We start from the raw sequence: 72,089 nt of genomic DNA, 5'->3' as shown, positions 1-72,089 counted from the left end.
CACCTGGGAAAAAGAGTCTCTGGTTGTTCACTCGATCTAAGCCTCTCATCGCTCTATCTAAGCCTGTCTGTCAAGTTGCCTCTCATCCTTCTTTGCTCCAATGAGAAAAGCCCTACCTCCTTCAACCTTTCATCAGAAGACGTGCCCTCTACTTCAGGCAGGATCCTGGTAAACCTCCTCTATGAGGGATCTATGGACATGGACTCCAAGATACCTCTGTTCCTCCACACTGCCAAAAATCCTAAATTTCACTCAATAGTCTGCATTCAAATTCAAAATTCTAAAATGAATCTCTTCACACTTTTCCAGGTTGAACTCGATCTCCTCCTTCTCAGCTCAGATCAATGTCAATGTCCCGTTGAAATCTTGAAACACAGTTTAAAAGACAAATCAAATGAGTCCTAGATGAGTGTTCGCTACAAATAAACCAATGGAAGGTACGTAGAATTCAGGAAGAGCTGACCTGTTTGAATGATTAAACAATTCCTTCTAGAAAACACAGAAACTAAATCTTTCTTACAATTCAGTAATCCTGCAACTAGATAATACTTCTCAGTTTACATATCTTAATGAATATCTAATTAATGTCTGTGTAAACTGCTGGAAAATGTTTAATCATTTCATTTGTTAAAACGCCACCGTTAATTATCACATCGCTGTCACAATAATTGAACTCGATTTTAATTATTGACTGAGGTCAAGTGACCTGTGGCCCGAAATTGAATGTTTGAAATTCACCGACAGCCACAGAAATCTGATCGAAAAGAAACCTGCTCAAATGAAATCAAACAGAGCCAGCATCATTCAGCTCCAGAAAAGAGGTCACAAAAGTTCCGGGGATCCAGTGACAACCAGCCTGAGAGTTGTGTATTGGAGAGGTTGAACCAGATTTTCTGGCATCTTGGCTTCCAGCCAGTTCCTGAGCATAGCACGCCTCTCATGGGAAGGAAAACAGTGAAGGATGTTTGTACCAACCCACTGGATGGATCGAATACAGCTCATGATCATCCTCAAAATTTTGTCACAAGATTATTAATCATTTGCCAAATCATGCAAAATAGACCAATGCTACTGAAATCAAATTACTCTTAATCACTGCACCTAAAACCAAACGATGGTCTTCAAGGTCACCTAATCACTGTTCACTGAATATCTCTTTATAATAATCTTATTTTTCCCAGGATGAATAACCACAACAAACATCACCATAACACCCCATCCAAAGATATGCAATAGGCACCTTCTTATAATTTACACACATCTTTCTCTGACCAATAATCACCCTTCATCATTAATAGATGAGCAAGCTAATACTGACATTTATTGAGATGAAGAAATTCCTGAATATTACTCAGGTTTGTGATAGGTTTCTCGACTATTCATCACAGCAAAAGTGTAATTATGGCTCACTGTATTTGTAGCTGCAAGCATTTGCGCATAACCGATTATACATTTTTTCAGAGAAATTTTGAAAATAATTGTGCGACAAATACTGTTGCCTATTTTTTGCTGTGATACCCACATTCCTTATCTATTTATTCTCTTCCCAACTCTGACTCAAATTTGTAAATATTGATGATATGAAAAATTCCATGAAATTATTTTTCTTTTTGGGAAGAAATGTAAAGCAAGAAATTATTGAATAACTGAGAATTATGAATGACAAAACAATGATAATTAATAATCACTGAATGTCTAATATGATTTTTGTCAATCTACCAAAAAAGCAATTTAATCTTCAAGTCTCTGATCTCAATAAAAAGTCTAATCAACATTAGAGCAAAATAATTTTAAAATATCGAATCATTTAATTTGCCAGAGTACTAAAATTAATTGTAAATTCATTGTCACTCCATTAACCAGACGGTAATTCAGTTAAATCTTTGTGACAAGCATCGTGAGATTCCCATTTTAGTTTAATATGTTATTTCTTACAATGAAAAATGTAGTCATTCTATCCAGGTTAAAACATCCACAAACCAACCAATGAAACAACCAAGCATTCATAGTAAATATGTTATCTCTTCTTGATGTGAAAACACAAAGTAATCATGGAATTAATATGAAACCTTATCAGTTAAGTCATGTCAGATTGCTATTCTACCCTAATAATTACTGTTCATGTCTACACTTTACACAGTTGCACAGTAAAATCAGATTTCTCACCAATTTAATGTTTGACATTAACTGTTTTTCAGACTAATTGTTGCTTATATCCAATATTTAATAATAGTTCAATCCAGTACATTCATCCCAAAGTGTAGTATCATGTTTCCATACATTAACTTGTGTAAACACATTGCACTGTACAGTTTTGCAATCATAGCAAATGCTGATTTTTATTGTAATAGTGCAATGCTAGTTGATTTTTAGTTCAATAATGTAATTCGTGTTGATGTTTATTTTAATACTGTTTCATTTGCTTTGATTATATTTCAATTCCATACGAACATGCATTTTAATTTAAATGATTACACTAAAAGCTACATTGTGTTTCTTGCTAAAAAAAAAATTAAAGTTCCCATTCCACTTTGTTTTGTGAGAAATGAAGTTACCTACATCTCTTGTTCAGGTCAACAAACACAATAACTTTTGAATTCTTGAAAGTTGTACCCCTTTTTTTAAAAAAAAAGAAAGTATCTTTTAGCTGATATATCACGTCAAGAGATTTTTTGCTTTTTCAGATCATGTGCCCTGCAGAAGTGTTTTTATGTTCAATTTGTTACAACAAACAGCTGCTTTGGAACTGTTGATTTTGTTTTCATTTTTATTACAACATTACTTATTAATGTTCAATAATCACAAAATCATGCAAATTCCTTTTTCTATCAAAGGTCATTGACTGTATCTTGTGGTCACTCAGATATTCACTTCCTTTACCTATAATTTTCTTCCTAATTCAGATACTAATGTTTGAACATTGATCAGGATAAAATTGCATAAATTAAAAATACATGTTTCTACAATTAATTGAATTGAATGAAATGCATTACTGTATTTTTTTTGCGAGAAATGAAGTTACCTACATCTCTTGTTTCGTTCAACAAACACAATAACTTGTGAATTGTATTGTCTGCATTTTTCATCAAAAATAAATTATTTTCAATAATAACTGAATGGCTCATGTATTGTTCCCAGTCCATCAATCTCGCGACTATATTTCAGTCTTCAGTTTACTGAGCATAATGGACGACTAATCAACATCAGAGCAAAGTGTTTTTAAAATATTGAATTGATTTATTTGTTCAGATTACAGCATTTATTTTGAATTCATTAGCCTTATAATAATTGCAGAATAATTTGTTTGTGTTTCTAACGTGATCCACATTTTAATTTAATGTATTGTTTAATTGAATCCACTGTAACAATATTGTTGTTTTCGTGTCAACTATCCCACAATGGAACCAGTGATTTTGCATCCAACATATTTTGAAAGTATCTGACTTTTACTGATTTGAATGATCGCATTAATCTCAGCCGTAGAAATTCAGGGAACTGCAATTGCATTTCAAAGCAATAATTCCTGTTCATGTCTACACATTGCACAGTCACATAGCAAAATTAAATTGCTCCTTCTTCTAAATGCGTAGATAGATTTTCAAAATTCTAATATCTAATAATTGTTCAGTTCAGTAAGGGGTATAAATGTGCAATAATGGCTCAGTGCAAGAACTGTTGTGAAGATATTGCAGTGTACAATCTCACAATCATTGTAAAGATCAATTTTTACTTTAACCATGGAAACATAGTTGAATTGATTTAATTATATTTCACTTCAATGTTCACATTCATTCTGTTTTTAATCACAATAAGAGTGAACGATTTTACATGACAAAATTTAAATTCATTCCTTTTTTTTCTGTACCCAGAACAGAATTAACACCCGCTCGTTCTCTCCTTTACCAATCACAGTCAACATTGAATTGTAGAATGGTAGATTGACACAGCACAGAAAAAGCCCATTCAGCCCAAATTGCATGCTGGCCAGGTTTCCTAAACTAAACTCGTCACATTTTCCTGTGTTTGTTCCATACCCCTCTGGGTTTCTATCCATGTAACTGTCCAAAAATCTTTTAGATGTTGTAATTGTACCAGCCGCTGCCCCTTCCTCTCACAGCTCACCCCATATGTGCCAAACATATTGTACGAATAAAATTGCCCGTCAGATCCTTCTTAGATCTTTCCCCTCTCAATATAAATATTATTTACACTGTAGAATCTTTAATACTGCAAAGTTGAGAGGTATTTAGAAGCAGCATAATCCCATTTATATTTTAATTAGTGACCTAAAGCCAATAAATTGCAGATATTGTGATCATAGCAATGAACAACAGATACAAGTTGAGGAAATGTTGGATTGAAAAGCAATTCAATAAACACCTAGATATGTTCTAACCAACTCACAGAGGTGCTTTGACACATCTATGTTGAAGGTGGGAATTGAACCCATGCCTCCTGGTGTATTAGTACAGACATTACCAGAGCGCTCAATAATGTTCCCATGCAGGATGTGCAGGACTATAATCATATACTTATTATATGATTATGGGAAACTGCTCAGATATTTATTGTGATAATTGGACTAGGATTGTATTAGACAGTTCAGTGTGTAATGGACCAATTAAAATAATTAGTAATTTCTAATAATGATGGAACGAAGCGACATTGTTCTCAATGAAATAAAAATGTCACGATAGTCAAATAATTCAATATGTTTGAAACAATTATTCATATACAGAAATGAAAATTAAACTGTTTTATAATGCATATGAATTGGAAATAAAGAATTACTCATTCAATATGTCTACTCAGCGAAAGACAACTTCCCTCATTTTCGCAAAATTGTGATTTCTAAGAATTCAAGTTTTACTGTAATAGAACAAACATCTTGGGTGTAGGTTTGCTCGCTGATTTGTAGGTTTGATATCCAGACGTTTCATTACCTGCCTAGGTAACATCATCAGTGTAATAAAAAACATTTCGACTGGGACAACACATCTATCCTGGGATAGGCTAAGCAAAGACATGCCAGAGAATTTCTCGAGGCCTGACACTCCAACCACAACGCCATAAACAAGCACATAGATCTAGATGCCATCGATCAACCCCGCAGAAAACGAACAGGAAATGACATTACCACAAAACCCAGGAACCCCATCCAGGAGAAAGATATAAATAGAAAGCAGGAGACAACAGCTTCGCTTCGTTTTGGAGGTCGCCACTGATGATGTTACCTAGGCAGGTAATGAAACACTTGTATATCAAACCTACAGCTCAGCGAGCAAACTTACACCCTAAACCTCAACCTGAGCTACAAACCTTCACAAACCTTGCGAGAACAAACATTTGTTAATTCTGTTTTGCGTACAGAAGAAATACATGAAATTGAAATGATATTTAACATGAAAACAGTTAGCTCTTATTATAATAATCAGAAAACAGAAATGTTGGCATTGAAATGAAAAACAATCAAGACAAGAATGCAAAAAACGGTGGATACTGGAAATCAGAAACAAAATCAGAAATTGCTGGAAGATAGCTCAGCAGATCTGGCAGCATTTGTGAAGAGAAATCAGAGTTAATGCTTTGGGTCCAGTGACCCGTCTTCAGAATGCATTTTTGCTCACAGCCAATTCAATCCAACTAAGCTTCCACACTTCAAATTATTTTTGGTAAGATTAAGAGATTGTAGAGTGCAATAAGTTTTGCATCAGTTGATGTACTGAGCCATAATTCCTCATCTAAAGCTGGAGATATTAGATTTCAACAATGATTACCGGTTTGATAATTGCAATAATTAGTTTTAAAATGGCTGGTAACAAATTTAAGAATGATGAGAAAACCCTTATTGCAAAGTAACTGTGCAATATGTTGGAAAGAACTGGAATATTTATGTGAAAAATAGTTAGCCACTTCTTAATTGATAAGGGTGATTAATCTTCCTTCCATTAATATGAGAATTCAAATGAAAGAAAACGAGATAGTTATTATGATTTTTGGATGAGAAACCATTGGTGGATTGCAGGTCTGTTGACCTGAAAAGAAAGTTAATATTTCATTATGATACTGGCAATAAGAAATAATGGATTAAACTGAAATGTGAATCGTATGGTGCTCATTACTAAGATTAAAATGCATTATGGTGTGCTAATTGAAATGGCAATAAACTAACAATTAATGTTAGAACTCAACACTTAAAAATGATTCAATATTTTCAAAGCTTTTTTTTTACTAGGTTTTCATTCAGATCAGTAAACTGAGAATTAAAATATTGGGTTAATTTAAAAACAGAAATTACACCTTTAGAGATTATTCATCAACATTGCTCTGTCATTGAAAAACTGCATTTATTCAATAATTCTGCATTTCCTTCATTTTCCGTCTTTTTTTCCACAGGGATCTGTACTGAAACTTTTCTGTTTGTGATACAAATGTATATAAGTGACATGGATTAAAATCGAATTGAGTGAGTTAATAGGTTTGCAGGCATTACAAAGTTCAGTGGAGGGTTACGTTAGAGCCCGGGTGTCCTTGGAGAAGGAGCACGCGGTGTCCACCAACACCCTGGAGTCGTTCAGGGAGAGGTGGGCGCCGCAGGGAGTGGAGTGCATCATTTCTCCCTCCAACTCTATTTTGATTTAGTCCCTACCCTCCCCTTCACTGTTTTGCTCACACAGCATTGCCCTGTGGTTTGAAGGGCAGTGCTTGTCACTGGCCACTCGGGTGTTTTTCCTATCTTCCTGGTGGTGGAAATTGAATAAAGATTCGTGCACTTTGTGTCTTTTCACTGTGTCTCACACCTGCACACACACACCATGGGTGCTGGGGAAAAAAAATAAGCACTAAAAAAAAAGAAAAAAAAAAAAACAAAGTTCAGTGGAGTTGTGGATTATGTAGAAGGTTGTCAAGGAATGCTGCAGGATAAAAGATAAATTGCAGATATGGGCAGAGAAATTCAAGGTGAAGTTTAATCCATATAAGTGTGAGGTGTTTCACTTTGGGAGATCGAATACTAAGGAAAAGTGTATAATGGCAGGACCCTGAACAGCTTTGTTGTTCAAAGTGATCTTGGCGTTCAAGACCATGGCTCCCTGAAAATGACCATGCAAATAGATAGGGTGGTAAGGAAGGCAAATGGCATGCTTGTCTTCATTGGTCAGGGAACTGGTTACAAGAGTCAGGAAGTCATGTTGTAACCAAAGTCATTTTATAAGACTTTGGTTAAGGCATACTTAAACGATTGTATTCATTTCTGTTCGCCACATTACAAGACGGGTATGGAGGCTTTGGAGAAGGTACAGAGAGCAGTTACCAGGATGCTGTCTGGATTTGGAGAGGCGAGAAAAACTCATTCTGCTTTTTTGTGGAGTGGCAGAGGCTGGGGGAAGACTTTATGTATTTCTATACAATCATGAGATACATAGATAGGTTTGACACTCAATGTTTTTGCCAGAGTTGAAACGTCAAAACTATGTGACTTGCGTTTAAGGTTAGGGGAGACAGTTCAAGGAGCAATTTTTTTTTACACGGGAGGAGGGGGTTAGGTGTCTGGAATGAACTTCCAGAGATGGTGGGGGAGGCAGATGCATTAAGGCTCTTTAATGTTCATTTAGATAATTTGGGAGAATATGGACCAAGGGTCGGCAGATGCGGTGAGTTTCTTTTGCATTATGTTCAGCACAACGTTATGGGCCAAATGACCTATTCCTGTGCTACACAGATCATTGAGAGAAAACTAATGTCTCACTCATATGACATTTAATCTAATCAATATTAATCCCTGGTGTCAGAAATAGGAATAAAGTAAGTAGAGAATGAACTTGACTATAATCAAAAGATATAGTCAATGACATTTACAGAGGTAATTTTTTTAATATTTGTTCTGAATTGTCAGATTAATAACTTTGGTGGAGATGTATTGAAATGTTTACCGTTACAGATGTGCTGAGCCAAAATTACCCTTTTGTATACTGAAGATTGAACTAGAAACATGTTAGGAAACTTGGAAATATTCAGTAAGGTGAGATTCGCATCACAGTTTAATCCATTATTTCTTAGTGCCAATACTGCAATAAACAAAACCGTTCAGGTCTACACCAAAAAGCATTGCTTTTCCATCCAATGCTCATTGGAAATATTTGAATGCTAATCATTTCTACAATCAAAGTAATCACAAACTGATCAATTATGAGATATCTGATGGCATTTCACCAATAATTACTGTTTATTTCGACACATTGCTCATTCAAATAGCAATGTGAGATTTCTCAATAATATTCAGTTCACTGAGAGTATAATAATAACTTTGTTATTGCTAATATCTAACCATTGCCTAATCCAAATGTTGTATGAAATTGGAATTATGGCTCAGTACATCAACTGATGGAAATAAATTGCAGTGTTCACTCTCCCAATTATTGTGAATATCAATGTGTATTTTAATTTGGTTTGATTATATTGTTCTTCAACGCCACGATTTATTGTATTTCTGTTCACAGTAAGATTTAAATACTTTAAAGCTAAAAAAAATTTCAAATTTGTGACATTTTGTGTAAACAAGAAAAAAGGATTTTACAGGTGTTTGCTCTTTCCTTTATCAATCAGCGTGAATATGGAATTGTTGGAAATTGTACGTTTGTGGAAGGAGGGGAAGTTCTCTGCAGCTGAATAGTCACAGTGAATAACATTTTCTTCAGATTCCGTCCTACTGCTAAATGTTCTAATTACCTTTCTATTATAAGAAAAAAACACTTTAAACATTTACAGCAGTTGTATTTTTATGAATTTACAATAAGTGCATGATGTGTCTATTTATCTTTCTCTCAATTATCATAATATTAATTTTTAAGTAAGAGCATATGTGATTAGTTCCATCATTATTGTGAATTGCCATTTTATTCTCAGTCCATTACACAGAAACAGTCTAATTAATTCCCAGCACAATTATCAGAATGAACACTGGTTCATTTGCATTTGAGTAAAAACAATCGATTATAATCCCACCCTTCCTTGGTGGGAAGATAATGAAAGGCAGTTGTGGAGCTCTAGTCGTGTCTCTCTCCTACGAGACTCAGAGGTGTGAGTTCATCTTTAACAGAGATGCATCAGAGCACCTTAGAATGGACATTAGAATATAACTAAGCGGAGTTTGCATTGCTTTTAAATCCAGTTTTGGATCTGCTTCTGTCTGTTGTTCTTTCTAGTAATCTCACAATCTGCAATCTTTTATCTGCAGGTTATTAATAAAAGTATGTGTCACATTGCATTGTCTCTAAATTTTAAGATTGAGGACTTTGTAGTTTTCAAAATTTAATATATCTAAAAATGAAATTCATTTGTTTTTAAAATCAAAATACCTTGCTCATTCCAAATATTATGCATATGGTGGACAACAGAATTTTAATTCCAATCAGATCATGAATGCCCAAATATTGTTTATTCTGTGAACTTAATTCTGCAGAAAAGATTCAATAAACATTTAGCATATCAGTATTGTATATTTGAACACCTCACATATACTTATCCTTATTCTCTAGTCCAAGCAAGATGAAAAAAACTTAGATTTTCTTTCTTCAGTAAAATGAAGCAAATGCCACTTGCTATTACCCTTCAGTTCTTCAGGTTACCTTTATTGTACAATAAAATATTGTAAGTAATCTCATTATTGCTATGTCTTTTATTAAGATAAATTTCTACTTAATGTTCAATTGATGAACTGCCTGAGAGTTCGGTTTATTTTTCCAATGGCTGAGTCATATGGAATGTAAAGATGAAGTGCTTTGAAAATCGATTTTCCATATATCTCACTTATCGCATGTGGTTTTTCAGTTTGTTTCACGAAGTTAAAAATCACACAACACCTGGTTATAGTCCATCAGGTTTATTTGGAAGCATTGGTTTACTCGGCCCTGTCTGTGAATCAGATCACCCGATACAGAGGCAGCACCTTGAAAACTAGTGCTTCCAAACAAACCTGTTGGACTATAACCTGGTGTCGTGTGATTTTGAACTTTGTCCAGCCCGGTCCAACTCCGGCATCTCCAAATCATTGTTGCACAACGGAATCCTCGTAATTTTTAAAAGAAAATATGACATTAGTTAAGACCTTTAAGACACGATTATTAATTCCTTCCGTTATTAGTAAAATATCTCAATGTAATTGAAAAATAATGCTCACCGACACGTCGCACAACGTCTTCCTGGTCATCTAATTACTGCTCAGGAGAAAAACCTGAGGAAGTATCTTATTGTTCCTGAGAACAAGAACCACAGTAAATATTTGGTGAACAATTCCACTCAATAAATGCACTTGATTTCTTACATCTGAGTTCAGTAATTGCGCACAAAATATTTCACTAACACCAATAACCATGCTTTATTACAAATGACCGAGGATGCGAACATCAACATACGGAGCAGATTTCCAATCAGGCTGAAGTATCGCAAAATAAAATCACTTAATTTTGGCTTAGTACAACTGTAGGTGAAAACATTTTGAGCTCGCACATTAAAAATCTTTATCTGCTTATTCAGAGAAAATACTGAAAAGTGACACTGTAAGTTTAATTTATTTTGACTTTCACTCCTCATTTTCTTCTCATTTTCTTCCTAGTTCTGATACAAATGTCGAAATAAATTACGATAATAAGAGTTTAGGAATAATAAGAATGTTCTTTGCAAGAACGATATGAAGATGTTCACGGTCGTCGAATTACTGTTGAGTAGAATATTTTACATAAGGGCCTTATTGCGACGAGCCAATGCTTTTTGTGACTTTTTGTTTGTGTCTGGTATTTTTGTGACTCGTGTTTTTGTGTTCAAGTTAGTAAATATCTAAAAGTCAAACCTTCAAAACCATTGAGGGACAAAGAAATGATGAGAGCAGAATCGCTGACACTCCGAGAACATGTTTTACAAAATATTTTGAAAGGCACACTTGGTGACATACAAGGAATAAATTTCACAAGTATAGAAATAGCCTGTGGTTAGATAAAGTTGTAGGGGTGGGGTGTAGTCGGTTGGAAGCCGCGGGGAAACAATGTCTCAGTTGGTCGACTTTTAAAGTATAGAAATTTCGTGAACATGCACAGCTAAATAAGATTTTGTTTCAAATACCCTGGATTTGGAAAGATTTGGCATATTATGCCACCTGAAACATTGCAAATGGAACTCAGTGGATTTTTTTATTGTAAAGGAAAGATATTACATAATGAACAGTAAGTGATCTGTTACTTGGAGATCGACTTCCTGCTTTAATCACGTGGCTAAAAGATGTGATCACCATGATGTTTGGTCCATTTAATGATCATTGAACTGCTAAAGCACGAGCAACAAAACTGTTGGTTTTTCTTTTGGACTTTAATCGTCTTTTTTTCTAAGCAGTATTTTCTTTCAGCTGAAATAAATTCGGAACAAATTTGCATCTATCATTAATCGTTCCACTGAGATAAATCCAATTCACTTGCGATTATTACAATGAACAGTGTGACTTTCAGTTTAATTAATAAAATGAAACGAACAAAACAGCGCTTCTTGCAATTTAACCCAATTCAGTTAAGCCATATGAGAACGGCTATTGAACCACAACATTGCCTTTATATCCCTCTCCATGGCTACTTCTTCACGTGAGAGAGAACGTGACTGAAGAAATTATGAGTCAAGGCAAGATGTGGGTGTGAATATGACGGGAAATGCTTGTTCGCTGTTTCATTTTGACACAGTTCTGTTTCTGAATGAATCAATGACAGATGTTCATTCCGACGAGCATGGCTACTTCTTGGATTTTGCTATGATTGTAATTCTGGTGAAAGCAGAAACACAATGGTGTGGATTCGATTTAGCTCTAGACATTTCTTATCCACGACTTTCACCACAAGTAACCTTGATGAGGTCACATGTCACCCCTTTCCAAAACATACTGAGGAAACTGAGAGATGACGGTTGTGGGTTATTACACTACCGTGCTCTGCATTCACGGGTTTGAGTCACGCTTTGGTTGCAAATTCCACAAACCACTCCTGCATTTTTACTTTGCATCTCACACCTCTTGTATACACTGGATCGAGAATTTTGTCCGTTCCCTTCACTGCACAGGAAATTCACGAATAATAAACACCACATTAAAGTTGAAATAAAGAATGAGAGCAGATGTTCTATTCAGTTGTAAATTAAATTGGTGTAATGAGAAGGAACACATTTTTTCTTTATGCCCCTCATTCCATCTTGTCTTTCTATGAATTTACATCGACAGACAGAGAAATAGCGTGCAAGTGATCGGGAGCAGAAGTTTATCCAGTGGGATTGTTCATGATTAATTTAATCTAACAGTCCACACAATGATTTGGTCAGTATTTCAAACAGTCACTCGGAATTGGAACCGCAGAAAACTGCTCCAATGAAACGAACATTTCATTCTTTCACATGCAGCGTGATGACTGACTTGCTAACTGTACAATGTCGATCAATTTTCTTCAGCAATCACAGCTTCTGTATACAGCCACCTGTGCTGTGTAGAGTGTCATTTGTTGCCCCCAGGTCACTGCACATTTCTTCTTCATGAGCTTACGAGCTTCGTTCCTGATCTGTTTGATATCCTTTTCTATCACTTCATCCCATCCACTCACAATTCTCGACTTATGAATAAATTTGGCGTCAGACCAAATGTTAAACAAAGTGGACATATGCCATTCAGCTCATAACGTCTGCCCCACCATACAATGAACTCATGGTTAATCTGATAATCTTCAATTCCATTCTGCTCACTTACCTCGACAAACTTCATCATCTTTCTGATTAGTTACCTGACACGGTTTGAAAATACCCAACAACTTAGCCTCTACTTCGGTTGCCAAACAAAAACCACAGATTCTCCTCATTTCTGAATTAAATGGGCGATATCTCATTCTGAGATTATGTCCTTTGGTGCTTTCCTCAGAGCAAAGGGCAAGGCACCTGCCTGTATCTACCCTGTCTAGATCCCACGGTTTTGTTTCAAGGAGAATAATCCCAGCCTGACCAATCTTTCCACGAAGCTCCATTTTATCCAAAGTTGACAACATCCTCGTAAATATCTGCTGTCCCTTACAGCACGGGAACTGGAACTTGAAATCAGATAGCGATTGAAATCGGATTGGTCACACATGGACCAAATACAGTCATGATAACTTTGACAAATGAGAATCTAATCATATTTCTATTGACATTCAATGGCTTCATTGTAACTGAAGTGCTCCGTCTAATCGCCCTCATAGCTAATATTTAGGAGAAATGGAACCTGACCGCCCATATAAAGAAGTTGACTACAAAAAAAATGTCCGTCAGTCGACTTCGTTTGATTATTAACACAACTCATGTCTCCGTGAAGCCTGCATCATCTTTAAGGCACACATTAGATGTGTAACAGAACTCATTCCATTTGCCTGGATGTGTGCAGCTTCAATACCACTGAAGGAACTGGACATCCTCCACGACAACGCAGTCACTTAACTGTACCACGTTCAATACCTCAATGTTTATTACCCTCACCGCTAAGGCACAGTTGCAATAGAGTGCACCACCTACAAGATGCGGTGGAGAAAGTCATCTAGGCTGTGTTGACAGAACATTCAAAGCTCAAAAACTGAACCGACTATAAGGACAAGGCTGAAGATGCACTGAAGTGCTACCATTTGCAAGTTAACCTCCAAGGCACATACCGGCATGATTTGGAGATGTATCAGTGGTAAATTCACTGAGTGATGAAGCGGTCTTGATGGTCAAAGTGGTATACTTCAGCCCTCCATTCTTTATCTTACAATTTTTAAAAATGCTGATTATTGCATTGACCAGACTTGTGCTCATTCTTATAGTTGTTCTCTAAACTGGCAGTTGCTAAAGATCAAATATCATCCACAGTCTGAGGTCAACAACAGAAAATGTCCAAAGATACTCTCGACCAACTGAGCTCCCTGTCCAAAAATCTTCAGTGAAAAGTGAATATCCAGTCCAAGATCTCTTTGTTGCTGTTTGTTCTGTTCACCACTCAGACTCCTCACTGTTATTGTTCCAACTTCCCAAATTCATTACACTTACTGGTCTGGATTCAATTCAATTCGCCGTTTATATTTTCCACCTGATTGATACATCTCTGCAGGCCCTGACATTATTCATCATAGTCAAATACATGACCAATTGTTACATCCTCCGCAAACTTCTAAATCATGACTCCTACAACTAAGTCTGAATCGTTGATCTACATCAGGAAACAGTGGAACTCCACTGGAAACAGGCATCCAAACATGGTTCATTGCTGGATGGGATGAACACCTGCAATAACAGCACAATCGGACCCCTGATGTCATTTGTAAACATGCTGGTGACGCCGCCAGTTGGCCTCCTGAGTGATCCCTTCTCACATATGGGTGTGGTGAATGACCTGTCCACATTGTGCCTGGGAACGTAGGTTTACACTTCAGCGGGTAATTGAATCCTTTCCTGAAGTCCACCTATGGGCCTGACTTCTTGGCGGTGTGCGCATCCATGTGTCCATTTAGCTTGGACAATCAGTTGAATTTGAGTCCACGCAGAGATGACTTCCAATTTTCTCCGTCATCCGTGTATTTTTTTTATTCTTCTTTATTCTCCCACGGAGTGTGGCCATCATGGTCTGAACATTATTTATTGTTTGTTCTTAATTCACCTTGAACTGAGTCAGAGTGATTCTATGGGTGAACCGCACTGTTGTGAGTCTGAAGTCATGTGTTGGCAGGTCTCGTTAAGGACGGCAAATTCCCCTTTAAAGGGACAAGAATGAATGGGTTTTCAGCAAATTAAAACTTTTTGCCTCTGTTTCTCTGATCGGGGTTAATATTCCAGATTTTATTCATCGATGCAAATGCCAGCATCTGTCATGTTCCAGTCTCCAAGGGTTGCTAGCCCACTGTATCGCCACCAAATTTGCATTTGACACGAAGATTGGTGAGTAGCAGAAAGCATAGGGGTCAGTCAAAGAGTGAAGAAGAATATAGATAGACAGGAGAGTTGAGCGGAGATGTGGCAGACGGAGTACAATCGAGGCAAATGTGAAGTGTTGCATTTTGGGAAGCCTAATTCTAGAACCAGCTACACTATAAACGGAACAGCCTTGGAGCAATTTCATGAGCAGAGAGATCTGGGAGTTCAGGTCCTTTGTACAATGACGATGGCGGCACAGTTGGATAGAGCGGTCAAGAAAGCATATGGCATGCTTGTCGTCATAGGACCGGGCTTTGAGTGTAAGAGCTGGCAGGTCATGGTCAAATTGTTCAAGATTTTGGTTCGGCCACGTTTAGAATACTGTGCACAGTTCTGGTCGTCAAGTGACCAAAAGGAAGTGGACGTTTAGGAGAGGGTGCAGAGAAGGTTTACGAGGATGTTGCTCGTGTGGAAGATGCTTGTTGTAAGGAGAGGTGAAGACTTTTATGATTGTTTTCAGTAGATAAAGCGAGATTGAGGGGTCCTGATTGAGGTCTACAAAATCCTGAAGGATACAGAAATGGTGCAGAGTGATATGCTTTTTTCCCAGGGATTCAATAATAAGAGGTCACGCTTTCAAGTTGAGAGGTGAAACGTTTAAGGAGGATAGGTGTAGGAAGTATTTTGCACAGAGGATGGTCGGTGCCTGGAACGCGTTGCTAGCAGAAGTAGTAGAGGCAGGCACGATCGTTTCATTCAAGGTGCGCCTTGATACATGCGGGAGTAAGTGTGGAGCAGGTGGAAACAGATGCTGAGGAATTGGGTGATAGGTTTAGATAGTTGATTTGATTCAGCCCAGGCTTGGAGGCCCAAAGGGCCTGTTCCTGGGCAATAAATGTGTGTTCTTTGTTCTTGTTTGTTCACTACACTGCCATCTCAATGCTACATTGCTCCATCTCAGAGAATGACATTGACAATTCCAATCATCTCAGATGGAGTGAGAATATGATATTTGGCTGTGTCGGAATGAAACTGATGTACGCTGAACTGGAGTGTTTGCCGGGAGCAAGAGGATGATGTGATCAAAAAACAGTTCTTACATTCAAAATAACAAATCAGTGCATTGTTAAGGAAAATTGCACTGAATGCTTGCAATACATGGACCTCTCGCTTAAGGCAGCAGCACGCTTCCACTGAGCCAATCTGCAGTGCGGGTTAATGCCACTGTTGTACACTAATTATCTAATAACTGGAGACAAATATGCCCTTCCTCCCCGCTTTTGACCAGGAGAACTCCCATCCTCCGAATTTCCTGCGCCTCTGTACCATCATAGAAGGACAATGTGCTCACCGATCGCATTACTGGTGTGATAGAGTAGCTTCACGTGCTCATTTCCATCCCAATTTCCAGTTTGATCTTGGCAACTGCACCACTGATTCTGGGTGAAGGAACTGGGATTATGTGGTCCACTGCAGAAATGGGTACTTCCTTGAGTGGGGAAGCTCGTGAGGGAACAAATGTGAAACCTCATTGCTGTTGAAACATACATTTTAACAATACCCTGCAGTATCCCTTGAGAATTTGATGTTTTGTAAAAATCTATCACCTTCAGTCTTCAATATGCAGTACTCGATGGAACTTCCTCAGCCTCTTGAAACATGCAATTTGAATATACAGCCAATTCTGAGTTACCACATGTCTATTATTGCTCGCCAAATAGTCCTGTTGTGTCTCTGCATTCTTCCTAACATGTCCTATGTCACTTTAGTTGCTGATCTTTTCAAACACGCATCTCTGCATGGCCCAGGGATCGTATAATGTTCAGTGTTGTGCGTTGTGGCCGCAGTAACCTCGTTAGAATCCGAGTTACGGCATGTAACGTTCTCCCCTTTTTATTTCCTTGTGGAACATGCCAATGATACACAGAAATGAATTAATTGATTTTAAATGAAAACTTTCTCATATATTATGATTTTTCATCAAACCCCTCTCTCACACATCTCTGTGAGGTAAATATCAGAATTCAGACTCACCCATTCTTGAAGACTTCTCTCCCTCCCACAATCACTGACCTCCTTTAAGTTCCCCCTCCCATTTCCCTTACAATCATTTTCACATTGTTCAGTCTGTGCTGTTGCGCTCACTGTTGCTGGGTGAACGTGCCACAATCATACCATTGCGACCTTCTGACCAGTCAATCCATTTCGATACTGTGGTTTTGAGATCAATGGTCAAGTAACAGTTTTTAATGACATAGATCAGATATTATTGGAACTTCACGCTCAGGAAAAGAACACAGGGCAGCACTGAGGAAGAGAAACTTTTTTTCAAAAGACCTTTTTCTGTGGACTTCCACATCATTTATTTCACTTGCTCATTCGGGTCTATCTAGATTATTTTGTGCAGTTCTGCAATCACATTAGCATTGGAAATGATGCAGGGGTGAATTACCAGGATATTGGCTGGGTAGAAGAGTTTCTGTTATGAAGAGAGATTGGATAGACTGGATAGACTTAGAGCAGAAGAGATCGAGAGGAGACATGACTGAGATATACAAAATAATCAGTGATACGGATGGCGTAGACTGAAATAAAGGTTTCCCTATAATGGAGAGATTACTCACGGGGTAATAGATTTAAGAACAGAGGAGGAAAGATTTGAGTGAATGCGCAGACAAACGTTTTGAAACGGCGAGTGGTTGAAATCTGGAATTCAGTGCATGCAAAGTTTGGAGAGGCAGAAATCCTCATAACTTTCAGAAGTATTCAGATATGAATATTTGATGACAAGACATACAAGGCTGTCGGTCAAGTGATTTTAAAAAAAAGAGTTCAGATAGTTAATCGATTATTGATTTCCAGTACTAATACATAGGCTTCTTATTTGCATTGAGCTCGAGGGTAATACCACTGCCTGTCACCGCGTGAGATTGGGTTTAATTCACATCCGGGACGGGCGCTTACAGATTGGAAGGGCTAAGAGGCCAAAAACCCGCATCCTATTCCAAACTGATGTGACTGACTGTGTGGAATTTGCACGCTCCTTTTCTCTCTCTTCCGTGTGGGTTTCCTCTGGCTACTCCGATTCTTTGTTGGGTGTTTATTATAGGCCCCCCAATAGCAGCAGAGATGTGGAGAAACAGATTGGGAAACAGATTTTGGAAAGGTGCAGAAGCCACAGGGTCGTAGTCATGGGCGACTTCAACTTCCCAAATATTGATTGGAAGCTCTTTAGATCAAGTAGATTGGATGGGGCGGTGTTTGTGCAGTGTGTCCAGGAAGCTTTTCTAACGCAGTATGTAGATTGTCCAACCAGAGGGGAGGCCATATTGGATTTGGTACTCGGTAACGAACCGGGACAAGTGGTGGGCTTGTTAGTGGGTGAACATTTTGGTGATGGCGACCACAATTCTGTGACCTTCACCTTGGTTATGGAGAGAGATAGGTGCACACAACAAGGAAGTTTCTACAATTGGGGGAAGGGAAATTACGATGCTGTAAGACAGGATTTGAGGAGCATACGTTGGGAGCATAGGCTGTCAGGGAAGGATGTGGTGGAAATGTGGGACTTTTTCAAGGAGCAGATACGACGTGTCCTTGATATGTAAATACCTATCAGGCAGGAAAGAAATGGTCGTGTGAGGGAGCCTTGGTTGACGAGGGAGGTTGAATGTCTAGTAAAGAGGAAGAAGGAGGCTTACATAAGGTTGAGGAAACAAGGTTCAGACAGAGCAGTGGAGGGATACAGGATAGCCAGAAGGGACCTGAAGAAAGGGATTAGGAGAGCTAAGAGAGGGCATGAAAAATCCCTGGCGGATAGGATCAAGGATAACCCCAAGGCATTCTATGCGTATGTGAGAAACCTGAGAATGACGAGAACGAGGGTAGGTCCGATCAAGGACAGTGGTGGGAGACTGTGTATTGAGTCGGAAGAGATAGGAGAGGTCTTGAACAAGTACTTCTCTTCAGTATTTACGAACGAGAGGGACTGTATTGTTGAAGAGGAGAGTGTGAAACGGACTGATAAGCTAGAAGAGATATCTGTTAGGAAGGAAGATGTGTTGGACATTTTGAACAACTTGAGGATAGACAAGTCCCCCGGGCCTGACGGGATATATCCTAGGATTATGTGGGAAGCAAGAGAGGAAATTGCAGTACCGTCGGCAATGATCTTCTCGTCTTCACTGGCAACGGGGGTGGTACCAGGGGACTGGAGAGTAGCGAATGTTGTGCCCCTGTTCAAAAAAGGGAATAGGGATAACCCCGGGAATTACAGGCCAGTTAGTCTTACTTCTGTGGTAGGCAAAGTAATGGAAAGGGTACTGAGGGAAAGGATTTACGAGTATCTGGAACGGCACTGCTTGATTAGGGACAGCCAGCACGGATTTGTGAAGGGTAGGTCTTGCCTTACAAGTCTTATTGAATTCTTCGAGGAGGTGACCAAGCATGTGGATGAGGGTAGAGCAGTGGATGTAGTGTACATGGATTTTAGTAAGGCATTTGATAAGGTTCCCCATGGTAGGCTTATGCGGAAAGTCAGGAGGCATGGGATAGAGGGAAATTTGGCCAATTGGATAGAAAACCGGCGAACCGGTCGAAGTCAGAGAGTGGTAGTAGATGGTAAATATTCAGCATGGAGTCCAGTTACAAGTGGAGTTCCGCAGGGATCAGTTCTGGGTCCTCTGCTGTTTGTAATTTTTATTAATGACTTAGATGAGGGAGTCGAAGGGTGGGTCAGTAAATTTGCAGATGATACAAAGATAGGTGGAGTTGTGGACAGTGAGGAGGGCTGTTGTCGGCTGCAGAGGGACTTAGATATGATGCAGAGCTGGGCTGAGGAGTGGCAGATGGAGTTCAACCCTGCCAAGTGTGAAGTTGTCCATTTTGGAAGAACAAATAAGAATGCGGAATACAGGGTTAATGGTAGGGTTCTTGGTCAGGTGGAGGAACAGAGGGATCTTGGGGTCTATGTACATAGATCTTTGAAGGTTGCCACTCAGGTGGATAGAGTTTGTAAGAAGGCCTATGGAGTATTATCGTTCATTAGCAGAGGGATTGAATTCAAGAGTCGTGATGTGATGTTGCAGCTGTACAGGACTTTGGTTAGGCCACATTTGGAGTACTGTGTGCAGTTCTGGTCGCCTCACTTTAGGAAAGATGTGGAAGCTTTGGAGAGGGTGCAGAGAAGATTTACCAGGATGTTGCCTGGAATGGAGAGTAGGTCGTACGAGGATAGGTTGAGAGTTCTCGGCCTTTTCTCGTTGGAACGGCGAAGGATGAGGGGTGACTTGATAGAGGTTTATAAGATGATCAGAGGAATAGATAGAGTAGACAGTCAGAAACTTTTTCCCCGGATACAACAGAGTGTTACAAAGGGACATAAATTTAAGGTGAAGGGTGGAAGGTATAGGGGAGATGTCAGGGGTGGGTTCTTCACCCAGAGAGTGGTGGGGGCATGGAATGCCCTGCCCGTGGGAGTGGTAGAGTCAGATTCATTGGCGACCTTTAAGCGGCATTTGGATAGGTACATGGATGGGTGATTAATCTAGGATAGAAGTTCGGCACAACATCGTGGGCCGAAGGGCCTGTTCTGTGCTGTATTGTTCTATGTTCTATGTTCTATGTTCTTTCTCACTGTCCAAAGGTGTACACGTCAGGTAGATGGCAAACAAAAACTGAATAATTATAAAGTTATAATATGTATTTTCAAAGACAAAATCAAAGACAAAAGTAGGAATTGCAGCTCAGGGAAAACAGAATGACCATTTGAGGTCAACATTCCTTGGAACAGTTTTTGATTCGCAATGTTAACTCTGATTTCTCTCCACCGAGGCTGCCTGAACCGCTGAACTTTTGAACTCATTTCTATTTTTGTAGGTGGATCAACAATGCGGGGTTAGAAAGATCAGGTGGGGGAGTGTAAATCTCTTTGGCGGCACAGAGCAGACTCAATTGGCCAAATGGTTTCTGTCTGCATTGTGTCTAATTCCATTAACTCTGATTCTATAAGTTTTTGTCCGTTTTTTAGTCTTTGGTATTTCACATCTCCCCTGAAATGTGATTTGCAGAACAGGACAATCGACGTTTCGGGCAGAAGCCACAGCCAAACCGTTACCACCCGCTGCCTGGAAGAGGAACGCCTCATATTCTTGCTTGGGACCCTGCAACCATACGGGATAAATGTGGATTTCAAAAATCTTCTTCAATTCCCCTTCCCCCACATTATCACAGTCCGAAGCATCCAACTTAGCACCACCCTCCGGACCGATTAATTTTTTCCCCCTCTGAGTTATCACTTTCTCCCCCGCCTCCATCCAATTATCGCTTTCCCAGCTACCTTCCCCCCAACCCCAACTGCCGCCCGTTTATCTCTCTGCCCCCACCTATACGTCTCATTCCTGATGAAAGAATTATGCCAGAAGCGTCGGTTCTCCTGCTCCTCGGATGCTGCCTGACCTGCTGTAGTTTTCCAGCACGACAATCTCGTCATGGCGAAGATAAATTAGCTTAGCTCAGGCTCTTTATCTGAGAGAGGAGAAGAGTGAGTGAGGGAGGACTGAAGGTGTACAGTAATGGGATAGATACGTGGTATATGAATGAATTTCTATGGCAAGTGTTTACAACCATAGATCTATGTTAAACGCAAGGGGGAGGATAATCAGAGGAGATATAGGAAGAACATTTTCATTTGTATAATTGGAACTCACTGTTTGAACGTGTGGTAAAGCTATGAGTAATCAAAACACTTCAGGAGTATTTAGCCGAATACTTGAGAAGCTGGAGCACACATGGATAAGGACCAGGTCCTGGAAAGTGGGGCGAAGACAAACAGATATCTGATCAAAGATCCGAACACTGTCCGGCAAATACCGAGCATGAAAGCATGGGAAGGGTAAAAGCATGGATACTACTGTCGATCTGTTACAAGGGGTCTGTGGAATGCTACACGAGTCAAAAGGTCACTGTGGCAGGATGGGGCCACTGTGGCTTGATGGGATAAGCAGAGTGGAATGCTCCTCCACCAATTGGCAGAGTCAGACTGGGGCTGAACGGTTACTGTGACAGGCTGAGATCATAGCAATTAGTACCGTCAGCCTTGCCAGCTAAATATCATCATTGCAGTTTGGGACAAGTCGTCACAATAAATATTTAGGGCTTGACTTTAAATATTTAATTGATAGTAGAGTTAGCCTGCTTGAAACCCTTTTGGCAGAAAAAAGACATCAAATATCTGATCAGTTTGGGACAGGAAAACATTGTGGTAGATGGGGTAGCTAAAAATCTAATCATAACATGTTATTCTGGGCTGTAAGATCATTGCAACAGAGCTGGCAGTAAAATACATAATCGTGACAATAGAAAAACCCTGTTGGCAGAAGTAGAGCGATAATGGTTTATTGTATACCTGGAGTGAAATAATTCTGACGAACACAGTTGGGCATCCTGGTAAGCTAATAGAAATATAATTAAAGAAAGGGTATAAAGAGCCACGGACCCTGAGTTTCGGGGTCGTTCAAGAATTTGCTTTCTGAGTGTCATGGCTTTTTGTCTGCTAATAAAAGATCTACTCCTTGAAGAACTCCCCGCATCTCCTGGAGATTTATTATATTTTCTCCACGACAACCACAACTTTGGGTACTGTAAAATTGTGGCTAGCGCGGCTCGGTGGTGCAATGAAAAGCGCGTTAGATTTCTACAGCAATGTTAACATTGTTATACAATGTTTGTTGTTTTGACGTCCACCAGAATCGGAGTTCAGATTTCAGCTGAATCAATTAGTATTCTGCTGATTCATCGTTAGTTCCCGTCGTCTGGAGTTCTGGAAATTGCTGTTTACCACAGAAAATTCCTTACTCCCTTGTTGGTGAGTTTTGACGGAATCATATCATTTGAAGCATGATCAGACCAGAATCAACTGCTAACCCAGGAAACCTACAAACGTCGTGCAGAAACCCACTGTCTCTCAACGCATTCCCCTCCAATTGCACAGGCATTATCGATTGCTTAAAAGTCTTTTTCCCTTTGGGCGACAGGCTGTTGTGGATGGACCGGGGAAAGATATTGATGTATTTGGTCAGTCATGACAATGTCAAATGGCGGCGTAGGACCGGTGTTTGGAATAGCGTCCTCCTGTTGCTCTCTGTCACTGCTGTTTCTGACAGAGGGTTTTCAACAATAACATATTGAAATGTGAATCTACACCACGGAGTATCAAGGTCCTCCCATTTACCCAACCGCTCTCACAGCCAGAATGGAGAGCTCCTATTGCAGCCTTAGTTCAGACAATCGAGGATTCACCCAAGCGCTCTGTCAGACTGCATGCTCCTTCTCACAGGTTTCCAACTGGACACATGGAGCAAGCAAACGTAGGCATTCGGGGACAGATTACCCCTCTGATTTGCTGCAGTTCTGGGCACGAAGACGTACATGAATTTCTGACATTCTGAGTCTTACTGTGCATTCTTCCTACTTTATAATTTAAACTGGAATTGAATTTATTCTTGTATCACATTCTTACATCTTCAGTATTCATGGAAACCGTGCAACGTGTTCATGGATGTAGGAGTGGTGAAGATTATTGATAAATGCAGTATGTTTCATGTGACTAGTGTGAACTTTCAGAAGGAAGTTGCAAAGTTTTATTGATTCGAATTGGAGCCGATCGAAGGAAAATCCTGGCGTCAGCAGCAAAGTATCATTTTCTGTTAAAAACGCAAGAATCAAAGGAAACCCATTTTTCAATGAAGTCTAATTTGCATATTTTTATATGTCCCCTTCCTGAGCCTGATGCTTCAATAATCGCAAGTCCATGTCAGTTTCGTCTCGTCTGCGTTAGGTTTAAATTCAGAACCACAGCAGAAGTAGAGCAGTTGAGTTAAAATTCCTCAAGTATGAGTAGGACATGTGACCAGCTTGCTGTCTGCGGCTTCAGTCGCGTAATTGTTTAGCGCCTGCTACTTAAAGGTGCGTAAAATGCCACGGTGGTAAGTTCAATGCTTATCTAAAGATGCTGTTACTGACATTGACAAGGGATTATTAGCGCATCAAACTAAAACGCAGTTGAAATCAATGTTGAGTAAAGTAGCATTTATTTGAAAACTCCAGTTTCAAATTTGTGTCAATTATTATCTGAAAAGCTGGAAATATTCCCCTGATGAATATCCATCTGTGGATAGGGAAACAGAGGTGAAATAAAGTTTAATGACCTTTCTCAAATCGCTCACCTTGCACTGGATTGCATTCTAGGAAAGTCTGGTTAACTCATTTCATATCATTCTATTTCCTGCAAACATGCTCAGCTCATTATGCTTTCGGAAGTATTAGATTTATCTCTTTGGGGAGTTTGAATGTTGACCGTAAATCTGGCAAAGGCATAACAAATAGTCTTGCTGTTGGGAGGAGCAGAGGGTGCAAACTGGGATAAGGTCGAGTTTTGTCACAGGATTTTTCAAGCGGAGATCAGTGAGTATTAAATGGACTCATTCTCCTTTCGAGTGATTGTGACCAAATGTTCAAGGCAACAGATGGCAATGATAATGATGTTTTACATCTATAGGCCAAATCTTACTCACTAGAGGCACCATAATATTACAGATCAGGAGAGCGGGGTAGATGAAGATCCTTATGCAAACCTGAGACAGTGAGAGAATGCTGTTGGTCTCACTTTTCTCAAAACGAGTTAGTCAGCGGACTGAGCTAAGCGACTTCCATCCAATGCAGAGCTAAACCAAAACAGTTCAGTGTATTTACAATATATAATATTTCATGTAGAATAAGCTGCAACACCTATCAACACCAGCAGCTCTTCTTATACGTAGCATTTTCAGATGCAGGTATTATGCAATTTTTTTCCGATCAACGTTATCCACTTCGAGAGTGTGTCCCTATTGCCTCGCCATCCAGACAGCCCAGAATCTCTATCGCTGTTAAATTCAGTCCCTGTGTGTCTGCACACGACCTTTGAAATATAATGGAATCAGCTCCTAAAATGATTTTATTTCTGAAAATTCATCTCCGATTTCAATAATTCTCAGAATAAAAAAAATCTGCTCCAAACTTCTTCATCATTCCCCGTTGGTTTTGAAGTTCGCCTAAACGAAGGAATTTCCCTCAGCTTTATTCCTACCAACGTCACATTAGCTGGATAACCTCCCTTCAGACACTGCTAAGTCTTTCCTGATTTCTCCCGCAAGATTCTTTATCTATCTCACCGTCCCATTAAATCTGCTCTTTCCTTTTCTAGTGGTGTTATCTCAAAGCAAGCTTCATGTCTGTCCTTTCTATCGACTTTGTATCAAGTGAACTCTGACCGTGTCATTCCTAACGTCTTTATATTCCATTAAACTCTACCGTGTCTTTCACCATGCCTTTATATCCCAGTAAACTTCATCCTGAGAAAGGATGCTGGGTCCAATTCAACGCATGAAAACTCACCACTAAGCTGTGCAATCTTATTACCGACACAGGAAAGGTGGAAACAATTTTAATTACAGCTGAATCGATTGGTTGCAGCAGCAGCGGGTCAAATCCCTGTCACATACGTGACTGTTGTTCTTATGTTTATTTTTTCTCGATGTGTGCTGAAGTAACACAGTGAGGGATCGATTACTGTTTCAGACATACATGTAGGGGCGTATTAAATACTGAAGTTGTGAGAATCGAGCAGTTTTTATTACATAGCCCATTCACTGTTCTAATCTCAAGCTCAGGAATTTGACAGAGAACGAATTTGAGCGAAAATTGAGCCGGGGCGTTTACCCCATGACGTAACACGAGTTTCTGCGGTTGCTTTGTTGTTCACCTCATTTGTGTGTTTTGCATCATTGAGGATTTTGAAGTTGTCCCCTCGATAGAAAAGGCTCGTGCTTTTGCAACATTGTACAAAAGATGCAGTACAATAACAGCCGATGCTAATTCTGTCTACTTATCCAGATATTGACCCCTGGAAACAGCACTGTGCACTCTCCTCGAGTCTGTAAAACAGCTTTCTCACATATATTGTTATATTCTCGCTCTCATGGCACTTTTCATTCCATCGGCTTCTGTTTTTCACGGAATCCGATTCAATCGATCTTGTCATGTGTCATTTCTTTCCATGTGGTCAGCTCTTGTGAACAGAATATCACAGTGGGAGTGCCCTGATCCCATAACCCAGAAGTCAGACCATACTCAGGGAACCGTATTCTGCTCTTGATCATTTCATGAACACCAGGGAGAAATATCTATGCTCTTCAAAATTTAATCACCTGTTTTAAGAAGCAAGATAAACAGTTCCTGCTTCTGCTTTTGTTGCCACACGGACCAAGAGTGTAAATGCTGGAACCAGTCGAGACTGTCCGCTCTCCCACATCCAATTTATCCCCAGGTTGTGTCAAGATGATGGTCTGAATTGCTTCCTTCTCTTCCCTGTCACTCTAGGATGATGTGAGCTGTGAAATCTTTGATTTGAACTGGAGGCAACGTGGAAAAATGTATACACAGCAGGTGCGTGAGCGATTGGACTCGCTGCAGTAACATCCCATGCTGATTCAGACAGCAGAAGCCTCCCTGTGACTTCGAGAAGCACAGACACTGTTCCTGAATAATGGGGAGAGATTCACTCTTTCCTCGCAGTTCTACATTTTCTAGCTCTCTCAGGTGGCATTATTTGGACAATGGTTCCAAAAAGAAGATGATTTCTTGTGCATGCACGATCTCCCTTTTCTACACCTTTCCAGAATTCCCATGCTTCCCACTCCCGCCAGACCCCAACCCCGCTCCACAAACCCGTGTTTGATAGGGAGCTGAAGACCGCGTTCAAACTGCTCTCCACCAACACTGCGTGACAATGGAGGATGAGTTCGTCCAGTTATCAATGAAGACCGCCCTGTTCCGGGAAAGCAGCTAGCACAGCCTCCTGGGAGAAGCGAGTCAGAATGGAAAGGAGCTGTTATTAAAACTCTGTGCTTCTTTCTCTCCGAAACAGCAGAAATAGCCTTAGTTAAACAACAAACTCACCTGATTTCTGGGTACCACGTCTGGCGCCGTTCTGGCTCGTTTATCTCGGGTGTGATATTGCCTCAGACAGGTGACATATGTGCAAGAGCTCTCGCGTTCACTTTGTGGATGACACTTGGAATTTTGCACACTACTTCATTTTTGACTGTGAAGAATTGATTTCGATGAGATCGGTTTCAGATAAAGATTCCAAAGCTTGAAAACATACACAAGCAAGTTCAAGAACCGCTTCTTCTCGGCCGGTGCTGCTCTGAGAAATGGATTGTCGAACTTGAAATAATGCTGATCTTGCCAATGTGGATTTTGCTGAGCGCACGTCCGATACGGAGTAACCTGAATTCCTAAGTCTGCCCAAATTATGGTTTCCTCACGCTGTGATCTGCATGTCCTTGATGACTATGATCCGACTTTACCATCGCAAACAACGCTTTCCACTGTACTTAGGTCCATGTGACAATCAATCAATCAAAACACAGTCATTTCCTCATTGCGTGGGGCCAGCAGAGCGAAGGTGGGCTGCATGTCCTCAGTCTGCAGTGTGGCACATTTTGTGATTCTGATTGAAATTGCAAATAAAACAGCAGAATTGGGCAAGTTACACGGTGGTTATATTGACACAGCCGGGACACATCTGTGCCACAGTGTATCACACAATAACAGTGAAGATATTTTAACGTCATCCTCGTAGGTACATGCTACAAAAACCTGAAGACTACGGGAAACCGCTGTGGTCAGCGATAACAGAGCGGAGAGAGGGATCGTGGTGGGCGCATAATCCAGAAATTAATGAATGAAAAGCATCCTCTGCTCGATGACTATTCCAGCTTTCAGTGTGTGTACTACCACTGCCAGTGTTTCGCTATAACAGTGCTCCGTTCTTCGCATTACATATTGATGAGCCATATGCGTCCTGTCACTCAATGGCATCTGAAAGAGATACACCCGCCACATTTATACATTTGAGGAAACACACGTTTGAAGTTATGGAAGATTTTTTTTGCTGTTCTCTGTCGGTCTGTTATAACCTGATTCGCAAAGTCACTTGACTGAGTTGGGAATACACTGGCGAAGTTGAGAGAAATCAGTTGTGGTGTGGACCGTGCCCCTGACTCCTTGCAGTTATTCCCCACGCTGTGTCACACAGCAGGGTGCTCTGGTGAAATGAACAGACGTGAATGACATGTGGTTCAGTCTGTCGGAGACAGCATTTCGAGTCAGATACAGTACCTTATTATTAGGACAAGCAGCACTGATGATGAATAACCTCAGAGAGAAGCAAGCGATAGAGATTTGCCATGGACTCGATGGGCTGAACGGCTTCTGTCGGTACGTGAATGACGTCACACATCTCAGCCATCCCTCTCCCTGTCTCTGTGACAGAGGCGCTGAGGGTGAAATAATGGCTCATTTTTAATCCTCCCTTCCACTTTGGACTGCCTGCAGCCCCGCAGCTCCTGGCTGTGGGGATGGTTCTCAGTGAGTGAGAGTTTCATTCGGAGTCGCTTCATCTGGGACAGTTGGGACTCATACGTTAACTGATGCCCGATTGCAGCAAAGAAACCGACGGCTCTGAAACAAAAGCCTTTCCGCTGGATTGTTCTGTGAAGATTGATTCTGAACATCAAATGGGCAGCACAAAAATGCACTGATTTGAACTTTACTGAAGTTGCTAATTTCCAGCGGCGCTCGTGTAGCTGGCTGTGCCCGTGAGAGGAAGCTTCCGAGCATATCCGGACTTACATCATCTCATAATGCCTGAAAGTGGAGGGAAATGGCTGAATACTCTGCCAATAGAGACAGCTCAGTCCCCGAGGATGGGATAAACAGCACCGTCCCGCGTGGGGACATTCTGCAGATCAGACACAGTCCACTTTATCATTCAGATCATACCAGAGTGAGAGCGCTCGAGAAGGCCAATCGGTCACTCGTACCTGTGCCAACTCGGAAGTTGCAAAAGATTGGTGAAAGCGGAAAGTGGATTTGTTCACGTTTCAAGTGTTTCCGTGAAGCAGGAAGCAGAAGAAGACACACAGTGAAGCGATTGAGATCTGACTACAGGAGCAGCAAAGAAGTTGTACAGCGCAGAGGAGAGCTTTGAAGTATTGAATTCTGGTTGATAGGATGATCATGCTTTCACTAGGCCACGCTGCTACAGAAGAAACTATGTCAGTGTCTCTCAACATTGTGATGTCAAGGCAAAATCGCCGTTAGACTGCAGCAAATTCCTTTTTCCAATGTGAGGGCAGTCCATTTGTAAAGGTTTAGCTTATATATCGAATAAATTCACATTTCTAATTCCACTGCACCTCAGTGTGTTGTACTGTCTCTTTTCCACTTTACCTGTCATTGTGCCTGCACTGAAGTTGATTTTCTCCTGCTGCGAGTCTTTTACAGTCTGGGTGAGGTGCGGCAGTTGTACCGACCCATCTTCTGACAGAATTTTTCACTTCACTTCAGCCCGCCCTAACTTCGCTATCTGATACCATTCCCGTTGTTTAGATGTTAAGCGCTCATCTCAGATCCAGCCTGCCCTCACCCAAAATAAATGGAAAACTCAGTCACACTGTGATCACTGCAATCGAGGGATGTATTCACTCTAAGGTCATTGATAATTCCAAGGATAAAGTTAGGACTGCAGATGCTGGAGATGGTAGAGTGATATTGGAAAAGCACAGCGGATCAGTCAGCATTCGAGGAGCAGGAGAATTCAGGTTTTAGGCCTAAGCCCTTCATCTGGAATAAAGCTTGTGAGTCGGTGCTGAGAGATAAATGGAAATGGTGTGGGGTTAAGGGGAAATAGATGGATGAATAGGAGGGAGAAGAAAATAGGTCAGAAATAGCAGTGATGGAATGGGTCGAGAGGGCGTTGGCGAGTTGAAGGCTTGTGCTTGGGGGACGGGAAATGTGGTAACTCTTAAAATTCACATTTACCCCGTGTGGTGTTAGGTCCCAAGCTGGAATGGGTGGCATCCCTCCTCCAGGCGTTGTGTGGTAACGGTTTGGCAGTGAAGGAGGTCCAGGACCTGTATGTCTTTGATGGGGTAGGAGGGGGAGTTGAAGTGGTCAGCCACGGGACGGTGAAGTTAGTGGGTGCGGGTATCCCAGAGATATTCTCTGAAATGACCTGCAAGAAGATGTCCTGTCTCCCTGATGTAGAGGAGACCACACTAGGCGCAACGGATTCAGTAGATGACATTGGTAGCTGTACAGGTGAATTTCTAATGGATGTGGAATGATCAATTTGGGCCTTGGCTGAGGTGAGGGGAGTGGTGTGGGTGCTTGTTTCACCCTTCCTTTGGTGGCAGTGAAAGGTGCCAGGAGAGGGTTATGGGCTGGTGGGGGGATGTGTGGACCTGAAGAGGAGGTCATGGAGGGAATGGTCTTTACAGAATGTTGGCAGTGCTGGGCAGCGAAATATATCTCTGGTGATGGAGTCTGATTGGAGGTGGCATCAGTGGCAAAATATGATGCGTTTATGCGGAGTTTGATGGGGTGTAAGTTGAGCATCAGGTGCTTCTGTCTTTGTTGCGTTGAGAGAGGTGGCTTCAAGGGTGTTGTTGTGTGAAATGGAGGTGATGAACTCGAGGGCGCTGTCAACCACGTGGGAAAGCAATTTGTGATCGTGGAAGAAGGAGACCAACTGGCTCTTTCTGAGGTGTAATTGGTCATCCTGGGAAGAGATGCGCTGGAGGTGGAGGAATTGGGAATAAAGAATGGCGTTCTTACACGAGATAGGGTTGGAGGAGATGTAGTCTAGATACCTGTGGGAGTCGGTGGGCTTGTAGTACATGTCTGTAATTAGTCAGTCGCCAGAGTCGGTGATGGAGAGATCCAGGAAGGTGAGGGAAGTAGCCAAGATGATCTGGATAAATTTGAGGTCGGAGTGGAAGGTGTTGGCAAAGTTGGTGAGCTATTCAACCTCCTCGTTGGAGCACTAAGTGGCCCCAAACATTCATCAATGTAGCTGAGGAACAGGTGGAGGATGGTACCTGTGTAATCGCGAAAGATGGACAGTTCCGTGTATCTGACAAACAGACAGGCATAGCTAGGTCCTATGCGGGTGCCCATGGCTACCAGATTCGATGGAGGGAGTGGGAGAATTGGAAAGAGAAGTTGTTGATTGTGAGGACCAGTTCAGCCAGGGGGATGAGGATGTCGGTGGAAAGGTACTGGTTGGGATGGTGTGAGAATAAGAAAAGGAAGGCTTCCAGAATTCTGACATGACATATGGATTTTTATAGGGACTGGATGTCCATGGTGAAGGTGACGCGTTGGGGGCCAGGGAAACGAAATCCTTGGAGGAGGTGAAGTGCATAGGTGTGTCACGAATGTAAGTGGGCATTTCCTGAACTAGGGAGAGAGGATTGTGGAGAGGTAGGAAGAGATGATTCGGATGGGACAGGCTCAGGATGAGACAATAGGTCGACTGGGGCAGTCAGGTTTGTGAATCTTAGGAAGAAGGTAGTATCGGGGAGTGCGCGGTTCACGGACAATGAGGTTGAAGGTTGTGGATGGGAGATGCCCAAAGGTGATGAGATTGTGGATGGTCTGGGAAAATGATGGTTTGGTGAGGGGAGGAGAGTTTGTGATCGTGGTCTGTAGGAGGAGGTGTCTGCGAGTTGGCACCTGGCTTCAGCTTTGTTCCTCTGCCCGACTCACAAGCCTAATTCCTAATGAATGGCTTATGCCTAAATCGTCCATTCTCCTGCTCCTCAGATGTTGCCTGACCTGCTGTCCTTTTCCAGTACAACACTCTCCACTCATTCATTATTACTGTCTCATTTCACACTACCAGGTCCATGCTGTCTGTTTGATTCTAATGAGCACTGTTCTCATGAACTGCGACAAAATCTGCCAATCTGAAACAAAAACAGAAATTGCTGGAAAATCACAGGTGTGCTGGCAGCATCTCTGCAGATGAATCACAGTTAACGTTTCACATCCATTGGGTCAGTCTCTCCACAGATGCTGCCAGACGTCCTGAAATATTTCAGAAACGACTGTTTTTGTCTGATTTTCAACATCAGCAATTTTTTCATTTTTGTTTTCTTATTTTCTGCCAATATGATTTGGCTAAAGATTACGTTAAATGTTTTAAATATGACTGATGGAATGGCCAGGTTCCACCAGCCGGCTCCTTTTATTTGGTTCACGTGACCAATGCCTTTCCACTCGGTCACCGCGCCCTACAGCTGCACTGCACATAAATTGACAAAATTGTGGCATTCTCTCGGATTGGCAATCAGGAGCGAGATTGATTGAAATTTTTGAAAACTTAAGATAAACTGATAAAATACGGGATATAAAACGGGAAACTGAAAGGGAAAGAGAGAACAGCGCATGATAATTTTTTCACAAAACTGAAATGTAATGGCTCAAGATGCAGAAAGTGCTTCCATCCACAGACATACCACAATATGGAATGGAATGTTTGGGACAATCAATGCAAGCAGATTGCAAAATCTTCGTTTTCAAGTCTTGCTGCAACTGTGTTGGTTATAATGAACGCACACATGGGTTTCAGTGCTGTAATGATCTCCTAAAATGGAAAAGGAAATCCTTGCCTTCGAGGATATGTGGGGAATGTTCACTGATTCATCCCGGTAATGGCAGGACTGTCCTCTGGAAGCGTATGAGTAGAATCTTTCAATGTTCCAGGGAGTTTCGAATGAGTGGTGAAGGGAATGTCTCCATTCACAAATCAATCATTCAATAGAATTCAATACAGGGACCCATGAAATTATGAACAAATTGAACAAGAACACGGAATACGATACACAATAGGTACGACCATTACTATATGAAAACTGTTGATTTCAGATCCACGGTGGCCTTTGGTGATGGCATTTCCTGCCCAGAACCAGTCTGCACAGGAATGACGGGAGACACACTATGAAGGATTTGAACTTCAGTCGCCTTTTAGAAATAGCTGGGACTGACTCAGGACACGGGGATTGAGAGATGTTGTCCTTACAAACCTTTCAGACATTCCGTGGAAGAATAAAGGAAGTGATAGATAATTTTCGTCTCCATGGAGACGATGTTCATGAACTGGATAGATAGTAATTTACCTTATTGGAGTTTATAAATAGAGGCGTCATATTTAAAAAGCAAAAATTTCATAGTGTAACGGTAAAATCGTTTGATCACACTCAGTGGGAACATTGTGTGTAATCCTTGTCCTCATTCTCCACCAAAAACATGTGAAGAAGTTAGAAAGAGCACAGACACTGTTTCCTGGATAGCAAGATAGCAGAAAGCCAAGTGACGTTGTTCACTGAGACATAAAAATATCAGAAAGGATACAAGCGGGATGATAGAAAGAATGAAGGGGTTTATTCACGAGATTTGGAAATGCTGGAGCAGAAACACGCAAGTTGATGTAAACAAATGAGATTTTCACATAACGCGAGGTTTGAATGAGTAAATTGGGGAAATTCCCTCTTTCCAGTCAATCAATAACTTTCGTTCGAGCTTGAAAACCATTCGTGAATGATTAAGAAAAGTTTGGATGAGAGTGTCTTCCACTCAATAGAGTTATTAAAATCGTGAACGACTTTCCAAAAATAAAACGTAGAAGCTGACTTCAGAGTGTTTTAAAAGATACACGAACAAACGTACAAGGAGAGAATTTACCATTGAGTGAAAGTCAGGGTGGTTGCGTAGCAATTTCGAATTTGGTTGACTTCAGACACAAAGACATTTCATGAACCCGTACAACTGAATAAGACTCAGTGTAACATGTTCATGGATTGGTAAGTTGTGGCGTATTATTCAAGGTGAAACTCTGTAAATGGAGCTGATGTCATAAAATAATGGCAGACGGAAGTGATATCCTAATGAGTAGAAATTGAATCGTCACTTGGAGACGCAACACCTACGTTAAAGACTTGACCACATTCACATGATGTTATTTATATTTCGTACATTCTTAACTCCACCCAAGAAATCCACCAAGAAGACTCTGTCCTTTTGTATTGTTAACCCTCTGTACTTCTCTGCAGCATGCCACTGAAGATAAAATATGCTCAGACCAAAATTCAGTTCAATACAAAATTCAAACGGTCCTATGTGATTTCTGTTTTTATTATTGCAATAACCTTTGTGAGTTTGTAACAAACTGTGTAACATGAAACCAGTTCAACATCTATTTTCCCGGAATTTAACGCAGTGCACATGGGAAACGTTATCCATCTGCTGAAAAATCACCTTCGGCTCTCTCTCCACATACGTCTCTTCACGTTTTAGATATTTTCAGTATGTTTGTAGATCAAGGAGTCATTATCCAGAAAAGGTTGTTTCTCAATCCACAAACACGGGTATTTTCTCATAAACTTAGCTTTGCTCAATATCACCTTCTGTCCGTACTCCTCAACACAACGACAAATTGAAGCTGCTCCATGTGAGGGTCAAAATTCAAACTTCGGCACAGCACAGCCCACTATACTGAAACAGAGATACTGTGCACTGGTCACCTTCAGCACAGGAGCAACACATTAATGCTGACCTCAACAATCCTGGTTTTACCTTAACGTTTGGGAAACCGAGTTTCTCTGATTCCATGGCTAGTAACGGGGATTATATGATCATCTTCACCAGTGGTTCTGTCCCCGAGTGAGGAAAGTGGTGTGGTACGCATTGTAAAGATGTCAATTGATGAAATATACAATTCCATCTTTTGCCTTCACGAACTCATGAGCTTTTTATTTTGGTTTGCATGTGTAGAAATCTTAAAATCTTCATCTTGAACGGACTCAATGACAGATCTCCATTGTGTCTCTGGCATCAATTTTCAAAGTGTAAACCCCCTCTGAATCCTTCCACCGCAGTCCGCTGTTTGGGAAGTGTTCCTGTTGTGGGAAATGCACTTCCCCGTGCGTCACGTGCTGCTCCCATCATGCGCTGTGGCACTACACTCATTTTCCTTCTGACACTTGCTCACTGTGTTGCTGTGATCATACAGTGACTTGGTGTCGCGCGGCTCAGGAAATTGATACAGATCAAGGTTTTTGCATTGTTGAATTCAGTTGTCAGTTTAGCCATATTTTGGATTTTGAAATTGTCTGTTCTGTACACAAGTGGGTGTCAAAAACATCTGAGCGGAAATTAGGTCATCCGAATAATGACATTGGGCACTATGCACTCTCCTCCAGTCTGTTACATATTCATTTCCTCATTTTTGTTCAGATCACTGTGTGCATAGTGTGGCAGTGGGAGTGCACTTGGCCCACAACCCAGGGGTCAGACCATCATCTTGGAACCGTACTGTGTTATTTCTCATTTCACCAACACCAGGGAGAAATGTCTGCTGCTCTGCATAATTTATGCATTTCAATTATTGATAAGGTCATAGCCTACACTATGTCTGTGACGATGTGGCTGAGAGGTTAAGGCGATGGACTGCTAATCCATTGTGTTCTGCACGCGTGGGTTCGAATCCCACTCTCGTCGCTGTCATCAATGGCTTTCAATGGTGCTGTTTTCAGATGATTGAAACTGGAACTCCAATTGACAGTTTGTATGCATTGACCCGATTGCAAAATCTCAAAGAATAGTTGGTGCCTTTTAACTAAACTGCATTGAAATGGAGGTTGCTTTGGGATAATGAAAAGAAACGCGATTTTCTTTTTCATGTCAGTGCTGTGAACGTTTTTTCGTATGAAAGACATCCAGGAAAATCAAATACCGAGAGCTGCGAAGTGCATGTTCATGCAAAGGGATTCTTAATGAATGTTTTGTCAGATGAAATATGAAGGACGTTGAGGAGAAGTAATTCATCCTGGTGAGAAGAGCACAGCGAGACAGCACAAAATAATGGAGATATTTCAAAAGGGGCAGGGCGTGGGTTTAGGGGCACTGAGAACTGGCTGTACATGCACAGTGGAGAATTGCCGATGTGGGTGCCGTGCATGGGCACGGAAAGACTTACACATTGGTCTCGCCCTCGCCCCTTGCTCTCGCCATTGATGAATGCTGGACATAAGGCACAGATAAACACAAGATGTGGGAAACAAGCTCCCTCTCGTTATGCACACACTGGATGCATCACATTGAACCATGAACAACTGGAGAAATCAGAATGTTACCTGTAGGGAGTGAAACTAAACCGTGGATCAATAACCGCAGATTCATGCAACATAAACATGAAAAATGATTTAAAATGTAGGGTGTAGGTTTGCTCGCTGAGCTGTAGCTTTGATATTCAGACGTTTCATTACTTGGCGAGGTAACATCAAGATCAGTGGCGACCTCCAAGTGAAGTGAAGCTGTCGTCTCCTGCTTTCTGTTTATATCTTTCTCCTCGATGGGGTTCCTGGGGTTTGTGGTGATGTCATTTCCTGTTCGTCTTCTGAGGGGTTGACAGATAGCATGTAGATCTATGTATTTATTTATGGCATTGTGGTTGGAGTGCCAGGCCTCTAGGAATTCTATGGGGTGTCTTTGCTTAGCCTGTCCCAGGATAGATGTGTTGTCCCAGTCGAAATGCTGGTATTTTTAATCCGTGTGTAGGGCTACGAGGGAGAGAAGGCCGTGTCTTTTTGTGGCCAGCTGGTGTTCATATATCCTGGTGGCTAACTTTCTTCCTGTTGTCTTACGTAGTGTTTGTGGCAGTCCTTGCATGGAATTTTGTAGATGACGTTGTTTTTGTCCATGGGTTGTACTGGGTCTTTTAAGTATGTTAGTTTTTGTTTGAGTCTTGGTCGGTTTGTGTGCTACTGAGATTCCGAGGGATCTTAGTAGTCTGGCTGTCATTTCTGAATCTTCTTTGATGTATGGTAAGGTGGTTAGGGTTTCTGGCTGTGTTTGGTCTGCTTGTCGTGGTTTGTTCTTGAGGAATCTGCGCACTGTATTTTTTGAGTATCTGTTCTTCTCGAATACGTTGTATAGGTGGTTCGCCTGTGTCTTCAGAAGTTCGTCTGTGCTGCAGTGTGTGGTGGCTCGTTGGAATAGTGTTCTTATACAGCTTCGTTTGTGTGTGCTGGGATGGTTGCTGGTGTAGTTAAGTATTTGCTCAGTGTTTGTCGGTTTTCTGTATACGCAGGTTTGTAGTTCTCCGTTGTCCTTTCTTCCTACTGTGACGTTCAGGAATGCGAGTTTGTTGTCGGTTTCTTCCTCCTTGGTGAACTTTATACCTGTGAGGGTGTTGTTGATGATGTAAAATGTCTTATTACCTTGTTTCGTTTTGGGTACCGTCGACACCACGAACGGTCGTTTAAAGTTCAGATGATCTTCCAAAAGATCGCGCATATTGACACACACACCAAGTTTCTGCAGAAAAACACCCACCTGATGAAGGACCTGCTCTCCTAAAGCTAGTGCTTCCAAATAAACTCGCTGGACTCTGCCCTGATATTGTGTAATTTTTAACTTTGTCGACTCAACTCAAACACTGGCACTTACATATCATAGACAACATCAGTCATGTCCCACCGTTGTCAGAGAAGGCAATCCTGGAATAGCCCAATACATTGCTCATAGGCACGTTTCGTTTTCAGAAACCAGGCCACTCAGTTAAAGCGCTGAATACTAACCACTAGACCACCAGGGATGAGGGCAGAAGCAGTTGCACCGTTTCTTCATAACACAGTTTTTGGAATTATGTCACTGCAGATATGTTTCCCCTCAAAAATGAGTGAATTACCGTGTGTTTAGAGCACGGAAATGGGTCCCTTCATCTCATTTCCCAGCACTTGGCCTGTAAAACTGTAAGCTCTGACGTTTCACCTGAATGTTAATTTCTCTGGAACGTTTTAATCTCGTAAAACATAATAAATGGGATTAAAGTTTGAGATGGCTACTGAACCCCATTTTTACCCATAGACTGAAGCACGCAGACACATTTCCCCAAGTGTGACACAGGCCTCGGTAGAAAACAAGGAGAAAGTAAGATTTCACCGACTTGCCTGATGTTGTCCCATTTCAGAGTTCAGCACCAATGTCTGGTTACAGCAAAGAAAGGAAGCATTCAGCCCCTCCCGTCCCAGTGTTCCTTGCCCATTGTTTCCCCATTACTCTGTAGTTTATACTAACTCACCTCGTTCTTGCTGCCAAACTTGATCACTGCTCACACCCGCTATTTCCTGTCCAGCCGAACGGTTTGCCTCAAGTTCTTGGAATAAAAAAACAGGAATGGCCTATTTCAAGCACGTTTCTAGTTTTCACGGACATTGATATCACCACTGAGCAAGCACATTGCCAGCTCAGGGAGAAGGTCTCATCCTTTAGAAACTGAAATACAAAGATGATTGGATAGCTTCAGTTTTGTAAACCAAACAACAACACCGGAATAGGGCCGAGGGGATCACGCACAGTAGGATGGGAGAATAGAATGGCGAATCTCATGGTGTCCAGAGTGATGTTAACAGAAATCTTCCCTGTTCGTATAGTGATGAGGATTCAGTGATTTCACTGTCATGGCTTGTTAAAGGTTAACGTTTACAGTAATCAATATGGAATAATGCTTGATATTTCGAAGTGGAATGATGTGCAGCAGACAGAATCGTTTCCCTGCATGAACTAATAAGAGAGTTCAGAAGAGCCAGGAGGAGACATGAGAGCCACGAGGAGACATTAGAAGTTGTTGGCGGATAGGATCAGGGTTAACCCTAAGGCTTTCCATAGGTATGTCAGGAATAAAAGAATGCAGTCAATGAATTTTAAACAAAGCTCTCAGTCTGGGATCATGTCAGAAAGAAGCAGAAGGTGACCATTATGCCCCTCGAGCCTGCTCCACCATTCAAGAAGACCAAGCCTGATCTGTTCGTGATTTTTATTCCATCTTACCCCAATGCCCCTTAACACGAATCTATCAACCGGTGTCTTAAAAATACTCAGTGAATCCACCTTCTGGGGCAGAGTTCCAAAGTTGCACAGCCTTCTGAGAGGAAACAAATTTCATTATCTATGTCCTGAAAGGGTGAAGCCAATTTTAAAGCAGTTCCCTCTAGTTCAGAAATGACCCACAAGAGGAAATATTCTTTCCACATCCACCTTATCAAACCATGCAGGATCTTATTGGCCGGCACGGTGGCACAGTGGTTCGCACTCCTGCCTCACAGCGCCAGAGACCCGAGTTCAATTCCCGCCTCAGGCGACTGACTGTGTGGAGTTTGCACATTCTCCCCGTGTCTGCGTCGGTTTCCTCACCCAGTCCAAAAAGGTGCAGGTCAGGTGAATTGGCCATGCTAAATTGCCCGTAGTGTTAGGTAAGGGGCATGGGTGGATTGCGCTTCGGCGGGTCAGTGTGGACTTGTTGGGCCAAAGGGCCTGTTTCCACACTGTAAGTAATCTAATCTTATATACTTCAGTCATGTCACCCCTCACTCCAACTGAAACAAAACCAGCCTGTCCAACCAACCCACATTTTATTTCTGTCATGCCGGTATGAGTGGGGTTGAAATGTTGTCTAATGTTTATTATGCAGTGAATGTGTTGCTTCACTGGGTGGGTTTCAAGAATCAAAATGAGCCATACTAGCTTTCCTGTCTCACCGTATTACGTATAGCTTACATCACTGTAGTGTTTCCATGCCTCCCTACGTTGTCTAATGAAAAGGAAGGAGAGATAGATTGAGAGAAGTTGTTTGAAAATTTGTTGTCGTCAAAAAAATATTTGGTCTTTTTGTAGAGATTGCATTATAATTGAAATAACCAGTTCGTTAAATATTACTGACAAAATAGTACCAACAATTTACCAATGACTGAGGCCAGGATTAATAGCCAGTTATTTCCCTTCTTTTTCCTTACTCCCTTCTTGTGGTTGGGGGTTATATTAGCAATGTTCCTGTCCTCTGGGACAGTCCCTGACTCCAGTGATACCGGAAAGCTCACAATTAAAGCCTCCACTATCCCTTCAGCTATCACCTTCTGGGGCGTGGTCCATCTGTCCAGGTAATAGATCTATTTTCAAATTTTTCAATTTTTTAGCATTTTCTCCTTGGTGACTCTTAAATGCTCTCTGGGTAATACATTTTGCCCTAGCCAGTGGCACCTACATCTAGTGAATGAATTTTAAACAAAGCTCTCAGTCCTGGGATCATGTGAGAAAGAAGAAGAAGGTGACCATTTGACCCCTCGAGCCTGCTCCACCATTCAATAAGACCAAGCCTGATCTGTTCGTGATTTGTATTCCACACTCATCTCTGTTCCACCGCCACACGCCCCACCCCCACCCCCGCCCCCCCGACTGTCCCTGAAATTTTGGGATATTATTTGTGTTTTCCACCATGAAGACTGATGCAAAGTACTTATTCAGTTCCTTATCCAATTCTTTGTTCCCCATTACTATTCTTCCAGCCTCAATTTCCAGCAGCACAATGTCCATTTTCGACTCTCTTTTGAACTTTATGTAACTAAAGAAACTCTGGCAATCATGTTTTTAATATTACTGACTAGCTTTCTCTCATGCTTTATCTTCTTTCTCCTTATGTTTTTTCTTCATTGTTCTCCATTGTTCTTTTTTGGCTTCCCATTTCACTGACATCCCACTGCCCTTTGCCATGTGATACGTTGCTTGTATGCTTTCCCTGACTTCCCGAGTCAGCCATGGTTGCCTCACCCTCCCTGATCCATGCTGCTTTTTCCTCGGGAAAAATTTTTACTGTGTCACCCGGACACTCCCAGAAACCCTAGCCATCACTGTTCCACTCTCTTTCCTGCTTGACTCCTCTCTCAGTCAATTCTCTCCAGCTTCTCCCTCATGTCTCTGTAGCTGCCTTTATTCAGCTGGAATACAGTTACATCTGATTCCATCTTCTCCCTCTCAAACTGCCGCGTAAATTCTATCATATTATGGTCCCTGCCTCCTCAGTGTTCATTCACGTTAACCTACCTTATCAAGTCTGCCTCATTGCACAACACTAAATCCAGAATTGCCTGTTCTCTAGTGGGCTCCACTGCAACCTTCTTCAAAAAGCCATGTTGTAGAGATTCCACAAATTCATTTTCTTGCAATCCACTATCATCCTGATTTTCCCAGTCCCCCTGCATATTGAAATCCCCCCGATCACTGTAACCTTACCTTCCTTACATGCTTTTCCTATCTCCTCATGCAACTTATGCCCAAATCCTGACTATTGTTTGGAGCTCTGCAGATAACTCCCATTATTTTTTTTTAACCTTTGCGGTTCCTCATCTCCACCCACACAGATTCTCCATCATCTGAGCCAATGTCATTTATTGCTCTTGACTTAATTCCATTTCTTACTGTTCACTAACCCCAGCCTCTCTGCCCACCTGCCTGCCTTTTCATTTGGATGTGCATTCTTGGATATTTAGCTCCCAGAATGCTTCAGCCTTATCTTTTGCACTGATGTGTTCAGCTCTTCCATCATTGATGATGGGAATATTTGTAGAACCTCCTTTTCCGGTGAGTTGTTCAATTCTCCACCACCATTCTCGACTGGATGTGGAATGAATGTAGAGTTTAGATCTGATCTGTTGGTTGCTGCATCGCTCAGCTCTATCTGCAAGTGGGACCTGTCTCCAAAAGGACTGTGCTGTGGTAACCGACACTGACATGGACTGTCTCATTTTCTTCTTCAATCCAATCAAGCGAGCTATTGCATTTTATTCCCTCCGTTTTCCGATCTTAATAAATATCCAATCAATTTCAGAGCAAAATGCTTTCAAAATATTGAATCAATTTATTTGTTTAGATACTAGCACTAATTATCAAGTCATTGCCTTGACAATAACTGCATAATAATTTAAATTAGTTTTGCTAACAGGTATATTGTGGTTCATATATCAATTTAATTTATTGACTCTTAGGACAAATAGTATAACATTTTCTTTTTTCAGAATTCTAACAACAATTATTAAGTCATCAGTATTACAATAATTACACAAAGCTTTAACTTATTCTGGCTAACAATTACAGTGAATTTCATATTTGAAAATAATCTAGTGTTCCCTTGTACTAATACAGTAATATAAAAATCCATTTTCTTTCAGATCATCACACATACAAAAGAATCAATGATTTCTGATACAACACTCGTTGTAAAAATCTGACTTTTTTCTCATTAAGGGTCATCGAGTCATAGAGGCATACAACATGGAAACAGACCCTTCACTCCAACCCATCCATGCCGACCACATTTCCCAACACAATCTAATCCCACCATATCCCTCCAAACTCTTCCTATTCATATACCAATCCAAATGCCTCTTAAATGTTGCAATTGTACCAGCCTTCACCACTTCCTCTATACACTTACGACCCTCTGTGTGAAAAGGTTGCCCTGTAGGTCTATTTTATGTCTTCCCATCTCAACCTAAACCTACCATCTTTAGTTCTGGGGTCGGGGAGTCCAGAACTAAAGACTTTGCATATTTACCCTATCCATGCCCCTCAAAATTTTATAAATCTCTATATGGTCACGCCTCAGCCTCCAATGCTCCAGGGAAAACAGCCCCAGACTGTTCAGCCTCTCCCTGTAGTTCAAATCCTCCAACCCTGGCAACATCCTTGTAAGTCTTTTCTGAACCCTTTCAAGTTTCACAACTTCTTACCGGTAGGTAGGAGGCCAGAATTGCACGAAATATTCCAACAATGGCCTAACCACTGTCCTGTACAGCCCAAAACATGACCTTCTGACTTCTGTACTCAATACTCTGACCAATAAAGGAAAGCATACCAAACGCCGCCTTCACTATCCTATCTACCTGCGACTTAACTTTCAAGGAGCTATGAACCTGCACTCCAAGGTCTCTTTGTTCAGCAACACTCCCAAGGACCTTACCACTAAGTGTATAAGTCCTGCTAAGATTTGTTTTCCCAAAATGCAGCACCTCGCATTTATCTGAATTAAACTCCATCTGCTACTTCTCAGCCCATTGGTCCATCTAGTCCAGATCCTGTTGTAATGTGAGGTAGCCCTCTTTGCTCTCCAGTACCCCTCCAATTTTGGTGTCATCTGCAAACTTACTAACTATACCTCTTATGCTCGCATCCAAGTCATTTATATAAATGTCAAAATGTAGAGGACCCATCACCGATCCTTGTGGCACTCCACTGGTCACAGACATCCAGTCTGAAAAACAACCCTCCACCACCACCCTCTGTCTTCTACCTTTGACCCAGTTCTGTAACCAAAAGGCTAGTTCTCCCCATATTCCGTGAGATCTAACCTTACTAATTAGTCTCCTATGGGAAGAACGCCTTACTGAAGTCCATATAAATCGCATCTACTGCTCTGCCAAAATCAAGCCTCTTTGTTACTTCCTCAAAAAAACTCAATCAAGTTTGTGAGATATGATTTCCCACGCACAAAGCCATGATGACTATCCATAATCAGTGCTTGGCTTTCCAAATACATGTACGTCCGGTCTCTCAGGATTTGCTCCAACAACTTGCCCACCACCGAGGTCAGGCTCACTGGTCTATTGTTCCCTGGCTTGTCCTTACTGCCCTTCTTGCCCTAACGTTTTCACCACATTAGCCAAAGTCCAGACTTCCGGCGCCTCACCTGTGACTATCGATGATACAAATATCTCAGCAAGAGGCCCAACAATCACTTCTCTAGTTTCCCGCAGAGTTCTTGGGTATACATGATCAGGTCCTGGTGATTTATCCACCTTTACCCATTTCAAGACATCCAGGGTTTCCTCCTCTGTAATCTGGACATTGTGCAAGATATCACCATCTATTTCCCGACAGTCTATATCCCTTCCATATCCTTTTCCACATTAAATACTGATGCAAAATACTCATTTAGTATCTCCCCCATTTTCTGCGGCTCCCCACAAAGGCCGCCATTTGAATGACCTCGGTAACTTCAAATTTATTAATTTTGAAAACCTTAATTACTTTTCCCTGCAATAATTCCTGTTTATGTCCACACATAGCTCAGTCAAATAGCAAGGTGAGATTTATCATTATTCTAATGTTCGCTAATAGAGCTTTGAAAATCTATTTGTTGCTAATATGTAATAACTGTTCAGTTCAGTACATAGAACATCGAACAGTACAACACAGTACAGGACATTTGGTCCATGTGCTAACCTTTTATCCTCTTCTAAGATCAAACTAACCTATATTCCCTTCTTTTTGCTATCATTCATGTACGTAGCCATGAGTTACTTAGACACACTTACTGTATCTGACTGTACTACCACTGCTGGGAGTACATTCCGCACACTCATCACTCTGTAACAGGAACCTACCTCTGACATCTCCACTAAGCATGCCTCCATTCACCTTGAAATTATGCCCTCTTATGATAGTCATTTACACCTGGGAAAAAGAGTCTCTGGTTGTTCACTCTATCTAAGCCTCTCATCACTCTTTCTAAGCCTGTCTGTCAAGTTGCCTTTCATCCTTCTTTGCTCCAATGAGAAAAGCCCGAGCTCCTTCAACCTTTCATCAGAAGACGTGCCCTCTACTTCAGGCAGGATCCTGGTAAACCTCCTCTGCACCCTCTCAAACGCTTCCACACCCTTCTTGCAATGAGGTGACCAGAACTGAACACAATATTCCAAGTATGATTGAATCAGGGCTTTATAAACCTGCATCATAACCTCGCAGGTCTTAAATGCTTCACCCACTAATGAAATCCAAAACACCATGTGCCTTCTTACCTACCCTGTCACCTTGGGTGGCAACTTTGAGGGATCTATGGACATGGACTCCAAGATCCCTCTGTTCCTCCACACTACCAAAAATCCTACATTTAACTCAATAGTCTGCATTCAAATTAAAAATTCGAAAATGAATCTCTTCACACTTTTCCAGGTTGAACTCAATCTCCTACTTCTCAGCTCAGATCAATGTCAATGTCCCGTTGAAATCTTGAAACACAGTTTAAAAGACAAATCAAATGAGTCCTAGATGAGTGTTCGCTACAAATAAACCAATGGAAGGTACGTAGAATTCAGGAAGAGCTGACCTATTTGAATGATTAAACAATTCCTTCTAGAAAACACAGTAACTAAATCTTTCTTACAATTCAGTAATCCTGCAACTAGATTATACTTCAGTTTACATATCTTAATGAATATCTAATTAATGTCTGTGTAAACTGCTGGAAAATGTTTAATCATTTCATTTGTTAAAACGCCACCGTTAATCATCACATCGCTGTCACAATAAGTGAACTCTATTTTAATTTTTGACTGAGGTCAAGTGACCTGTGGCCCGAAATTGAATGTTTGAAATCACCGACAGCCACAGAAATCTGATCGAAAAGAAACCTGCTCTAATGAAATCAAACAGAGCCAGCATCATTCAGCTCCAGAAAAGAGGTCGAAAAAGTTCCTGGGATCCAGTGACAACCAGCCTGAGAGTTGTGTATTGGAGAGGTTGAACCAGACTTTCTGGCATCTTGGCTTCCAGCCAGTTCCTGAGCATAACACGCCTCTCATGGTAAGGAAAACAGTGAAGGATGTTTGTACCAACCCACTGGATGGATCGAATACAGCTCATGATCATCCTCAAAATTTTGTCACAAGATTATTAATCATTTGCCAAATCATGCAAAATAGCCCAATGCTACTGAAATCAAATTACTCTTAATCACTGCACATAATACCAAACGATGGTCTTCAAGGTCACCTAATCACTGTTCACTGAATATCTCTTTGTAATAAGCTTATTTTTCCCAGGATGAATAACCACAACAAACATCACGCTAACACCCCATCCAAAGATATGCATTAGGCACCTTCTTATAATTTACACACATCTTTCTCTGACCAATAATCACCCTTCATCATTAATAGATGAGCAAGCTAATACTGACATTTATTGAGATGAAGAAATTCCTGAATATTACTAAGGTTTGTGATAGGTTTCTCGACTATTCATCACAGCAAAAGTGTAATTATGGCTCACTGTATTTGTAGCTGCAAGCATTTGCGCATAACCGATTATACATTTTTTCAGAGAAATTTTGAAAATAATTGTGCGACAAATACTGTTGCCTATTTTTTGCTGTGATACCCACATTCCTTATCTATTTATTCTCTTCCCAACTCTGACTCAAATTTGTAAATATTGATGATATGAAAAATTCCATGAAATTATTTTTCTTTTTGGGAAGAAATGTAAAGCAAGAAATTCTTGAATAACTGAGAATTATGAATGACAAAACAATGATGATTAATAATCACTGAATGTCTAATATGTTTTTGTCAATCCACCAAAAAAGCAATTTAATCTTCAAGTCTCTGATCTCAATAAAAAGTCTAATCAACATTAGAGCAAAATAATTTTAAAATATCGAATCATTTAATTTGCCAGAGTACTAAAATTAATTGTAAATTCATTGTCACTCCATGAACCAGACGGTAATTCAGTTAAATCTTTGTGACAAGCATCGTGAGAATCCCATTTTAGTTTAATATGTTATTTCTTACAATGAAAAATGTAGTCATTCTATCCAGGTTAAAACATCCACAAACCAACCAATGAAACAACCAAGCATTCATAGTAAATATTTTATCTCTTCTTGATGTGAAAACACAAAGTAATCATGGAATTAATATGAAACCTTAAGTCATGTCAGATTGCTATTCTACCCTAATAATTACTGTTCATGTCTACACTTTACACAGTTGCACAGTAAAATCAGATTTCTCACCAATTTAATGTTTGACATTAACTGTTTTTCAGACTAATTGTTGCTTATATCCAATATTTAATAATAGTTCAATCCAGTACATTCATCCCAAAGTGTAGTATCATATTTCCATACATCGACTTGTGTAAACACATTGCACTGTACAGTTTTGCAATCATAGCAAATGCTGATTTTTATTGTAATAGTGCAATGCTAGCTGATTTTTAGTTCAATAATGGAATTCGTGTTGATGTTTATTTTAATAGTTTCATTTGCTTTGATTATATTTCAATTCCATACGAACATTCATTTTAATTTAAATGATTACACTAAAAGCTACATTGTGTTTCTTGCAAAAAAAATTTTAAAGTTCCCATTCCACTTTGTTTTGTGAGAAATGAAGTTACCTACATCTCTTGTTCAGGTCAACAAACACAATAACTTTTGAATTCTTGAAAGTTGTACCCCTTTTTTTTAAAAAAAGGAAAGTATCTTTTAGCTGATATATCACGTCAAGAGATTTTTTGCTTTTTCAGATCATGTGCCCTGCAGAAGTGTTTTTATGTTCAATTTGTTACAACAAACCGCTGCTTTGGAACTGTTGATTTTGTTTTCATTTTTATTACAACATTACTTATTAATGTTCAATAATCACAAAATCATGCAAATTCCTTTTTCTATCAAAGGTCATTGACTGTATCTTGTGGTCACTCAGATATTCACTTCCTTTACATATAATTTTCTTCCTAATTCAGATACTAATGTTTGAACATTGATCAGGATAAAATTACATAAATTAAAAATACATGTTTCTACAATTAATTGAATTGAATGAAATGCATTACTGTATTTTTTTTGCGAGAAATGAAGTTACCTACATCTCTTGTTCAGGTCAACAAACACAATAACTTTTGAATTGTATTGTCTGCATTTTTCATCAAAAATAAATTATTTTCAATAATAACTGAATGGCTCATTTATTGTTCCCAGTCCATCAATCTCGCGACTATATTTCAGTTTTCAGTTTACTGAACATAATGAACGTCTAATCAACATCAGAGCAAAGTGTTTTTAAAATATTGAATTGAGTTATTTGTTCAGATTACAGCATTTATTTTGAATTCATTAGCCTTATAATAATTGCAGAATAATTTGTTTGTGTTTCTAACGTGATCCACATTTTAATTTAATGTATTGTTTAATTTAATCCACTGTAACAATATTGTTGTTTTCAGGTCAACTAACCCACAATGGAACCAGTGATTTTGCATCCAACATATTTTGAAAGTATCTGACTTTTACTGATTTGAATGATTGCATTAATCTCAGCCGTAGAAATTCAGGGAACTGCAATTGCATTTCAAAGCAATAATTCCTGTTCATGTCTACACATTGCACAGTCACATAGCAAAATTAAATTGCTTCTTCTTCTAAATGCGTAGATAGATTTTCAAAATTCTAATATCTAATAATTGTTCACTTCAGTAAGGGGTATAAATGTGCAATAAAGGCTCAGTGCAAGAACTGTTGTGAAGATATTGCAGTATACAATCTCACAATCATTGTAAAGATCAATTTTTACTTTAACCATGGAAACATAGTTGAATTGATTTAATTATATTTCACTCAATGTTCACATTCATTGTGTTTTTAATCACAATAAGAGTGAACTATTTTACATGAGAAAATTTAAATTCATTCCTTTTTTTCTGTACACAGAACAGAATTAACACCCACTCGTTCTCTCCTTTACCAATCACAGTCAACTTTGAATTGTAGAATGGTAGATTGATACAGCACAGAAAAAGCCTATTCAGCCTAACTTGGCATGCTGGCCAGGTTTCCTAAACGAAACTCGTCCCATTTTCCTGTGTTTGTTCCATACCCTTCTGGGTTTCTATCCATGTAACTGTCCAAAAGTCTTTTAGATGTTGTAATTGTACCAGCCGCTGCCCCTTCCTTTCACAGCTCACCCCATATGTGCCAAACATATTGTACGAATAAAATTGCCCGTCAGATCCCTCTTCGATTTTTCCTCTCTCAATTTAAATATTATTTACACTGTAGAATCTTTAATACTGCAAATGTCACGATAGTCAAATAATTCAATATGTTTGAAACAATTATTCATATACAGAAATGAAAATTAAACTGTTTTATAATGCATATGAATTGGAAATAAAGAATTAGTCATTCAATGTGTCTACTCAGAGAAAGACAACTTCCCTCATTTTCGCAAAATTGTGATTTCTAAGAATTCAAGTTTTACTGTAATAGAACAAACATCTTGGGTGTAGGTTTGCTCGCTGATCTGTAGGTTTGATATCCAGACATTTCATTACCTGCCTAGATAACATCATCAGTGTAATAAAAAACATTTCGACTGGGACAACACATCTATCCTGGGATGGGATAGGCTAAGCAAAGACATGCCAGAGAATTTCTCGAGGCCTGACACTCCAACCACAATGCCATAAACAAGCACATAGCTCTAGATGCCATCGATCAACCCCGCAGAAAACGAACAGGAAATGACATCACCACAAAACCCAGGAACCCCATCCAGGAGAAAGATATAAATAGAAAGCAGGAGACAACAGCTTCGCTTCGCTTTGGAGGTCGCCACTGATGATGTTACCTAGGCAGGTAATGAAACATCTGGATATCAAACCTACAGCTCAGCGAGCAAACCTATACCCTAAACCTCAACCTGAGCTACAAACCTTCACAAACCTTGCGAGAACAAACATTTGTTAATTCTGTTTTGCGTACAGAAGAAATACATGAAATTGAAATGATATTTAACATGAAAACAGTTAGCTCTTATTGTAATAATCAGAAAACAGAAATGTTGGCATTGAAATGAAAAACAATCAAGACAAGAATGCAAAAAACGGTGGATACTGGAAATCAGAAACAAAATCAGAAATTGCTGGAAAATAGCTCAGCAGATCTGGCAGCATTTGTGAAGAGAAATCAGAGTTAGTGCTTTGGGTCCAGTGACCCTTCTTCTGAATGCATTTTTGCTCACAGCCAGTTCAATCCAACTAAGGTTCCACACTGAAAATTATTTTTGGTAAGATTAAGAGATTGTGGAGTGCAATACGTTTTGCATCAGTTGGTGTACTGAGCCATAATTCCTCATCTAAAGCTGGAGATATTAGATTTCAACAATAATTACTGGTTTGAAATTTGCGATAATTAGTTTTAAAATGGTTGATAGCAAATTTAAGAATGATGAGAAAACCCTTATTGCAATGTAGTTATGCAACATGTTGGAAAGAACTGAAATATTTATGTGAAAAATAGTTAGCCACTTCTTAATTGATAAGGGTGATTAATATTCCTTCCATTAATATCAGAATTCAAATGAAAGAAAACGAGGTAGTTATTATGAGTTTTGGATGAGAAACCATTGGTGGATTGCAGGTCTGTTGACCTGAAAAGAAAGTTAATATTTCATTATGATACTGGCACTAAGAAATAATGGATTAAACTGAAATGTGAATCGTTTGGTGCTCATTACTAAGATTAAAATGCATTATGGTGTGGTAATTGAAATGGCAATAAACTAACAATTAATGTTAGAAATCAACACTTAAAATGATTCAATATTTTCAAAGCTTTTTTTTTACTAGGTATTCATTAAGATCAGTAAACTGAGAATTAAAATATTGGGTTAATTTAGAAACAAAAATTACACCTTTAGAGATTATTCATCCGCATTGTTCTGTCATTGAAAAACTGCATTTATTCAATAATTCTGCATTTCCTTCATTTTCCGTCTTTTTTTCCACAGGGATCTGTACTGAAACTTTTCTGTTTATGATACAAATGTATATAAGTGACATGGATTAAAATCGAATTGAGTGAGTTAATAGGTTAGCAGGCATTACAAAGTTCAGTGGAGTTGTGGATAATGTAGAAGGTTGTCAAGGAATGCTGCAGGATAAAAGATAAATTGCAGATATGGGCAGAGAAATTCAAGGTGAAGTTTAATCCATATAAGTGTGAGGTGTTTCACTTTGGTAGATCTAATACTAAGGAAAAGTGTATAATGGCAGGACCCTGAACAGCTTTGTTGTTCAAAGTGATCTTGGCGTTCAAGACCATGGCTCCCTGAAAATGACCATGCAAATAGATAGGGTGGTAAGGAAGGCAAATGGCATGCTTGTCTTTATTGGTCACGGAACTGGTTACAAGGGTCAGGAAGTCATGTTGTAACCAAAGTCATTTTATAAGACTTTGGTTAAGGCATACTTAAACGATTGTATTCATTTCTGTTCGCCACATTACAAGGCGGGTATGGAGGCTTTGGAGAAGGTACAGAGAGCAGTTACCAGGATGCTGTCTGGATTTGGAGAGGCGAGAAAAACTCATTCTGCTTTTTTGTGGAGTGGCAGAGGCTGGGGGAAGACTTTATGTATTTCTATACAATCATGAGATACATAGATAGGTTTGACACTCTGAATGTTTTTTGCCAGAGTTGAAACGTCAAAACTATGTGACTTGCGTTTAAGGTTAGGGGAGACAGTTCAAGGAGCAATTTTTTTTTACACGGGAGGAGGGGGTTAGGTGTCTGGAATGAACTTCCAGAGATGGTGGGGGAGGCAGATGCATTAAGGCTCTTTAATGTTCATTTAGATAATTTGGGAGAATATGGACCAAGGGTCGGCAGATGCGGTGAGTTTCTTTTGCATTATGTTCAGCACAACGTTATGGGCCAAATGACCTATTCCTGTGCTGCACAGATCATTGAGAGAAAACTAATGTCTCACTCATATGACATTTAATCTCATCAATATTAATCCCTGGTGTCAGAAATAGGAATAAAGTAAGTAGAGAATGAACTTGAGTATAATCAAAAGATATAGTCAATGACATTTACAGAGGTAATTTTTTTTATATTTGTTCTGAATTGTCAGATTAATAACTTTGGTGGAGATGTATTGAAATGTTTACCGTTACAGATGTGCTGAGCCAAAATTACCCTTTTGTATACTGAAGATTGAACTAGAAACATGTTAGAAAACTTGGAAATATTCAGTAAGGTGAGATTCGCATCACAGTTTAATCCATTATTTCTTAGTGCCGATACTGCAATAAACAAAACCGTTCAGGTCTACACCAAAAAGCATTGCCTTTCTATCCAATGCTCATTGGAAATATTTGAATGCTAATCATTTCTACAATCAAAGTAATCACAAACTGATCAATTATGAGATAACTAATGGCATTTCACCAATAATTACTGTTTATTTCGACACATTGCTCATTCAAATAGCAATGTGAGATTTCTCAATAATATTCAGTTCACTGAGAGTATAATAATAATTTTGTTATTGCTAATATCTAACCATTGCCTAATCCAAATGTTATATGAAATTGGAATTATGGCTCAGTACATCAACTGATGGAAATAAATTGCAGTGTTCACTCTCCTAATTATTGTGAATATCAATGTGTATTTTAATTTGGTTTGATTATATTGTTCTTCAACGCCAAGATTTATTGCATTTCTGTTCACAGTAAGATTTAAATACTTTAAAGCTAAAAAAAATTTGTGACATTTTGTGTAAACAAGAAAAAAGGATTTTACAGGTGTTTGCTCTTTCCTTTATCAATCAGAGTGAATATGGAATTGTTGGAAATTGTACGTTTGTGGAAGGAGGGGAAGTTCTCTGCAGCTGAATAGTCACAGTGAATAACATTTTCTTCAGATTCCGTCCTACTGCTAAATGTTCTAATTATCTTTCTATTATAAGAAAAAAACACTTTAAACATTTACAGCAGTTGTATTTTTATGAATTTACAATAAGTGCATGATGTGTCTATTTATCTTTCTCTCAATTATCATAATATTAATTTTTAAGTAAGAGCATATGTGATTAGTTCCATCATTATTGTGAATTGCCATTTTATTCTCAGTCCATTACACAGAAACAGTCTAATTAATTCCCAGCACAATTATCAGAATGAACACTGGTTCGTTTGCATTTGAGTAAAAACAATCGATTATAATCCCACCCTTCCTTGGTGGGAAGATAATGAAAGGCAGTTGTGGAGCTCTAGTCGTGTCTCTCTCCTCCGAGACTCAGAGGTGTGAGTTCATCTTTAACAGAGATGCATCAGAGCACCTTAGAATAGAGATTAGAATATAACTAAGCGGAGTTTGCATTGCTTTTAAATCCAGTTTTGGATCTGCATCTGTCTGTTGTTCTTTCTAGTAATCTCACACTCTGCAATCTTTTATCTGCAGGTTATTAATAAAAGTATGTGTCACATTGCATTGTCTCTAAATTTTAAGTTTGTGGACCTTGTAGTTTTCAAAATTTAATATATCTAAAAATGAAATTCGTTTGTTTTTAAAATCAAAATACCTTGCTCCATCCAATTATTATGCATATGGTGGACAAAAGAATTTTAATTCCAATCAGATCATGAATGCCCAAATATTGTTTATTCTGTGAACTTAATTCTGCAGAAAAGATTCAATAAACATTTAGCATATCAGTATTGTATATTTGAACACCTCACATATACTTATCCTTATTCTCTAGTCCAAGCAAGATGAAAAAAACTTAGATTTTTTTTCTTCAGTAAAATGAAGCAAATGTCACTTGCTATTACCCTTCAGTTCTTCAGGTTACCTTTATTGTACATTAAAATATCGTAAGTAATCTCATTATTGCTATGTCTTTTATTAAGATAAATTTCTACTTAATGTTCAATTGATGAACTGCCTGAGAGTTCGGTTTATTTTTCCAATGGCCGAGTCATATGGAATGTAAAGATGAAATGCTTTGAAAATCGATTTTGCATATATCTCACTTATCACATGTGGTTTTTCAGTTTGTTTCACGAAGTTAAAAATCACACAACACCTGGTTATAGTCCATCAGGTTTATTTGGAAGCATTGGTTTACTCGGCCCTGTCTGTGAATCAGATCACCCGATACAGAGGCAGCACCTTGAAAACTAGTGCTTCCAAACAAACCTGTTGGACTATAACCTGGTGTCGTGTGATTTTGAACTTTGTCCACCCCGGTCCAACTCCGGCATCTCCAAATCATTGTTGCACAAAGGAATCCTCGTAATTTTTAAAAGAAAATATGACATTAGTTAAGACTTTTAACACACGATTATTAATCCCTTCCGTTATTAGTAAAATATCTCAATGTAATTGAAAAATAATGCTCACAGACACGGCGCATACAGTCACACAAAGTCTTCCTGGTCATCTAATTACTGCTCAGGAGAAAAACCTGAGGAAGTATCTTATTGTTCCTGAGAACAAGAACCACAGTAAATATTTGGTGAACAATTCCACTCAATAAATGCACTTGATTTCTTACATCTGAGTTCAGTAATTGTGCACAAAATATTTCACTAACACCAATAACCATGCTTTATTACAAATGACCGAGGATGCGAACATCAACATACGGAGCAGATTTCCAATCAGGGTTCCAGCGGAAGTATCGCAAAATAAAATCACTTAATTTTGGCTTAGTACAACTGTAGGTGAAAACATTTTGAGCTCGCGCATTAAAAATCTTTATCTGCTCATTCAGAGAAAATACTGAAAAGTGACACTGTAAGTTGTATTTATTTTGACTTTCACTCCTCATTTTCTTCTCATTTACGATAATAAAAGTTTAGGAAGAATAAGAGTGTTCTTTGCAAGAACGATATGAAGATGTTCACGGTCGTCGAATTACTGTTGAGTAGAATATTTTACATAAGGGCCTTATTGAGCCAATGGTTTTGGTGACTTTTTTTTGCGTCTGGTATTTTTGTGACTCGTGTTTTTGTGTTCAAGTTAGTAAATATCTAAAAGTCAAACCTTCAAAACCTTTGAGGGATAAAGAAATGATGAGAGCAGAATCGCTGACACTCCGAGAACCTGTTTTACAAAATATTTTGAAAGGCACATTTGGTGACATATAAGGAATAAATTTCACAAGTATAGAAATAGCCTGTGGCGAGGTAAAGTTGTAGGGGTGGGGTGTAGTCGGTTGGAAGCCGCGGGGAAACAATGTCTCAGTTGGTCGACTTTAAAAGTATAGAAATTTCGTGAACATGCACAGCTGAATAAGATTTTGTTTCAAATACCCTGGATTTGGAAAGATTTGGCATATTATGCCATCTGAAGCATTGCAAATGGAACTCAGTGGATTTTTTATTGTAAAGGAAAGATATTAAATAATGAACAGTAAGTGATCTGTTACTTGGAGATCGACTTCCTGCTTTAATCACGTGGCTAAAAGATGTGATCACCATGATGTTTGGTCCATTTAATGATCATTGAACTGCTAAAGCACGAGCAACAAAACTGTTGGTTTTTCTTTTGGACTTTAATCGTCTTTTTTTCTAAGCAGTATTTTCTTTCAGCTGAAATAAATTCGGAAAAAATTTGCATCTATCATTAATCGTTCCAATGAGATAAATCCAATTCACTTGCGATTATTACAATGAACAGTGTGACTTTCAGTTTAATTAATAAAATGAAACGAACAAAACAGCGCTTCTTGCGATTTAACCCAATTCAGTTAATCCATATGAGAACGGCTATTGAACCACAACATCGCCTTTATATCCCTCTCCATGGCTACTTCTTCGCGTGAGAGAGAACGTGACTGAAGAAATTATGAGTCAAGGCAAGATGTGGGTGTGAATATGACGGGAAATTCTTGTTCGCTGTTTCATTTTGACACAGTTCTGTTTCTGAATGAATCAATGACAGATGTTCATTCCGACGAGCATGGCTACTTCTTGGATTTTGCTGTGATTGTAATTCTGGTGAAAGCAGAAACACAATGGTGTGGATTCGATTTAGCTCTAGACATTTCTTATCCACGACTTTCACCACATGTAACCTTGATGAGGTCACATGTCACCCCTTTCCAAAACATACTGAGGAGACTGAGAGATGACGGTTGTGGGTTATTACACTACCGTGCTCTGCATTCACGGGTTTGAGTCACGCTTTGGTTGCAAATTCCACAAACCACTCCTGCATTTTTACTTTGCATCTCACACCTCTGGTGTCCTTTCCCTTCACTGCACAGGAAATTCACGAATAATAAACACCACATTAAAGTTGAAATAAAGAATGAGAGCAGATGTTCTATTCAGTTGTAAATTAAATTGGTGTAATGAGAAGGTACACATTTTTTCTTTATGCCCCTCATTCCATCTTGTCTTTCTATGAATTTACATCGACAGACAGAGAAATAGCGTGCAAGTGATCGGGAGCAGAAGTTTATCCAGTGGGATTGTTCATGATTAATTTAATCTAACAGTCCACACAATGATTTGGTCAGTATTTCAAACAGTCACTCGGAATTGGAACCGCAGAAAACTGCTCCAATGAAACGAACCTTTCATTCTTTCACGTGCAGCGTGATGACTGACTTGCTAACTGTACAATGTCGATCAATTTTCTTCAGCAATCACAGCTTCTGTAAACAGCCACCTGTGCTGTGTAGAGTGTCATTTGTTGCCCCCAGGTCACAGCACATTTCTTCTTCATGAGCTTACGAGCTTCGTTCCTGATCTGTTTGATAAACCTTTTCTATCACTTCATCCCATCCACTCACAATTCTCGACTTATGAATAAATTTGGCGTCAGACCAAATGTTAAACAAAGTGGACATATGCCATTCAGCTCATAAAGTCTGCCCCACCATACAATGAACTAATGTTTAATCTGATAATCTTCAATTCCATTCTGCTCACTTACCTCGACAAACTTCATCATCTTTCTGATTAGTTACCTGACACAGTTTGAAAATACCCAACAACCTAGCCTCTACTTCGGTTGCCAAACAAAAACCACAGATTCTCTGAGCATGGAAATTACTCCTCATTTCTGAATTAAATGGGCGATATCTCATTCTGAGATCATGTCCTTTGGTGCTTTCCTCAGAGCAAAGGGCAAGGCACCTGCCTGTATCTACCCTGTCTAGATCCCACCGTTTTGTTTCAAGGAGAATAATCCCAGCCTGACCAATCTTTCCACGAAGCTCCATTTTATCCAAAGTTGACAACATCCTCGTAAATATCTACTGTCCCTTACAGCACGGGAACTGGAACTTGAAATCAGATAGCGATTGGAATCGGATTGGTTCACACATGGACCAAATACAGTCATGATAACTTTGACAAATGAGAATCTAATCATATTTCTATTGACATTCAATGGCTTCATTGTAACTGAAGTGCTCCATCTAATCGCCCTCATAGCTAATATTTAGGAGAAATGGAACCTGACCGCCCATATAAAGAAGTTGACTACAAAAAAAATGTCCGTCAGTCGACTTCGTTTGATTATTAACACAACTCATGTCTCCATGAAGCCTGCATCATCTTTAAGGCACACATTAGATGTGTAACAGAACTCACTCCATTTGCCTGGATGTGTGCAGCTTCCATACCACTGAAGGAACTGGACATCCTCCACGACAACGCAGTCACTTAACTGTACCACGTTAAATACCTCAATGTGATATACTTCAGCCCTCCATTCTTTATCCACGACAACGCAGTCACTTAACTGTACCACGTTCAATACCTCAATGTTTATTACCCTCACCGCTAAGGCACAGTTGCAATAGAGTGCACCACCTACAAGATGCGGTGGAGAAAGTCATCTCGGCTGTGTTAACAGAACATTCAAAGCTCAAAAACTGAACCGACTATAAGGACAAGGCTGAAGATGCACTGAAGTGCTACCATTTGCAAGTTAACCTCCAAGGCACATACCGGCATGACTTGGAGATGTATCAGTGGTAAATTCACTGAGTGATGAAGCGGTCTTGATGGTCAAAGTGATATAATTCAGCCCTCCATTCTTTATCTTACAATTTTTAAAAATGCTGATTATTGCATTGACCAGACTTGTGCTCATTCTTATAGTTGTTCTCTAAACTGGCAGTTGCTAAAGATCAAATATCATCCACAGTCTGAGGTCAACAACAGAAAATATCCAACTGAGCTCCCTGTCCAAAAACCTTCAGTGAAAAGTGAATATCCAGTCCAAGATCTCTTTGTTGCTGTTTGTTCTGTTCACCACTCAGACTCCTCACTGTTATTGTTCCAACTTCCCAAATTCGTTACCACTTACTGGTCTGGATTCAATTCAATTCGCCGTTTATATTTTCCACCTGATTGATACATCTCTGCAGGCCCTGACATTATTCATCATAGTCAAATACATGACCAATTGTTGCATCCTCCGCAAACTTCTAAATCATGACTCCTACAACTAAGTCTGAATCGTTGATCTACATCAGGAAACAGTGGAACTCCACTGGAAACAGGCGTCCAAACATGGTTCATTGCTGGATGTGATGAACACCTGCAATAACAGCACAATCGGACCCCTGATGTCATTTGTAAACATGCTGGTGACGCCGCCAGTTGGCCTCCTGAGTGATCCCTTCTCACATATGGGTGTGGTGAATGACCTGTCCACATTGTGCCTGGGAACGTAGGTTTACACTTCAGCGGGTAATTGAATCCTTTCCTGAAGTCCACCTATGGGCCTGACTTCTTGGCGGTGTGTGCATCCATGTGTCCATTTAGCTTGGACAATCAGTTGAATTTGAGTCCACGCAGAGATGACTTCCAATTTTCTCCGTCATCCGTGTATTTTTTTTATTCTTCTTTATTCTCCCACGGAGTGTGGCCATCATGGTCTGAACATTATTTATTGTTTATTCTTAATTCACCTTGAACTGAGTCAGAGTGATTCTATGGGTAAACCGCACTGTTGTGAGTCTGAAGTCATGTGTTGGCAGGTCTCGTTAAGGACGGCAAATTCCCCTTTAAAGGGACAAGAATGAATGGGTTTTCAGCAAATTAAAACTTTTTGCCTCTGTTTCTCTGATCGGGGTTAATATTCCAGATTTTATTCATCGATGCAAATGCCAGCATCTGTCATGTTCCAGTCTCCAAGGGTTGCTAGCCCACTGTATCGCCACTAAATTTGCATTTGACACGAAGATTGGTGAGTAGCAGAAAGCATAGGGGTCAGTCAAAGAGTGAAGAAGAATATAGATAGACAGGAGAGTTGAGCGGAGAAGTGGCAGACGGAGTACAATCGAGGCAAATGTGAAGTGTTGCATTTTGGGAAGCCTAATTCTAGAACCAGCTACACTATAAACGGAACAGCCTTGGAGCAATTTCATGAGCAGAGAGATCTGGGAGTTCAGGTCCTTTGTACAATGACGATGCCGGCACAGTTGGATAGAGCGGTCAGTAAAGCATATGGCATGCTTGTCGTCATAGGACCGGGCTTTGAGTGTAAGAGCTGGCAGGTCATGGTCAAATTGTACAAGATTTTGGTTCGGACACGTTTAGAATACTGTGCACAGTTCTGGTCGTCAAGTGACCAAAAGGAAGTGGACGTTTAGGAGAGGGTGCAGAGAAGGTTTACGAGGATGTTGCTCGTATGGAAGATGCTTGTTGTAAGGAGAGGTGAAGACGTTTATGATTGTTTTCAGTAGATAAAACGAGATTGAGGGGTCCTGATTGAGGTCTACAAAATCTTGAAGGATACAGAAATGGTGTAGAGAGATATGCTTTTTTCCCAGGGATTCAATAATAAGAGGTCACGCTTTCAAGTTGAGAGGTGAAACGTTTAAGGAGGATAGGTGTAGGAAGTATTTTGCACAGAGGATGGTCGGTGCCTGGAACGCGTTGCTAGCAGAAGTAGTAGAGGCAGGCACGATCGTTTCATTCAAGGTGCGCCTTGATACATGCGTGAGTAAGTGGGGAGCAGGTGGAAACAGATGCTGAGGAATTGGGTGATAGGTTTGGATAGTTGATTTGATTCAGCCCAGGCTTGGAGGCCCAAAGGGCCTGTTCCTGGGCAATCAATGTGTGTTCTTTGTTCTTGTTTGTTCACTACACTGCCATCTCAATGCTACATTGCTCCATCTCAGAGAATGACATTGGCAATTCCAATCACCTCAGATGGAGTGAGAATATGATATTTGGCTGTGTCGGAATGAAACTGATGTACGCTGAACTGGAGTGTTTGCCAGGAGCAAGAGGATGATGTGATCAAAAAACAGTTCTTACATTCAACATAACAAATCAGTGCACTGTTAAGGAAAATTGCACTGAATGCTTGCAATACATGGACCTCTCGCTTAAGGCAGCAGCACGCTTCCACTGAGCCAATCTGCAGTGCGGGTTAATGCCACTGTTGTACACTAATAATCTAATAACTGGAGACAAATATGCCCTTCCTCCCCGCTTTTGACCAGGAGAACTCCCAGCCTCCGAATTTCCTGCGCCTCTGTACCATCATAGAAGGACAATGTGCTCACCGATCGCATTACTGGTGTGATAGAGTAGCTTCACGTGCTCATTTCCATCCCAATTTCCAGTTTGATCTTTGCAACTGCACCACTGATTCTGGGTGAAGGAACTGGGATTATGTGGTCCACTGCAGAAATGGGTACTTCCTTGAGTGGGGAATCTCGTGAGGGAACAAATGTGAAACCTCATTGCTGTTGAAACATACATTTTAACAATACCCTGCAGTATCCCTTGAGAATTTGATGTTTTGTAAAAATCTATCACCTTCAGTCTTCAATATGCAGTACTCGATGGAACTTCCTCAGCCTCTTGAAACATGCAATTTGAATATACAGCCAATTCTGAGTTACCACATGTCTATTATTGCTCGCCAAATAGTCCTGTTGTGTCTCTGCATTCTTCCTAACATGTACTATGTCACTTTAGTTGCTGATCTTTTCAAACACGCATCTCTGCATGGCCCAGGGATCGTATAATGTTCAGTGTTGTGCGTTGTGGCCGCTGTAACCTCGTTAGAATCCGAGTTACGGCATGTAACGTTCTCCCCTTTTTATTTCCTTGTGGTACATGCCAATGATACACAGAAATGAATTAATTGATTTTAAATGAAAACTTTCTCATATATTATGATTTTTCATCAAACCCCTCTCTCACACATCTCTGTGAGGTAAATATCAGAATTCAGACTCACCCATTCTTGAAGACTTCTCTCCCTCCCACAATCACTGACCTCCTTTAAGTTCCCCCTCCCATTTCCCTTACAATCATTTTCACATTGAACCCTGTTCGGTCTGTGCTGGTGCGCTCACTGTTGCTGGGTGAACGTGCCACAATCATACCATTGCGACCTTCAGACCAGTCAATCCATTTCGATACTGTGGTTTTGAGATCAATGGTCAAGTAACAGTTTTTAATGACATAGATCAGATATTATTGGAACTTCACGCTCAGGAAAAGAACACAGGGCAGCACTGAGGAAGAGAAACTTTTTTTCAAAAAGACCTTTTTCTGTGGACTTCCACATCATTTATTTCACTTGCTCATTCGGCTCTATCTAGATTATTTTGTGCAGTTCTGCAATCACATTAGCATTGGAAATGATGCAGGGGTGAATTACCAGGATATTAGCTGGGTAGAAGAGTTTCTGTTATGAAGAGAGATTGGATAGACTGGATAGATTTAGAGCAGAAGAGATCGAGAGGAGACATGACTGAGATATACAAAATAATCAGTGATACCGTTGGCGTAGACTGAAATAAAGGTTTCCCTATAATGGAGAGATTACTCACGGGTTAATAGATTTAAGAACAGAGGAGGAAAGATTTGAGTGAATGCGCAGACAAACGTTTTGAAACGGCGAGTGGTTGAAATCTGGAACTCAGTGCATGCAAAGGTTGGAGAGGCAGAAATCCTCATAACGTTCAGAAGTATTCAGATATGAATATTTGATGACAAGACATACAAGGCTGTCGGTCAAGTGATTTAAAAAAAAGAGTTCAGATAGTTAATCGATTATTGATTTCCAGTACTAATACATAGGCTTCTTTTTTGCATTGAGCTCGAAGGTAATACCACTGCCTGTCACCGCGTGAGATTGGGTTTAATTCACATCCGGGACGGGCGTTTACAGATTGGGAGGGCTAAGAGGCCAAAAACCCGCATCCGATTCCAGACTGATGTGACTGATTGTGTGGAATTTGCACGCTCCTTTTCTCTCTCTTCCGTGTGGGTTTCCTCTGGCTGCTCCGATTCCTTCTCACTGTCCAAAGGTGTGCACGTCAGGTAGATGGCAAACAAAAACTGAATAATTATAAAGTTATAATATGTATAATCAAAGACAAAATCAAAAACAAAAGTAGGAATTGCAGCTCAGGGAAAACAGAATGGCCATTTGAGGTCAACATTCTTTGGAACAGTTTTTGATTCGCAATGTTAACTCTGATTTCTCTCCACCGATGCTGCCTGAACCGCTGAACTTTTGAACTCATTTCTATTTTTGTAGGTGGATCAACAATGCGGGGTTAGAAAGATCAGGTGGGGGAGTGTAAATCTCTTTGGCGGCACAGAGCAGACTCAATTGGCCAAATGGTTTCTGTCTGCATTGTGTCTAATTCCATTAACTCTGATTCTATAAGTTTTTGTCCGTTTTTTAATCTTTGGTATTTCACATCTCCCCTGAAATGTGGTTTGCAGAACAGGACAATCGACGTTTCGGGCATAAGCCACCGCCAAACCGTTACCACCCGCTGCCTGGAATAGGAACGCCTCATATTCTTCCTTGGGACCCTGCAACCATACTGGATAAACGTGGATTTCAAAAATCTTCTTCAATTCCCCTTCCCCCATATTATCACAGTCCGAAGCATCCAACTCAGCACCACCCTCCGGACCTATTAATCTTTTCCCCCTCTGAGTTATCACTTTCTCCCCTGCCTCCATCCAATTATCGCTTTCCCAGCTACCTTCCCCCCAACCCCAACTGCCGCCCGTTTATCTCTCCGCCCCCACCTATACGTCTCGTTCCTGATGAAAGACTTATGCCAGAAGCGTCGGTTCTCCTGCTCTCGGATGCTGCCTGACCTGCTGTAGTTTTCCAGCACGACAATCTCGTCATGGCGAAGATAAATTAGCTTAGCTCAGGCTCTTTATCTGAGAGCGGAGAAGAGTGAGTGAGGGAGGGCTGAAGGTGTACAGTAAGGGGATAGATACGTGTTATATGAATAAATTTGTTATGGGAAGTGTTTACAACCATAGATCTATGTTAAACGCAAGGGGGAGGATAATCAGAGGAGATATAGGAAGAACGTTTTCATTTGTATAATTGGAACTCACTGTTTGAACGTGTGGTAAAGCTATGAGTAATCAAAACACTTCAGGAGTATTTAGCCGAATACTTGAGAAGCTGGAGCACACATGGATAAGGACCAGGTCCTGGAAAATGGGGTGAAGACAAACAGATATCTGATCAAAGATCCCTACACTGTCCAGCAAATATCGAGCATGAAAGCATAGGAAGGGTAAAAGCATGGATACTACTGTCGATCTGTTACAAGGGGTCTGTGGAATGCTACACGAGTCAAAAGGTCATTGTGACAGGATGGGGCCACTGTGGCTGGTTGGGATAAGCAGAGTGGAATGCTCCTCCACCAATTAGCAGAGTCAGACTGGGGCTGAACGGTTACTGTGACAGGCTGAGATCATAGCAATTAGTACTGTCAGCCTTGCCAGCTAAATATCATCATTGGGACAAGTCGTCACAATAAATATTTAGGGCTTGACTTTAAATATTTAATTGATAGTTAGTAGAGTTAGCCTGCTTGAAACCCTTTTGGCAGAAAAAAGACATCAAATATCTAATCAGCTTGGGACAGGAAAACATTGTGGTAGATGGGGTAGCTAAAAATCTAATCATAACATGTTATTCTGGGCTGTAAGATCATTGCAACAGAGCTGGCAGTAAAATACATAATCGTGACAATAGAAAAACCCTATTAGCAGAAGTAGAGCGATAATGGCTTATTGTATACCTGGAGTGAAATAATTCTGACGATCACAGTTGGGCATCCTGGTAAGCTAATAGGAATATAATTAAAGAAAGGGTATAAAGAGCCACGGATCCTGAGTTTCGGGGTCGTTCAAGAATTTGCTTTCTGAGTGTCATGGCTTTTTGTCTGCTAATAAAAGATCTACTCCTTGAAGAACTCCCCACATCTCCTGGAGATTTATTATATTTTCTCCACGACAACCACAACTTTGGGTACTGTAAAATTGTGGCTAGCGCGGCTCGTTGGTGCAATGAAAAGCGCGCTATATTGCTACAGCAATGTTAACATTGTTATACAATGTTTGTTGTTTTGACGTCCACCAGAATCGGAGTTCAGATTTCAGCTGAATCAATTAGTATTCTGCTGATTCATCGTTAGTTCCCGTCGTCTGGAGTTCTCGAAATTGCTGTTTACCACAGAAAATTCCTTACCCCCTTGTTGGTGAGTTTTGGTGGAATCATATCATTTGAAGCATGATCAGACCAGAATCAACTGCTAACCCAGGAAACCTACAAACTCCGTGCAGAAACCCACTGTCTCTCAACGCATTCCCCTCCAATAGTTGCACAGGCATTATCGATTGCTTAAAAGTCTTTTTCCCTTTGGGCGACAGGCTGTTGTGGATGGACCGGGGAAAGATATTGATGTATTTGGTCAGTCATGACAATGTCAAATGGCGGCGTAGGAACGGTGTTTGGAATAGCGTCCTCCTGTTGCTCTCTGTCACTGCTGTTTCTGACAGAGGGTTTTCAACAATAACATATTGAAATGTGAATCTACACCACGGAGTATCAAGGTCCTCCCATTTACCCAACCGTTCTCACAGACAGAATGGAGAGCTCTTATTGCAGCCTTAGTTCAGACAATCGAGGATTCACCCAAGCGCTCTGTCAGACTGCATGCTCCTTCACACAGGTTTCCAACTGGACACATGGAGCAAGCAAACGTGGGGATTCAGGGACAGATAACCCCTCTGTTTTGCTGCAGTTCTGGGCACGGAGACGTACATGAATTTCTGACATTCTGAGTCTTACTGTGCATTCTTCCTACTTTATAATTTAAACTGGAATTGAATTTATTCTTGTATCACATTCTTACATCTTCAGTATTCATGGAAACCGTGCAACGTGTTCATGGATGTAGGAATGGTGAAGATTATTGATAAATGCAGTATGTTTCATGTTACTAGTGTGAACTTTCAGAAGGAAGTTGCAAAGTTTTATTGATTCGAATTGGAGCCGATCGAAGGAAAAGCCTGGCGTCAGCAGCAAAGTATCATTGTCTGTTAAAAACGCAAGAATCAAAGGAAACCCATTTTTCAATGAAGTCTAATTTGCATATTTTTATATGTCCCCTTCCTGAGCGTGATGCTTCAATAATCGCAAGTCTATGTCAGTTTCATCTCGTCTGCGTTAGGTTTAAATTCAGAACCACAGCAAAAGTAGAGCAGTTGAGTTAAAATTCCTAAGGTATGAGTAGGACATGTGACCAGCTTGCTGTCTGCCACTTCAGTCGCGTAATTGTTTAGCGCCTGCTACTTAAAGGTGCGTAAAATGCCACGGTTGTGAGTTCAATGCTTATCTAAAGATGCTGTTACTGACATTGACAAGGGATTATTAGCGCATCAAACTAAAACGCAGTTGAAATCAATGTTGAGTAAAAGTAGCATTTATTTGAAAACCCCAGTTTCAAATTTGTGTCAATTATTATCTGAAAAGCTGGAAATATTCCCCTGATGAATATCCATCTGTGGATAGGGAAACAGAGGTGAAATAAAGTTTAATGACCTTTCTCAAATCGCTCACCTTGCACTGGATTGCATTGTAGGAAAGTCTGGTTAACTCATTTCATATCATTCCATTTCCTGCAAACACGCTCAGCTCATTATGCTTTCGGAAGTATTAGATTTATCTCTTTGGGGAGTTTGAATGTTGACCGTAAATCTGGCAAAGGCATAACAAATAGTCTTGCTGTTGGGAGGAGCAGAGTGTGCAAACTGGGATTAGGTCGAGTTTTGTCACAGGATTTTTCAAGCGGAGATCAGTGAGTATTAAATGGACTCATTCTTCTTTGGAGTGATTGTGACCAAATGTTCAAGGCAACAGATGGCAATGATAATGATGTTTTACATCTACAGGCCAAATCTTACTCACTAGAGGCACCATAATATTACAGGTCAGGAGAGCGGGGTAGATGATGATCCTTATGCAAACCTGAGACAGTGAGAGAATTAATCCCATGCTGTTGGTCTCACTTTTCTCAAAACGAGTTAGTCAGCGGACTGAGCTAAGCGACTTCCATCCAATGCAGAGCTAAACCAAAACAGTTCAGTGTATTTACAATATATAATATTTCATGTAGAATAAGCTGCAACACCTATCAACACCAGCAGCTCTTCTTATACGTAGCATTTTCAGATGCAGGTATTATGCAATTTCATTCCGATGAACGTTATCCACTTCGAGAGTGTGTCCCTTTTGCCTCGCCATCCAGGCAGCCCAGAATCTCTATCGTTGTTAAATTCAGTCCCTGTGTGTCTGCACACGACCTTTGAAATATAATGGAATCAGCTCCTAAAATGATTTTATTTCTGAAAATTCATCTCCGATTTCAATAATTCTCAGAATAAAAAAAATCTGCTCCAAACTTCTTCATCATTCCCCGTTGGTTTTGAAGTTCGCCTTAACGAAGGAATTTCCCTCAGCGTTATTCTTACCAACGTCAAATTTGCTGGATAACCTCCCTTCAGACACTGCTAAGTCTTTCCTGATTTCTCCCGCAAGATTCTTTATCTATCTCACCGTCCCATTAAATCTGCTCTTTCCTTTTCTAGTGGTGTTATCTCAAAGCAAGCTTCATGTCTGTCCTTTCTATCGACTTTGTATCAAGTGAACTCTGACCGTGTCCTTCCTAACGTCTTTATATTCCATTAAACTCTACCGTGTCTTTCACTATGCCTTTATATCCCAGTAAACTTCATCCTGAGAAAGGATGCTGGGTCCAATTCAACGCATGAAAACTCACCACTAAGCTGTGCAATCTTATTACCGTCACAGGAAGGTGGAAACAATTTTAATTACAGCTGAATCGATTGGTTGCAGCAGCATCGGGTCAAACCCCTGTCACATACGTGACTGTTGTTCTTATGTTTATTTTTTCTCGATGTGTGCTGAAGTAACACAGTGAGGGATCGATTACTGTTTCAGACATACATGTAGGGGCGTATTAAATACTGAAGTTGTGAGATTCGAGCAGTTTTTATTACATAGCCCATTCACTGTTCTAATCTCAAGCTCAGGAATTTGACAGAGAACGAATTTGAGCGAAAATTGAGCAGGCGCGTTTACCCCATGACGTAACACTAGTTTCTGCAGTTGCTTTGTTGTTCACCTCATTTGTGTGTTTTGCATCATTGAGGATTTTGAAGTTGTCCCCTCGATAGAAAAGGCTCGTGCTTTTGCAACATTGTACAAAAGATGCAGTACAATAACAGCCGATGCTGATTCAGTCTACTTATCCAGATATTGACCCCTGGAAACAGCACTGTGCACTCTCCTCGAGTCTGGAAAACAGCTTCATCACATATATTGTGATATTCTCAGTCTCATGGCGCTTTTCATTCCATCGGCTTCTGTTTTTTCACGGAATCCGATTCAATCGATCTTGTCACTGTGTTATTTCTTTCCATGTGGTCAGATCTTGTGAACAGAATATCACAGTGGGAGTGCCCTGGGCCCATAACCCAAAAGTCAGACCATACTCAGGGAACCGTATTCTGGTCTTGATCATTTCATGAACACCAGGGAGAAATATCTATGCTCTTCAAAATTTAATCACCTGTTTTAAGAAGCAAGATAAACAGTTCCTGGTTCCTGCTTGTGTTGCCACACGGACCAAGAGTGTAAATGCTGGAACCAGTCGAGGCTGTCCGCTCTCCCACATCCAATTTATGCCGAGGTTGTGTTAAGATGATGGTCTGAATCGCTTCCTTCTCTTCCCTGTCACTCCAGGATGATGTGAGCTGTGAAATCTTTGATGTGAACTGGAGGCAACGTGGAAAAATGTATACACAGCAGGTGCGTGAGCGACGGGACTCGCTGCAGTAACATCCCATGCTGATTCAGATAGCAGAAGCCTCCCTGTGACTTCGAGAAGCACAGACACTGTTCCTGAATAATGGGGAGACATTCACTCTTTCCTCGCAGTTCTGCATGTTCTAGCTCTATCAGGTGGCAGTATTTGGACAATGGTTCCAAAAAGAAGATGATTTCTTGTGAATGCACGATCTCCCTTTTCTACACCTTTCCAGAATTCCCATACTTCCCACTCCCGCCAGACCCCTACCCCGCTCCACAAACCCGTGTTTGATCGGGAGCTGAAGACCGCGTTCAAGCTGCTCGACACTAATACTGCGTGACAATGGAGGATGAGTTCGTCCAGTTCTCAATGAAGACCGCCCTGTTCCGGGAAAGCCCCTAGGACAGCCTCCTGGGAGAAGCGAGTCAGAATGGAAAGGAGCTGTTATTAAAACTCTGTGCTTCTTTCACTCCGAAACAGCAGAAATAGCCTTAGTTAACCAACAAACTCACCTGATTTCTGGGTACCATGTCTGGCGCCGTTCTGGCTCATTTGTCTCGGTTGTGACATTGCTTCAGACAGGTGACATATGTGCGAGAGCTCTCGCGTTCACATTGCGGATGACCCTTGGAACTTTGCACACTACTTTATTTTTGACTGTGAAGATATGATTTCGATGAGATCGGTTTCAGATAAAGATTCCAAAGCTTGAAAACATACACAAGCAAGTTCAAGAACCGCTTCTTCTCGGCCGTTGCTGCTCTGAGAAATGAATTGTCGAACTTGAAATAATGCTGATCTTTCCAATGTGGATTTTGCTGAGCGCACGTCCGATACGGAGTAACCTGAATTCCTAAGTCTGGCCAAATTATGGCTTCCTCACGCTGTGATCTGCATGTCCTTGATGACTATGATCCGACTTTACCATCGCAAACAACGCTTTCCACTGTACTTAGGTCCATGTGACAATCAATCAATCAATCAAAACACAGTCATTTCCTCATTGCGTGGGGCCAGGAGAGCGAAGGTGGGCTGCATGTCCTCAGTCTGCAGTGTGGCACATTTTGTGATTCTGATTGAAATTGCAAATAAAACAGCAGAATTGGGCAAGTTACAGGGTGGTTATATTGACACAGCCGGGACACATCTGTGCCACAGTGTATCACACAATAACAGTGAAGATATTTTAACGTCATCCTCGTAGGTACATGCTACAAAAACCTGAAGACTACGGGAAACCGCTGTGGTCAGCGATAACAGAGCGGAGAGAGGGATCGTGGTGGGCGCATAATCCAGAAATTAATGAATGAAAAGCATCCTCTGCTCGATGACTATTCCAGCTTTCAGTGTGTGTACTACCACCGCCAGTGTTTCGCTATAACCGTGCTCCGTTCTTCGCATTACATATTGATGAGCCATATGCGTCCTGTCACTCAATGGTATCTGAAATAGATACACCCGCCACATTTATACATTTGAGGAAACACACGTTTGAAGTTATGGAAGATTTTTTTGCTGTTCTCTGTCGGTCTGTTATAACCTGATTCACAAAGTCACTTGACTGAGTTGGGAATACACTGGCGAAGTTGAGAGAAATCAGTTGTGGTGTGGACCGTGCCCTGACGCCTTGCAGTTCTTCCCCACGCTGTGTCACACAGCAGGGTTCTCCGGTGAAATGAACAGCCGTGAATGACATGTGGTTCAGTCTGTCGGAGACAGCATTTCGAGTCAGATACAGTTCCTTATTATTAGGACAAGCAGCACTGATGATGAATAACCTCAGAGAGAAGCAAGCGATAGAGATTTGCCGTGGACTCGATGGGCTGAACGGCTTCTGTCGGCACGTGAATGACGTCACACGTCTCAGCCGTCCCTCTCCCTGTCTCTGTGACAGAGGCGCTGAGGGTGAAATAATGGCTCATTTTTAATCCTCCCTTCCACTTTGGACTGCCTGCAGCCCCGCAGCTCCTGGCTGTGGGGATGGTTCTCAGTGAGTGAGGGTTTCATACGGAGCCGCTTCATCTGGGACATTTGGGACTCAGATGAGAACTGATGCCCGATTGCAGCAAAGAAACCGACGCCTCTGAAACAGAAGCCTTTCCGCTGGATTGTTCTGCGAAGATTGATTCTGAACATCAAATGGGCAGCACAAAAATGTACTGATTTGAATTTTACTGAGGGAAGAGAGTCCACAGCCCATTTCTCTCTTTCCCACCAGCTCAGCACGTTTCTCTCTCTCTCAAATAAATGATATTTGGAGGAAGTTCACAATCAAAGTTGCTAAGTTCCAGCGGCGCTCGTGCACCTGTCTGTGCCCGTGAGAGGAAGCTTCCGAGCATATCCGGACTTACATCATCTCATAATGCCTGAAAGTGTAGGGAAATGGCTGAATACTCTGCCAATAGAGACAGCTCAGTCCCCGAGGATGGGATAAACAGCACCGTCCCGCGTGGGGACATTCTGCAGATCAGACACAGTCCACTTTATCATTCAGATCATACCAGAGTGAGAGCGCTCGAGAAGGCCAATCGGTCACTCGTACCTGTGCCAACTCGGAAGTTGCAAAAGATTGGTGAAAGTGGAAAGTGGATTTGTTCACGTTTCAAGTGTTTCCGTGAAGCAGGAAGCAGAAGAAGATACACAGTGAAGCGATTGAGATCTGACTACAGGAGCAGCAAAGAAGTTGTACAGCGCAGAGGAGAGCTTTGAAGTATTGAATTCTGGTTGATAGGATGATCATGATTTCACTAGGCCACGCTGCTACAGAAGAAACTATGTCAGTGTCTCTCAACATTGTGATGTCACAGGCAAAATCGCCGTTAGACTGCAGCAAATTCCTTTTTCCAATGTGAGGGCAGTCCATTTGTAAAGGTTTAGCTTATATATCGAATAAATTCACATTTCTAATTCCACTGCACCTCAGTGTGTTGTACTGTCTCTTTTCCACTTTACCTGTCATTGTGCCTGCACTGAAGTTGATTTTCTCCTCCTGCAATTCTTTTATAGTCTGGGTGAGGTGCGGCAGTTGTACTGACCCATCTTCTGACAGAATGTTCTACTTCACTTCAGCCCGCCCTAACTTCGCTATCTGATACCATTCCCGTTGTTTAGATGTTAAGCGCTCATCTCAGATCCAGCCTGCCCTCACCCAAAATAAATGGAAAACTCAGTCACACTGTGATCACTGCAATCGAGGGATGTATTCACTCTAAGATCATTGATAATTCCAAGGATACAGTTAGGACTGCAGATGCTGGAGATCGTAGTGTGATATTGGAAAAGCACAGCAGATCAGGCAGCATTCAAGGAGCAGGAGAATTCAAGTTTCAGGCCTAAGCCCTTCATCAGGAATAAAGCTTGTGAGTCGGTGCTGAGAGATAAATAGAAATAGTGTGGGGCTGAGGGGAAATAGCTGGAAAGTAATAGATGGATGAATAGGAGGGAGAAGAAAATAGGTCAGAAATGGCAGTGATGGAATGGGTCGAGAGGGCGGTGGCAAGTTGAAGGCTTGGGCTTGGGGGAGGGGAAATGTGGTAACTCTTAAAATTCACATTTACCCCGTGTGGTGTTAGGGTCCCAAGCTGGAATGTGTGGCATCCCTCCTCCAGGCGTTCTGTGGTAACGGTTTGGCAGTGAAGGAGGTCCAGGACCTGTATGTCTTTGATGGGGTAGGAGGGGGAGTTGAAGTGGTCAGCCACGGGACGGTGAAGTTGGTGGGTGCGGGTGTCCCAGAGATCTTCTCTGAAATGACCTGCAAGAAGATGTCCTGTCTCCCTGATGTAGAGGAGACCACACTCGGCACAACGGATTCAGTAGATGACATTGGTAGCTGTACAGGTGAATTTCTAATGGATGTGGAATGATCAATTTGGGCCTTGGCTGAGGTGAGGGGAGTGGTGTGGGTGCTTGTTTCACCCTTCCTTTGGTGGCAGTGAATGGTGCCAGGAGAGGATTGTGGGCTGGTGGGTGGATGTGTAGACCTGAAGAGGGGGTCATGGAGGGAATGGTCTTTCGGGAATGTTGGCAGTGCTGGGCAGCGAAATATATCTCTGGTGATGGTGTCTGATTGGAGGTGGCATCAGTGGCAAAATATGATGCGTTTATGCGGAGTTTGATGGGGTGTAAGTTGTGCACCAGGTGGTTCTGTCTTTGTTGCATTGAGAGGGGTGGCTTCAAGGGTGGTGTTGTGTGAAATGGAGGTGATGAACTCGAGGGCGCTGTCAACCACGTGGGAAAGCAATTTGTGATCGTGGAAGAAGGCGACCAACTGGCTCTTTCTGAGGAGTAATTGTGCGAGATACGTGGCTATCCAGCCCCATCTACGGCACTTTTTATTTCCCTTCCCAGGAACAAAGACACGGAGGAGTCTGTCCAAAACTTTTTCATTCAACTTTGCAAAGTCGGGTGCTGTTCCCAAAGGTACACACACACAAGCATAGTAATCTCCACGCATTATATACATGTATATGTGGGCTGGGTCTCCTCCTGCTGCCTTGACCAACGAGTGCTCGGATTCCCCACTCTTTTCCTTATTTGGGTTCTGGTGCCTGCGATTATTTTGTTATTCACTTGGCCAATCAGTGTTTGAGCTTCCCGTTCTTCCCTTATATGGATGATGTTGTACAACTGTGGTTAACGGCGGTCTC

The 72,089-nt window shown here is 40.7% G+C and overlaps 1 long non-coding RNA gene and 1 other non-coding gene across 2 annotated transcripts; both read left to right on the top strand.

The window, feature by feature from the left end:
* The first annotated feature begins 35,297 nt into the window (after positions 1–35,297).
* trnas-gcu (transfer RNA serine (anticodon GCU)) lies at positions 35,298–35,379 on the top strand. Its single transcript has one exon. It is a non-coding gene; the product is annotated as a tRNA-Ser (tRNA).
* A 3,851-nt stretch (positions 35,380–39,230) lies between these two features.
* On the top strand, positions 39,231–45,128 carry LOC140484533 (uncharacterized). Its single transcript, XR_011962239.1, has 3 exons — positions 39,231–39,818; positions 44,665–44,792; positions 45,097–45,128. It is a non-coding gene; the product is annotated as an uncharacterized lncRNA (long non-coding RNA).
* The last annotated feature ends 26,961 nt before the right edge of the window (positions 45,129–72,089 follow it).

This window comes from Chiloscyllium punctatum, chromosome 13 (assembly GCF_047496795.1).
Source record: "Chiloscyllium punctatum isolate Juve2018m chromosome 13, sChiPun1.3, whole genome shotgun sequence".
NCBI lineage: Eukaryota > Metazoa > Chordata > Chondrichthyes > Orectolobiformes > Hemiscylliidae > Chiloscyllium > Chiloscyllium punctatum.
This window is presented reverse-complemented; position numbering and strand designations above follow the sequence as displayed.